This window comes from Mya arenaria, chromosome 13 (assembly GCF_026914265.1).
Source record: "Mya arenaria isolate MELC-2E11 chromosome 13, ASM2691426v1".
NCBI lineage: Eukaryota > Metazoa > Mollusca > Bivalvia > Myida > Myidae > Mya > Mya arenaria.
In genome coordinates this window covers 66398614-66470702 of record NC_069134.1, presented here as the reverse complement: position 1 = coordinate 66470702, position 72089 = coordinate 66398614, and the positions used below count along the sequence as shown (strand labels likewise).

The window sequence follows — 72089 nt, the reverse complement described above, 5'->3', positions numbered from 1 at the left end:
TTACGTTTTTGATGCAATTTTTACCAAACTTTAACAGATTGATGGTCATAAAGTGAAGCAGCGCATATTGTCGGGCTTTCCCGATTTGACCATTTTTGAAAGAGTTATTGCCCTTTGCTTATTTTACATTTAAAATTGGTTTCTTCGCAAATCCTCTTACGTTTTTCATGCGATTTCTACCAAACTTTCACAGATTGATGATCATAAAGTGACGCAGCGCATATTGTCGGGCTTTTGCGATTCGACCATTTTTGAAAGAGTTATTGCCCTTTCTTTATTTTACATTTAAAATTGGTTTCTTCGCGACTCCTCCTACGTATTTTCATGCGATTTCTACCAAACTTTCACAGATTGATGACTATATAGTGACGCAGCGCATATTGTCATCTGTGCGTGCGTGCGTCCGTGCGTCCGTCCGTCCCACATTTATTTTTTTACATCTCCTCTTCCATTTCTCATGCGATTTTTACCAAACTTTCACAGATTGATGATCATAAAGTGAAGCAGCGCATATTGTCGGGCTTTCCCGATTCGACCATTTTTGAAAGAGTTATTGCCCTTTGCTTATTTTACATTTAAAATTTGTTTCTTCGCAACTCCTCTTACGTTTTTCGTGCGATTTCTACCAAAATTTCACAGATTGATGATCATAAAGTGAAGTAGCGCATATTGTCCGGCTTTCGCGATTCAACCATTTTTGAAAGAGTTTATGCCCTTGGCTTATTTTACATTTAAAATTGGTTTCTTCGCAACTCCTCTTACGTTTTTCATGCGATTTTTACCAAACTTTCACAGATTGATGATCATAAAGTGAAGCAGCGCATATTGTCGGGCTTTTGCGATTTGACCATTTTTGAAAGAGGTATTGTCCTTTGCTTATTTTACATTTAAAATTGGTTTCTTCGCAACTCCTCTTACGTTTTCCATAAGTTATTGCACTTTCTTTATTTTACATTTAAAATTGGTTTCTTCGCAACTCCTCTTACGTTTTTCATGCGATTTCTACCAAACTTTCACATATTGATGACTGTATAGTGACGCAGCGCGTATTGTCGGGCTTTCGCGATTCGGCCATGTTTGAAAGAGTTATTGCCCTTTCTTTTTTACGCATTTCTTATGTTCCTGAGAAACTACCCTTACCATTAATTGGCTTTCGTTACAAAAAATGCCCCCATGAGGCGGGGGATATAGCTGTCTGTGACCGCTCTTGTTCCTTTAGATTCATCAAAGGGATCTTGACGGCATGATGTAAATGGTTTTGAATCGCAAGCATGTACTTTGATTGAACATCATTATATTATTATTATTTTATATATTGCTCTTACATTTATTATAGCAATCATTACAAAGCCATTATTGCAATTGTACTATATTCAAATTTCATTATTTACATTTACATTGTATCCATTTTTTGCTTTATAAAGTCAATCAATGCATACTCGACCAATCCTTTTTTCATTCTTAATGATGCACTCTTACAAATTGGCCGTTTTTGCAATTATTTTTTCGTTTGAAGTGCGCCAAACTTTGCGTAAATGTCTGAAAACCTGTGATATACAACTGCTGATAAAAAAGAAGATCGAAGTTTTCAAAATTTATGTTCGAAAGGTGGTGTTTTAGTTCGAAAAGTGGTATTTTAGTTCGAAAAGTGGTGTTTCAGAGCTGAAATGGTTAGAAAGGCTCAAAGTAAAATGAGATTTTCGGCAGTTTTATAAACAATTCAGATATGTTCTATTGTGAGTTATCTGATACGACTGATTTATAAGAATTGATACCAAATCTTATTCTGAGACACATTTGTTTTGTAAAATTGGTTAATCTGTGAGAGTGCAGTTTGAAATAAATGACCATATTTGGTATTTTGAGCTTAATCGAAGGTCAATCCCGCTTTAAGTTTTAGAGTCACTCAACACACTCATAGGCAGACAAAGTATCGTAATGTTCATCAGCGGTCACAGGCGAAAGGTAGCTGTCGCACCTTGTCAGCACGGGGCCATCATCTGAAAAGGACATAAGCATATATTCAACTGGTCGTACGTGCCTCTCGTATGCAAAGGTGTCGTATCAAGATCTTAATTGAAGAGTTAATTTAAAAAAATATATTCGCCTCATATTTCAGTCTTGTTGCGATATATTTGTGTGAATAAAATTGAAAACAAAGTCGAGGAAACAAAATATCCACTTATTGCCATCTGTGATATTCCTACAAATTTTAAATATTTTAAGTAACGTCTGTATAATACCCTTAAACGATTTTAATAAGAATTATAATACGTAACCATAAATAAGTTCGAATAATTACTTGTAAAACTGTTCATCAAAGAAGAGAATGGCTTAAAATAGCCAAAGTGGCATTATATATCGCTTAGATGAACAATGAGAAGTGCCCAGATGTTAAAGTTTGTACTTTCGGTTTCACTTTAAAACCGAATTATATTTTCGAACGCTGTATGATACTGTCATTTTAATCAGTACCTGTCGTGTGACGACTATGATTTTCGATAACGTTCGTTATCTTTCGACTGTTCTCCATAAACAACATACATTTTATGTCCTGTCCGATAAAAACAAGATTTATGGTACTCTTGGAGCTATGTTTTGTATTTATAACGCTATTTATTTTACGAAACCAAAGAGGGTTTTGTTAATATCAAGTGATTACTTAACACTGAAAGATAACTTATATAAACTACTAGATTTAATTCCGAATCAGATTTAAAATTAATGAAACGGTCCACAGACGTATGAATTAAAATCAATGGAAATGGCAGACATCAAAATTATATATTGCGTTTTATCGAGCTTGCGTCCTGTTTAAGTTTTTCCGCAAGTTGGGATTTTTGTTTTGTTTTATATCATAAACCGTTCATTTTAATTGATACCTCACTGAGTTGGTCAGGGCCATCAAACAAGTTGGACAACTCTTTATGATCATGGATACAAATTATTGCTCTTGATTGACTTAAAAAGTTTGGTAAAGATTTATCGATAAATGCGGACATTTGATAATACCTCAAAAACTATGTTTCAATTGAATGATACCACACACAAGTGTGCAGTTCCATCTAACAATTAAGGTAGACAACTCTATATGATCATACATACAAATTATGGCCCCTGATTGACTTAGAAAATTTCTTATATCTAATTTTAAAAATATGCAATGGATATAAAACCTCTCGTTAGAGTTAAAGGCCATAAGGCAATTACGTTAGTTGACTCCAAATAATCCTCAATACAAGTAATATCCCCTGTTTTTGACATGTACATATTTCATTAATGATGATCATGCAACTAGAAATATATCTCATACTAGTAAACAAAGCGGCATATAGTCGAGAGCGCTGTCTCACGACATCTGCAATATTATTATAATCACAGGTGAATAGCAAGACAATGTATGCACGTTGTTAAATAGATAATCACTACTGATATTATGCAGTTGAACACATCAATTAAAACATGGTTAAACATACCCGAGTGGAGACTGGTGTATCTAGAGGTCGAAGGTTTGGCTTCATCTTCCTCATGTGTTGTAAATTGCCGTCCAATCCCTCCTGTGGCTTGGCCGTCATCTGTTACCGTTTTAGTCTGTGCTTCGTCTGTTTGAACTATACTGCTTTCATTATTACCGACAGCAAGTTCTGTTTTTAGCACTTTTTTTATGGATGCATCCATTCTGAATATAAAATACAATATTTTTATATCAATTAAATTTGAAACTATGTCATATGATTTCGATACATTTATTTGTTATATTAAACGACACTAGAAATTGAAATATTATACGACACTATCTAGAATGTGTAATTGGTCACACTAGTTAGCAATATTTCTTATGATGTGTAATCATAAGATCTGAATAACACTTTTTAATTTTGTACATGTATATTGCATATATCGGTTTTAAGGAGAAAGACATATATTTCATGAAATCAACAAATCAATTACTAGTTACAATTACTATATGAATTGTTACGTCACTTGTCAACCTATCTATTGTATTTATTTGAATAATACAGTCTTGTAAACAAACCAAACCTGGTGTTACATCCTAATCCACAAGTAAAACACAAAACTGTTAAAACTGCAGCAAAAGAAACACCCACTGCTACCATCATGAACCAATTTACCTCTGAAAATTAAACAAACGGCATAGCTATGAGATTTACACATATAAACTTAGTATATATCAACACCTTAATGTCGTTTTAAGTACAATATTTTAAACCATTCATAATACAACGCAATATCAGTGTGTGTATACCACGTGATAAATCACGTCATAATGCTACGTCGGAAGGCAGCATTTTGCTTCGAACGAAGACTTAAAACAAAGATAATTTTTCTATTTATTCACCATTTTTATAAATGAAAGTCTTTGCCGCTTAAAAAGCCACGCCTTTGTTTTATTACCAGCGTTTGATTAAGTGTTCAGTTTCTTCGAACACTTCGACAAACCTGTTTCCAAAATAACATTTTGACAGTAATCATCAGGTGGCAGTCTTGTGAAAAGGTTTGTCGAAGTTTTAAGAAACTAAGCTCTAAATCAAACTCTAGTAAAAGACCGAAGGCAGAGCTATGTAAGCGGTGCAGACTGCGCTATGTTTTATTACGAATAAATAGTAAAGTTATCTTTGTAAATTTTGAAGCAAATCATTGCCTTCCGACGTAGCATTTATGAGGTAATTTGTCACGTGGTAAACACACACTGAATATAAACATTAAGATCTCGCAGCAGCATAATACTTGCCACAAACTGGGGACAACCCTTCACACATCAATGCACCTTTCCGTGAACAAATGCATTCTGTGGTGTGTCGCCAGTACCGGAAATGCTTCATGCACGTGACGTACGCTGTCTGGTTAAATAATATCCCTTTTACGCCTGGGTTGTCTACAACTACTACATCAACTGGAAACCTGCATTCAAACTTTTCACAGACTGGTTCTTCTCCTCTCCACGAGCTATTGCCTTGACATACTCTAATATTTGAACCCTTAACAAGGTGATAACCTGGGTCACAGACAGAAGCAACTTGAGATCCATAGGTAAACTCATTGTCCATTGTTTCATTTTCATATCCTTGCTTCAGCAGTACGTAAGACCCGTTGGTAATGTTGCGAGGAGGACCGCATTTGATGCTTTTGCAAACAAGCCCGTCTCGGCCAGTCCACACGCCGTTGTCATGACATGTTAAATTCGTTTCCTCGTCTTCCAGAACGTATCCTTTGTTGCATTCTGGGGGGATATCTGAACTGCACGGCGAAGATACGTTCAAGCAATTGATGGCACACCCATCTAAAATATAACATTTCCTAATAACAGATTAGTAGCATGGCAGTTGTTGAAGTTGGACAGCGAATTTAACCGGATAATTTCGGAAGAATAAAACAATTTGTTTACGTTTATTTCAAGTGAACGAAATCGTTATCCATGGTTCTCATGAAAACCTTTCCAACAAAAGCATAGACGACAACACCAATACAATTAATAACAATGTACTACTTTGGATTTCCGCCTTAGATGGGCCAATGGAAATGCAAGCTCGAGGAAAGCTAAACACCACGTTTTTTCCCTATACTCATTCAATGGAAATGAACGCTCTAGGGAAGCTAAACATCACGGCTTATCCCTATACTCATTCAATGGAAATGAACGCTCTAGGGAAGCTAAACATCACGGCTTATTCCTATACTTATTCAATGAAAATAAACGCTCTAGGGAAGCTGAACATCACGGCTTATCCCTATACTCATTCAATGGAAATAAACGCTCGAGGAAAGCTGAACATCACGGCTTATTCCTATACTCATTCAATGGAAATGCATGCTCTAGGGAAGCTGAACATCACGGCTTATCCCTATACTCATTCAATGGAAATGAACGCTCGAGGAAAGCTAAACATCACGGCTTATTCCTATACTCATTCAATGGAAATGCACGCTCAATGGAAGCTGGACATCACGGCTTATCCCTATACTCATTCAATGGATATGAACGCTCTATGGAAGCTGAACATCACGGCTTATCCCTATACTCATAAATGGAAATGAACGCTCTATGGAAGCTGAACATCACGGCTTATCCCTATACTAATTCAATGGAAATGAACGCTCTAGGAAAGCTGAACATCACGGCTTATCCCTATACTGATTCAATGGAAATGAACGCTTGAGGAAAGCTAAACATCACGGCTTATTCCTATACTCATTCAATGGGAATGGACGCTCTAGGGAAGCTGAACATCACGGCTTATTCCTATACTCATTCAATGGAAATGAACGCTCTAGGGAAGCTGAACATCACGGCTTATCCCTATACTAATTCAATGGAAATGAACGCTCTAGGGAAGCTGAACATCACGGCTTATCCCTATACTCATTCAATGGATATGAACGCTCTATGGAAGCTGAACATCACGGCTTATCCCTATACTCATAAATGGAAATGAACGCTCTATGGAAGCTGAACATCACGGCTTATCCCTATACTAATTCAATGGAAATGAACGCTCGAGGAAAGCTAAACATCACGGCTTATCCCTATACTGATTCAATGGGAATGGACGCTCTAGGGAAGCTGAACATCACGGCTTATTCCTATACTCATTCAATGGAAATGAACGCTCTAGGGAAGCTGAACATCACGGCTTATCCCTATACTCATTCAATGGAAATGAACGCTCTATGGAAGCTGAACATCACGGCTTATCCCTATACTAATTCAATGGAAATGAACGCTCTATGGAAGCTGAACATCAAGGCTTAACCCTATACTTATTCAATGGAAATGAACGCTCTATGGAAGCTGAACATCACGGCTTATCCCTATACTCATTCAATGGAAATGAACGCTCGAGGAAAGCTAAACACCACGGCTTATCCCTATACTCATTCAATGGAAATGCATGCTCGAGGAAAGTTAAACACCACGGCTTATCCCTATACTCATTCAATGGAAATGAACGCTCGAGGAAAACTAAACACCACGGCTTATCCCTATACTCATTCAATGGAAATAAACGCTCGAGGAAAACTAAACACCACGGCTTATCCCTATACTCATTCAATGGAAATGAACGCTCGAGGAAAGCTAAACACCACGACTTATCCCTATAGTCATTCAATGGAAATGAACGCTCAAGGAAAGTTAAACACCACGGCTTATCCCTATAGTCATTCAATGGAAATGAACGCTCGAGGAAAGTTAAACACCACGACTTACCCCTATACTCATTCAATGGAAATGAACTCTCGAGGAAAGCTAAACACCACGACTTATCCCTATACGCAATGCTCATATATGCCTTGTCAAAGTCAAACATCGAACTACGCTAGCAAATCAGTTCATACATTTACAAACAACAAATCATTTAATGAGTTAATTTGTTAATTGAACACACATATAATCTATCATGAAAGTTTTACTTACCTCCTCTGACGATTCGTAATGTAACAATTTCCAGCAATATAACCAAAAAAAGCCGCCAGGATGTCTGATTGAATATCATTGTTTCGATTTACTTTTCTCTGTGTGGAAGACGCCAAATCAGTCGCAAATGTTTTTTTACTAAGATATTTTCCTTTTTGTGCTAACGCTGTCGCATAATTATCATTTTGTCAAATTAGCAATACTACACAGATCTCAATCTTACAAATTAGGCGGCACTCATCAAACATTCTTTCATCACTGGGGCAATGGTTTGTTAATTACAAAATTCACATAAAGAAGCTGTGAGGGAATTTTGAGTCCTGGCGGTAATCCTGTCTCATTTTCCTGCATCTTTTTACAGACGCCTATCGTTTAAGGAAAACATCCTCATAGTTGCGTTGCTTGGCCCAAACCGCATCGGCAGGCATTGTAAACTAACGTCCTTATTCGAACTAACGGAGATGAAAGATAAAGTCGTAAAATATTAAACTTTAACAATGTTGAAATACAACACAATTTTCAATTTGAATGAGTTTATTTCATCAATTATGTTTAAGGAGTTTTGGGTTATTTTTAAAAAAAATGTTAACCGAAACATTTGTTAGTTACAAACACGCATATCAATACATTTATATCAAATCTGTTCAATTTATTTAACAGACTCGTAAGAAAGTGCACTTTCATATGTTCTGTTAACGGTGACCGGTATCAGGTAGCTCGCAGACTGCGATGGAATCTGTGCCCCTCCTACAACAACATTTTTATACATAGAGAGCTCCTTTGGAAGCTCAAACATATATTAGTAACAATATGGTTCTTTAGTTTTTGTTTTTCGGGATTATTGAAGCTTATTGCTACTTGGAATTAGAATATAGCTTTAAAGAAACTAGATACCAGATGTCCAAAACTCGCAAATACTGTATTTCCTTGAAACAAGCCCTGAATTGTCAATGTGAGCTTGTAGAAGACTGGTAGCACATCATTTTTCATGATTGAAAGAATAAACGCGAAAACCATTTTTTAAAACTACTGGGATTTACATGGTAGAAAACCACAGTAAATTTAAATTTGAGAAATGCGCAAATACTGCGAAAGATGACTGTGTCGTACGCGATGTGATAAATCAGTAAGTAAGATTCATTACGTTGTACACAACGATATCAATTCTATGTAAGATTTTTGACAATTCACTTTTTGTCTTGCAGTTGTACCAGCTGGTGTCTAGTCTCTTAAACCGGAGAGATACATTATTGCACATGTCATTACTGTCAATGAACATTTTCAGTCAATTTACTTCTCAAGGATTTCCCATGAAGAATGTGTGTACATATATACAATTATGAATAAGATTATCGAGGCAACAGCACTGTCAAAACTCACTCACATCGGCTTAAAAAGTCATTGTTTTTTTTTTTCAAAATCGTTCGTATTCAATAATCCGAAGGACAATACATAACAAAAGTTCACTCTAAAAATAAAATACTGTTACTTCTATTAAGCGTATTAGCAATTAATTAAGCGTGTCTCATTAAATCGTTGTTTGATAGTTTGAAATGGGCACAGAAAATGATTTAAATATTGGCGATATTTCATAACTGTACGTTTTAAGTGTTTAACTATTATATATATACTAACTTGTGTTGGAATTTACAGGTTCTGATGTTGAAGTAGACTGCTGTACATCAGATTTGGAAGAGGCATTGATTCTAGTCTCGTACCCCGCCATTGGTGAATCTGGTGCTTTTACCAATGCATGTGTCGTTATCGCTCCATCTTCGCCAGCAACTTGAATGTTTTCGTCCCGAACCTGGTTTTCATCTCGGTTTTCGTGTCCTGTATTTACGATAATGTCAGTCACAGTAGGAGCCACATTGGCAGGGCCAGTATCTGACAAGTTGCTGAGATGATCGGAACTGTCTCTTCTCTCCTTATTTTGTGTATTTTGTTGTTTCTCTTGTTTTCTTTCTCTGAAACAATCGATAAAAAAGAGATAAATGTGAACTTACATATTTGTTTTCTTTATAGTTAAAGAATTGTTGTTATATGATGCACACACAAATACAAGCGACATCACTGTTCAAGATCTTTAATCTATGCTTTTTGGACTACATCAGACAATTGTATAAATCTGGTTGATTGTTCGGTTTTTCGAAAAGTTTTATTAATTGTTCAATATTTATCCTATAATGACTAAATATTGACCAATCAAATTGCTTGTATTAACCGAAAAGAAAACTATTTTGTTTTGTTCAAGGTTTTCTGAACTTTGTATTAATTGGTCGATAATTTCCCAAGAATGTGTATTAAATTATGCAATCATTTAAATATAAATACTTGTCCAACGATAACCTGTGGGCAACATAACGAAGTTTTATACAATGGCTGCAGATGTATTTATATATATAATAGTTATACATATTATTGTATGCACACTATTATTGAGCGATTTGTCTGGCTTTATTCGTTTTAAAACTCTTGACAGGTTAAAAATACATTCGGCGAGCTTTTATTAACAAGTAAGAATTGATAGTAGATAATACTTCCACAATCACTCAAGAAAACAGACGGTAGGCATTGGTCGAATATTTACCTCCCTTTTCTGCAAAGCACACACGCGCAGCAGGCGATTATCAACGCAAAACCAAAAGCTACGCACGCACCAATGATCCAAATCTAGTAAAACTCCTTTTCTGTGGAAAATCAAAGAATCAAACACTTGTATAAAATTTTATTCTTCATGTGATGGTCTATTGGTTACACACGAACCAAATACAATGCCTTTCGCAATTTAATGTTGCCGTGAGTGAAAACAACTTAAATGAAAACAAAATATAAATAAGGGTCGTCCAGGAGAACGCATAGATGGATGTTGTCAAACACTAAATCTGCTACAGCTATTCTAATCATCTTTATAGAGTATAACCTTCTTATTACACATTATAAAACACTTACCGCATACAGGGGGCAAGCCAATCCAAAAGAGTGAACCACATTGTGTGCACATGCATTTTGTCGACCCCTTGATATATTTATACCCCTCCGTGCACGTCACTTCAGCCGTTTCGTTAAACTTGATGGCCGTTACACCAACGGGATTTACACCGACGACGTAAAATGGGAACGGACATTTCAGTTTGCTACAGACTGGCTCATCTCCGCTCCATTGTCCATCTTCTTGGCAAGTTCTTATTGTTGGTCCAGATTTGATCTCATAGCCAGGGACGCACTGCGGGGTTACTTTAGATCCGTATGTGTATTCGTTGTCCATCATCGCAATCTCGTACCCTTGCTGTAGTAAGATGTAGTAACCATAAGAAACGTTCTCTGGATGTTGGCAGGTGACACTTTCGCACAAAGGAGTTTCTGCGTGGTCCAAGCTTCCGTTTGAGAGGCAGGTTATGTTCATCCATGGCGTTTTCAGAGTAAAGCCATCGTTGCACTTCGGTACAATTTGGGCTCCACAAGGAAGGAACGTATATCCTTGTGTGGAATTAAAGAAGTCCTCATCCGGGTAGATATAAGTCCCGTTGCCAAAACGTTTCGTATATGTGCAGTTTTTTTCACAAATACCTGAAACAGTGAATCATTAATCATTAAAGTAAGCATTATCTGAAAACAAATTAAGATATTTTACAGAATGCAAGTTAAAGGATATTTACAATCAAATATATCATAAAATTCACAAATGCATACCTGACGTCTGAAGAATTTCGGAACATAACGTTTCATAGCAAGTGCGACAGAGAACGATAAACAACAATAAACGAATAGTCATGATATTAATATGAAACCTTTAAAACTTATTTTCTATGCAGAACAAAGGTCGACACCTGAGTGTTGCTACATTTGTCTCATTTCTTTCATCCCCAGTCTCATCTTAACTCTGTCCATCATTTTTAATTGTTTAGTTAGGCTTATTTACCTTTATTAATAATATTAATGTTCTTCGTATCTGAAATTTCGAATTTGTCATAGTGAATCAAATATGTAAGAATTTTAGGATGAAGAAACGTAAAAACAACTCTCTCGAACTTTGATATCAGTTTTCACTTAAAGGGTATTTTCTACCACGGAAGAATGTAATACTGTTAGATGGGGTATGCACCTTATACCATTATTTCCATACAAATGACATTGCCTAGGATATAGTTAGGCCGATAAAGTATGCAAAGCGATTTAATAGCCAACGGGTTAAAAGACAGCGAACTGCGACATAAAATGATAAGAATGGATGAAACAACGTATAATTTTTTCTTTCTAAAGTTTAAACATCAAGAACAAACTAATCCTCTTTATTAAACCACTGCCTATAAATATTCATGTGACGTAGGTCATTTGGTTTGGGCATGTCTATGTCGTTTCATTTGAAGAAAAGTTTTAGAATAAATAAGGTATTTCGCGAGTTGATATATCGACTTGACACTACATTTTAAAAAGCCATATCTTTATCTGTTTTCATTCATTTATGGTATTCGTTTTGTATCTTTAGAAGTAAATATAGGTCACACATGTTATTGGTTGTTTAAACGAGTGCCTTTCTTGCTTATGTTCTTAACACATATACATGCACATGTATGCCCACATTACATTATGCTAATAACCAATATATTCTTGAATTGAAAGCGGTATTTCTATTAAAACTACAGATTAAGCCCATAAGACTGAAGTCAAACATTTAAGTAGAGACCAGTGTAGAAGCACAGGGCAAGGGCCCGAAGCACTGAACAGGAAACGCATAACGCACAGGCGCCACACTCAGAGTTGATGGAATTACCGCCTTGGAACGGTCAGAGAAACATGAGTTTATTGGAACACGATGTTACAGGGGCTTTAAACCAGTGTAAATGTACACAACATCACACTTGTCCCAACTTTCGCAAAGTGTTTAAGGGCCGAGAAAAATGACTGTGCAAGTTCACTTACAACAATAAGAGGGGCAACAGTGTCCAGCCTGCATGACACTGGTTTAAAGGATATCTATTTTCAATGCATCCTTGAACCATATTTGCTAGTTTTAAAGGAATGCTTATTATTTTCCTTATTTTGTTTTTCTGTTGAATAATGCCCCTTGCAAGTTTCGGAATAATTTATATTTTATCCTTCCTGATATCAAAATGTGTAAACAAAAATGACAGCTTTGATTTCAAATATGGTAACAGCTTACTATATAAACATTTGACATCGACAACGGTCGCATCCATGATGACAAAATCAGATCTGAAATGGGGTTCGTTATATAATGCGATTCAATCTTAAAGGTTTGGCTGCTGACGGGAAATGACTTTCTTTATCTACTTCTATCTTACTCTGTTTTTTTCATATTTGTAGTAAACACCTAGCTAATTCAAAATGATGAAATTGTTGTACAACTACTAAACAGCAGCTAAATTAAATAAAAGCAACAGACTGTTCATTGGCAGCAATAGCAGATGCAACACTGTCAACAGCTCCTATCACTAAGGCTTGACTGTACATTGGCAGCAATGACAGGTGCAACACTGTCAACGCTCCCCCCCTCCATCGCTGGACTGTACATTGGCAGCAGTGACAAGTGCAACACTGTCAACGCCCCCTATTGCTTGACTGTACATTGGCAGCAATGTCAGATGCAATACTGTCAACGCCCCCTATCGCTTGACTGTAGATTGGCAGCAATGGTAGGTACAACACTGTCAACGCCCCCAATCGCTGGACTGTACATTGGCAGCAATGGTAGGTACAACACTGTCAACGCCCCCAATCGCTGGACTGTACATTGGCAGCAATGGTAGGTACAACACTGTCAACGCCCCCTATCGCTTGTCTGTACATTTACAGCAATGGTAGGTACAACACTGTCAACGCCCCCTATCGCTTGTCTGTACATTGACAGCAATGGTAGGTGCAACACTGTCAACGCACCCTATCGCTTGACTGTACATCGGTAGCCATGGCAGGTGCAACACTGTCAACGCACCCTATCGCTTGACTGTACATCGGTAGCCATGGCAGGTGCAACACTGTCAACGCCCCCTATCGCTTGACTGTACATCGGTAGCCATGGCAGGTGCAACACTGTCAACGCACCCTATCGCTTTACTGTACATCGGTAGCCATGGCAGGTGCAACACTGTCAACGCACCCTATCGCTTGACTGTACATCGGTAGCCATGGCAGGTGCAACACTGTCAACGCCCCCTATCGCTTGACTGTACATCGGTAGCCATGGTAGGTGCAACACTGTCAACGCACCCTATCGCTTGACTGTACATCGGTAGCCATGGCAGGTGCAACACTGTCAACGCCCCCTATCGCTTGACTGTACATCGGTAGCCATGGTAGGTGCAACACTGTCAACGCACCCTATCGCTTGACTGTACATCGGTAGCCATGGCAGGTGCAACACTGTCAACGCCCCCTATCGCTTGACTGTACATCGGTAGCCATGGCAGGTGCAACACTGTCAACGCACCCTATCGCTTGACTGTACATCGGTAGCCATGGCAGGTGCAACACTGTCAACGCACCCTATCGCTTGACTGTACATCGGTAGCCATGGCAGGTGCAACACTGTCAACGCACCCTATCGCTTGACTGTACATCGGTAGCCATGGTAGGTGCAACACTGTCAACGCACCCTATCGCTTGACTGTACATCGGTAGCCATGGCAGGTGCAACACTGTCAACGCACCCTATCGCTTGACTGTACATCGGTAGCCATGGCAGGTGCAACACTGTCAACGCACCCTATCGCTTGACTGTACATCGGTAGCCATGGCAGGTGCAACACTGTCAACGCCCCCTATCGCTTGACTGTACATCGGTAGCCATGGTAGGTGCAACACTGTCAACGCACCCTATCGCTTGACTGTACATCGGTAGCCATGGCAGGTGCAACACTGTCAACGCCCCCTATCGCTTGACTGTACATCGGTAGCCATGGCAGGTGCAACACTGTCAACGCACCCTATCGCTTGACTGTACATCGGTAGCCATGGTAGGTGCAACACTGTCAACGCACCCTATCGCTTGACTGTACATCGGTAGCCATGGTAGGTGCAACACTGTCAACGCCCCCTATCGCTTGACTGTACATCGGTAGCCATGGCAGGTGCAACACTGTCAACGCCCCCTATCGCTTGACTGTACATCGGTAGCCATGGCAGGTGCAACACTGTCAACGCACCCTATCGCTTGACTGTACATCGGTAGCCATGGTAGGTGCAACACTGTCAACGCACCCTATCGCTTGACTGTACATCGGTAGCCATGGTAGGTGCAACACTGTCAACGCCCCCTAACATATATGTTTCCTCTAGTTCTTATGCGGAGTAGAATTCATAACTACCTATTATTGTATATTTTTTTTATGTGGTAAACTTATTATGAACTATGCAAAGCAATAATAACCGATATATGTTAACGGTACTATGGAGTTTAAAATAAGTATTAATATTCATTATTTAAGGGTAAAATGTTTTGATGGTACATGATTAAGCCAATTAAAGATCCTATAAGAGTTGACATAGAGTACATTTTTAAAACAATATTTCAATCATGAAATTTAGGTTGAATATCTAAATTCATAGAGTTGTCTATAATATGACAGTCCAAACAGTACTCAGATTTTAAAATTAAATATACGAATGATTTAGTTACTTTGTGTTGCACCTTCGAAAATTAAATTTTTCTCTTTTGAAATGCAATCAGCATAATTCATAATCAAACTCCTTTCAGGATACCCTTGTAAATACTTAATTTCTCATTCGGTAGGACATTTCGGCAACTATTTACTATCTTGAAAACACTACTCTTAGGGGATTATCAATAAGGAAGTTTTGAACTTGAGATTGTGTGAGTGTTTATGTGAAGCTCACGATTTCGGGGCGCGTTCAAAACGACTTTTGTACAGAGAAGATGCAGATGAAAAGGGAATTTGTGTTCTCGTTCATATTTTTGTTTGGAAAAGGTTTATGTGACTGGAATTTTGAAGGTACACACGTTTACGTTATTGATCAATGTTATGTTCAGTTCAATACCGTTGTTTACGATGTTTTATGATCAAACTAGTAATTTATATATTAAGCTTAGCTTAAGGTAAACTCTTTTAATTAAGGTAAATGTATGATGTTAGTCCTTAAGGTAAATGTATGATGTTAGTCCTTAAGGTAAATGTATGATGTCAGTCCTTAAGGTAAATGTATTATGCCAGTCCTTAAGGTAAATGTATGATGTCAGTCCTTAAGGTAAATGTATTATGTCAGTCCTTAAGGTAATTGTATTATGTCAGTCCTTAAGGTAAATGTATTATGTCAGTCCTTAAGGTAAATGTATTATGTCAGTCCTTAAGGTAAATGTATGATGTCAGTCCTTAAGGTAAATGTATTATGCCAGTCCTTAAGGTAAATGTATGATGTCAGTCATTAAGGTAAATGCATGATGTCAGTCCTTAAGGTAAATGCATGATGTCAGTCCTTAAGGTAAATGCATGATGTCAGTCCTTAAGGTAAATGTATGATGTCAGTCCGCGTATATTGAAGCATAAAATATGTAGTCGCTTAAACCAATTTAAATCAGATTTCCGTATAATAATTGTCAACTTTTCGGGAACCCGGTGACTCGAAAGCTCCTTTAAAGCTGCACTCTCACAGATTTACCATTTTTACAACTATTTATATTTTTTGCCTTAGAAAGGGCAAATTTTTGCGTAGGTATCTGCAAATAAATGATATAAGACTGCTGACATTATTGTTTTATGGCTTAAACCGTTACTAATGGTTAAAGAAAAATGCATAAGTCATCATTTTTGTACTTAAATATAAAACTCTGCGATCTGATTTTTTGTCAGCAGTCTGATATAACTGGTTTCTATGATATTCGCAAAAATTGGCTCGTTCCAAGACAAAAAATAAAAAAAGTTGTCAAAACGTTAAACTTGTGAGAGTGCAGCTTTAAAATCATAAGGGGAAAATGCACTCATAAATAAGTCAATCATAGGATCTTTAGAATTCTTGAATATATGTTAAAGACGCACAATACAGGTTATGCTTTTTTAAACAGTTGACTTAAATGATAATAAAAAAAGGATATGATTACGGTACAGCTAAAAATAGCTACAATTTCCCAACTTAATAAAAACGACAAAATATTTGAAAATATACCTGTACTCCGTATAATAAAATAGCGAAAAAAAAGAAAATGGACGAAAACTGACAAAAACTTGGCATCGATGTGTACAATGCATTGAAACTTACTAACTGAAGTACCACATAGTTTACAATTTATTTAAGTTTAGCAGTTATTTCGTATTTTTCCATATAAAAAGATTACTGGGTATGTCTACCAGGTAGAATTCATTCCTTATGCGTGATTGGCTAGTCGGTGTTATCACGTGATATTACCGAGGTAGCTTTATAGCTTAACTATGTCACCCAATTAGAGAAAGCCGTCGTAGCTCAGTGTATACGACGCCGGTCTGCAATTTTGGCGACACTAGTTCGAACCCGGTCTCCGACACAATTTTATTTTTACATTTTGGTACTTTTTTTTTACAATTATGATATTAAAGCGTAACACATTCTATTAGATAATTGTCCTGAGATTCGTTACAGAAAAAAACTTTTTTTGGTGCCAATCTGGTGTACAGTCCCTACAATTTCCCAACTTAATAAAAACGACAAAATATTTGAAAATATACCTGTACTCCGTATAATAAAATAGCGAAAAAAAAGAAAATGGACGAAAACTGACAAAAACTTGGCATCGATGTGTACAATGCATTGAAACTTACTAACTGAAGTACCACATTCTATTAGATAATTGTCCTGAGATTCGTTACAGAAAAAAACTTTTTTTGGTGCCAATCTGGTGTACAGTCCCTTTAATCATTTACTTTTTTGTTTTGTCCATTAAACTCAAATGAGTTAATGCATTCAGATAAAAAAGCAGCTTTATTGTGCGTCATTAATAAAAATTTTGATATTTAAGACTACATTTTTGATTATGTTCTATGAACTATTTCCCTTTTGGTCACTTTTTAGGTGTTTGGTGGTAACGTTGAACTATAAGAAGGAGTTAAATGTTCTTCTTTCATAAAAAGTTAATTTAAAACATCCGATCTCAATTTCGATTTCAATAGGCTCGGGATGCAGAATTTCATTTTTTTTTACATTTACACTAATCAACACTAAGGCTATGATTTCTAAAATATATTTTTGTCCTTTTTGAAATTCACTTCTCTAAATGGTTAATTTCCCGTGAATTGGAATACGCGATATGGACTGTATGGACTCTCCCGCTTTTTCGGTAAACCTGTATAATGATGTTATGCTTATGTGTCCAAGTTTGAGGTCTCATAGTTTGATTGTTTATAATTTTATGCACGTAATTAACTCTATATTTTTGCTTAAGAAAGGAAATTCCATTTGTTTTTAGTGTCTATATGAGTTATGATTTCTTTTTAAAATGCTAAATAAAGATGTCGTCAAAAACTACAAATAATAAAAGTTTCAAAGTTTATTCATTCATACACTCAATGCAAACAAAGTTTACAAACATGAGGATATTATAAGTGCTAAGTATAACGAGGCTTTATGCAGGCACATAGTAAATACAAATATGAAAACAAAGTGTACAATGAGGCTAATGTTGTATGAAAGGAATGCTACATTGAGTTTCAAATTACAAATATAATTGCAATTATCAATAATCAGAATAAAAATATTGTCAGAATTAATCATTTTAAAACAGAAAAATCAACAGTATGCCAATTATCAAAATTCTCCAGAAGAGTATGTACTTTTAAGGTATATAGCATGGGAGAATTCTCCAATTTAATACGCCGAATAAACGAGTGATATTCGTTAGAAAAGGTGCTAAATCAAGTTTAAAACCCGGCCACAATACGTAAACCTGTTATGCATATCGGTTTTTGTATTTTATGAGTGTGTGGTCTGTTTGTGGTGTCTGTATTTGTGAATGTGGTGTTTATATATGTGTATGTGGTGTTTGTTTGTGGTGTCTGTATGTGTGTATGTGGTGTTTGTTTGTGGTGTTTGTATATGTGTATGTGGTGTTTATATGAGTGTGTCTCTTGTAAATTGTCATTGCCGTGTCCCTGTAAACAGTGTTTCTATCTTCGAATTTTCGACTAGTGTGCTTGTCCCTGTAGTTTTCATTGAATTATAAAGATATTTTAAGAATTGTTCCCCCTCCCCGCAACCCACCCCATCACCTACCCATGAAATAAAGAGCATAGCTCAACTTGATATTAAATAACACTTAACTACATCAATACGTGCACACTAAATTCCTTTGTTTGCTCTTAGTAATTTATCTATTGAGTGCTATGAAATTTCGTTAATACACCAATATTTATAAATAATTAGCGAATTAAACAATTGTAATTTAAACAAAGTTTATGCTAAAATATTAAAGAAATTAAACCTATTGTGTAACGTAACGAGAAACTGGAAAAACAGTGTCTTTGTGTTCAAAGTTGAGTTGAAGTGTTGAGAGTCTGTGGCGTTAAGTCTCAATCGTAAAAAACTAATTTATTTCATGCATACCGGTGAAAGAGTAAAAAATATTAGTGAATGATAACTTGATCATTTCACTTTGGCTCGAGTGAAATGATAACCCTTGCTCATTCAACTCTGTACAGACAACTCGGGACTATTTTTTCCATCTTTTAGAAGATTTGCTTCCCTTGACTTTGAAAAAATACATGTATGTCACAAGTACATGTTTGTTGTCGTCTGTAGCGCAGTAATATATACACATTGATCGAAGCGTATTGAATTGTAACAATCAAATTATGCAATAGTTTTAATAAAACAACCATTTTTTGCGATTGATTATAACTATTAAAAAAGAACAAGCTTACCAATTTATGTATGAACTATTTCATGGAAAATATTGTTACAATTGGTAGGTATCGGTTGAATATTTACTTGGCAACATGTGCTAGTAATAGAGTTGATAGACCATTTCTTCCTACAAACTCTAACCACGTACATGTATGCACAAGCATTTTGAATTTGACCAATTTCCCGTTGACATTCATCAGTTCAACAATACATTTTTCTTTTTAAAAACTTTCAAAGTTTGCGCTGCATCCCTCTCAAAAGCATCTTCGGGCACATCCTCGACATTTCCTCTGGGGTCTTCATAAACACACGGGAACGTGACATTCAACTTTAATAGATATGAAACTAATTCGCTGTCTCAACAACAAAACATCCTTCGGCTGCACTGAGCATGAATTCACCCCGAAAAAACCCCCGTAAGATCCAGAGTCTGAGAGCGACAGTGACTAGATATACACTACGAAAAACACTTAACACAGACTTCCGTTGCTTTAAGAATACAGACTTGTATAAGTCCATCATTGTTAATTTAAATCTGTTGAAATTGTTTTTGAATGTACAAAAATGTCACAAGCTCAAGTTTCATTGAATTGTATTTCTACGCGATACATTTTTTTTTATTTACGAAATGCTTTTGTTTAAATACTTGTTTTTTTGTCTCATTAAATGTTAAACATGTTTCGTTGATGGAACTAGGGTTTTATCTAAAAATAATTTCATTTCCAACAACCATTTTCATAAAGTGTGGAACTTTTTTTTTAGTGGAAGGACTGCTTGCGCGAAGAGGCGGTAACTTTGACATAGCGATTATGCCGCAGTTACTTCCCTTCGCTAAGAGGCCACAGAAATTTACTCTAGCGGGGAAAAACACGATATATGCATGAAATAAAATGAAAATTTGTTGAATTCAGTGTAAGATCGTATTTTATTTCACTCGTGGTCACAGAAAAATATTTTCACGAGTGGCGTAGCTTGTTTAAGGAAGATATATTTCAAAATAAGCGCATAAGTATTCATAAGGTCATTATATGTGTAAAGAGAAAAAAAATTAATTGTTGTGTTTTGTAGGCACCCCCGAAAATACTTGTAAATTCACAAATGTGTCGTTTGCAGCTCTACCCTTATTGCGATAATAAAGAGAAGTTTTTATACATGTCGAGCTAATTAATGATGTCACGATTAAACAATACTATTCTGGGAATCGATTATCCACCTTTTCTTTCTTTGTTTCTGGGAATCGATAGTGATAACTTTTAAGTTCACATCATTGTGATGTGTAACACATTCCGTTGTTAAGTCATTTTATTTTATGCTTTTCGATGGAGTTTTATCAGTGAAATAACAAACAATTGATATGTTCATTGCATTGCTTTCAGTGAAAATATCAACTGTTGGGACAACTTTTTTATAAATTGTGGTTACATCCCTTGGATCCTAAAATTTGAATTACCTCCCTTGTAAATTGCATATACACTTATTTGCGTCTGCAACATTTTGGGCAACAGAAAAAAATGTAAAAAAAATAATTTGTGATTTCAAGTATAACTAACACAGATAAAAGGTAAAAATGGATGACATTCACGAAAATGACTTTGATCTCATGTTTGGTAACATTTTTGATGCATATGCTTTTCTATATAGTGCGTTTGAAATAAAACAAGTTGATGAAATCAAAGCAAGAGGATTAACAGAAAAAGATAATTTACACAATGCTGATAAAACAAGACAAGAGAACCATCACAGTTTTCAGGAAATGTAAGTAAAACAGAATTTAGAATTATAAATGTTGATCAGTTTCTTGTAGAAAATGTAAACATTAATACTGTAAATAAAACGGAGAACGAAAGCTTTCCTTCAATTTAAATTTCACTAAAGATAACACGGGGACATACAATTCATTCCGCATGATAAACTTAATGACTTGATCTGTATTGTTTTGCAATCTGTAACCAGAAGAAAATGGGGAAGAGTATTTGTCAGTTCAAACGACATACACGTAAAGGTACCAGAATCCAAAGTATGCATCGTTAACGACACAAGAGTTTGCAAAATGCCGAAATGTTATAAAACAAATAAAAATCATAGAAAAGCAAGGGTTTTGAAACAATCCCGAGGCTGCAGAATCCCTGATAGATGGGCAAATTGGAAATGATGTATGAAGCAAAAACCCTTGTAGATTTCACTGAACAGTCAATAATCCACTCTATGTGGTTTATATGTGTCACTGTCTTTGGAATGTGCACTGGCTCGGACATCTTTAATCTCAAAAATGCACTCTTTCTCCCAAGTAAGATCTACCACAAATAGTATAATTGTTTTAATTTACCGAAAATGATGAATATAAATCGAAAACAATGGTTTTTATGAAGGATACCGTGCTTAATTTTAAAACCCCCCAGAAAATACCGCATGTTCTATCTAATGAGACGATAGTTTATAACTCCAAATATTTTAGGACCCACCAATCATTTAATATTTGTGCGTGTTCAGCCATTAAATGCACGGTTGCAATCTTGTTATAAGTGGTTTATATTTTCCATAAATGCATTATTTAGTAAGTAGATAAAAGGTTTATAACTCGAACGTTATGCTTGATAATTAGAAGAATGTAATACTAGTATATGGGCTTTGCACCTTATACCATTATTTACATTCAAATGACTTCACCTAGGATATCTTAAGGCCGATATAGTATGCAAAGCGATTTAATGGGCAGCGTATTTACAAACAGCTAACTTTGACATGAAATGATGAAATGTTAGGACCTTTGTTAATTTCTGAAGAACAAACTTTTCCTCTATATTAAACCACTGCCTGAAAATTTTTGACATTGGTAATTCGGTTTGGACTTTCCAATGTCGCTACATTTGCAATAAAAGTTTTAGAATAAATAAGGTATGTCACGAGTCGATATATCGACTTGACATTTCACTTAACAATGCCACATCTGTATATATGTTATTCATATTTTGTATTCCTTATGTATTTTGTAGAAAAAAAGAAATAGGTCGTCTTGATTATATTCTCTACACATATACAGGTATAAACATTTTCCATTATGCTAATAACAGGTACACTCGCTGGCAACGCCCGCTATCGTTTGACTGTACATTGGCAGCAATGACAGGTACAACATTGTCAACGCCCCATATCGCTTGACTGTACATTGGCAGCAATGACAGGTACATGACTGTCAACGCCCCATATCGCTTCACTGTACATTGACAGCAGTGATAGGTGCAACATTGTCAACGCCCCCTATCGCTTGACTGTACATTGGCAGCAATGACAGGTCCAACACTGTCAACGCCCCCTATCGCTTGACTGTACATTGGCAGCAATGGTAGGTGCAACACTGTCAACGCCCCCTATCGCTTGACTGTACATTGGAAGCAATGACATGTGCAACACTGTCAACGCCCCATATCGCTGGACTGTACATTGGAAGCAATGGTAGGCGCAACACTGTCAACGCCCCCTATCGCTTGACTTTACATTGGCAGCAATGGTAGGTACAACACTGTCAACACCCCCTAGCAATTGACTGTTCATTGACAGCAATGACAGGTGCAACACTGTCAACGTCTGCTATCGCTTGACTGTACGTTGGAAGCAATGGTAGGTGCAATACTGGCAACGCAACCTATCGCTTGACTGTACATTGGCAGCAATGGTAGTTGCAACACTGGCAACGCCCCCTATCGTTTGACTGTACATTGGAAGCAATGGTAGTTGCAACACTGACAACGCCCCCTATCGCCTGACTGTACATTGGCAGCAATGGTAGTTGCAACACTGTCAATGCCCCATATCGTTTGACTGTACATTGGCATCAATGGTAGATGCAACGCTGGCAACGCCCCTGATCGCTTGACTGTACATTGGCAGCAATGGTAGGTACACCACTGTCAACGCCCCATATCGTTTGACTGTACATTGGCAGCAATGGTAGGTGCAACACTGTCAACGCCCCTTATCGCTTGACTGTACATTGGAAGCAATGGTAGGCGCAACACTGTCAACGCCCCCTATCGCTTGACTGTAAAATGGAAGCAATGGTAGGTACAACACTATCAAAGCCCCCTATCGCTTGACTGTACATTGGCAGCAATGGTAGGTACAACACTGTCAACGCCCCCTATCGCTTGACTGTACATTGGAAGCAATAGAAGGTACAACACTGTCAACGCCCCCTATTGTTTGACTGTACATTGGAAGCAATGGAAGGTACAACACTGTCAACGCCTCCTATCGCTTGACTGTTCATTGGCAGCATTGGTAGGTACACCACTGTTAACGTATCGCTGACTGTACATTGGAAGCAATGGAAGGTACAGCACTGTCAACGCCCCCTATTGTTTGACTGTACATTGGCAGCAATAGTAGATACAACACTGTCAACGCCCCTTATCGCTTGACTGTAAATTGGCAGCAATGGTAGGTACAACACTGTCAACGCCCCATATCGCTTGACTGTAAATTGGCAGCAATGGTAGGTACAACACTGTCAACGCCCCATATCGTTTGACTGTACATTGGCAGCAATGGTAGGTGCAACACTGTCAACGCCCCTTATCGCTTGACTGTACATTGGCAGCAATGTTAGGTGCAACACTGTCAAAACCCCCTATCGCTTGACTGTAAAATGGAAGCAATGGTAGGTACAACACTGTCAAAGCCCCCTATCGCTTGACTGTACAATGGAAGCAATGGTAGGTACAACACTGTCAACGCCCCCTATCGCTTGACTGTACATTGGCTGCAATGGTAGGTACACCACTGTTAACGCCTCCGATCGCTTGACTGTACATTGGCAGCAATGGTAGGTACACCACTGTTAACGCCTCCTATCGCTTGACTGTTCATTGGCAGCATCGGTAGGTACACCACTGTCAACGCCCCTATCTCTTGACTTTTCATTGGCAGCATTGGTAGGTACACCACTGTTAACGTATCGCTTGACTGTACATTGGAAGCAATGGAAGGTACACCACTGTCAACGCCCCCTATCGCTTGACTGTTCATTGGCAGCATTGGTAGGTACACCACTGTTAACGTACCGCTTGACTGTACATTGGAAGCAATGGAAGGTACACCACTGTCAACGCCTCCTATCGCTTGACTGTTCATTGGCAGCATTGGTAGGTACACCACTGTCAACGCCCCCTATCGCTTGACTGTTCATTGGCAGCATTGGTAGGTACACCACTGTTAACGTATCGCTTGACTGTACATTGGAAGCAATGGAAGGTACACCACTGTCAACGCCTCCTATCGCTTGACTGTACATTGGCAGCATTGGTAGGTACACCACTGTCAACGCCCCCTATCGCTTGACTGTTCATTGGCAGCATTGGTAGGTACACCACTGTCAACGCCCCCTATCGCTTGACTGTTCATTGGCAGCATTGGTAGGTACACCACTGTCAACGCCCCCTATCGCTTGACTGTTCATTGGCAGCATTGGTAGGTACACCACTGTTAACGTATCGCTTGACTGTACATTGGAAGCAATGGAAGGTACACCACTGTCAACGCCTCCTATCGCTTGACTGTTCATTGGCAGCATTGGTAGGTACACCACTGTCAACGCCCCCTATCGCTTGACTGTTCATTGGCAGCATTGGTAGGTACACCACTGTTAACGTATCGCTTGACTGTACATTGGAAGCAATGGAAGGTACACCACTGTCAACGCCCCCTATCGCTTGACTGTTCATTGGCAGCATTGGTAGGTACACCACTGTCAACGCCCCCTATCGCTTGACTGTTCATTGGCAGCATTGGTAGGTACACCACTGTTAACGTATCGCTTGACTGTACATTGGAAGCAATGGAAGGTACAACACTGTCAACGCCCCCTATCGCTTGACTGTTCATTGGCAGTATTGGTAGGTACACCACTGTTAACGTATCGCTGACTGTACATTGGCAGCAATGACAGGTACAACACTGACAACGCCCCCTATCGCTTGACTGTACATTGGCAGCAATGGTAGGTGCAATACTGTCAACGCCCCCTATCGCTTGACTGTACATTGGAAGCAATGGTAGGTGCAACACTGTCAACGCCTCCTATCGCTGGACTGTACATTGGCAGCAATGGTAGGTGCAACACTGTCAACGCCCCCTATCGCTTGACTTTACATTGGCAGCAATGGTAGGTGCAACACTGTCAACGCCCCCTATCGCTTGACTGTACATTGGAAGCAATAGTAGGTGCAACACTGTCAACGCCCCCTATCGCTTGACTGTACATTGGAAGCAATGGAAGGTACAACACTGTCAACGCCTCCTATCGCTGGACTGTACATTGGCAACAATGGTGGGTGCAACACTGTCAACGCCCCCTATCGCTTGACTGTACAATGGCAGCAATGGTAGGTGCAACACTGTCAACGCCCCCTATCGCTTGACTGTACATTGGCAGCAATGGTAGGTACAACACTGTCAACGCCCCCTATCGTTTGACTGTAAATTGGCAGCAATGGTAGGTGAAACACTGTAAACGCACCATATCGCTGGACTGTACATTGGCAGCAATGACAGGTGCAACACTGTCAACGCCCCCTATCGCTTGACTGTACGTTGGAAGCAATAGTAGGTGCAACACTGTCAACGCCCCCTATCACTTGACTGTACATTGGCAGGAATGGTAGTTGCAACACTGTCAACGCCCCCTATCGCTTGACTGTACATTGGCAGCAATGGTAGGTACACCACTGTTAACGCCTCCTATCATTTGACTGTACATCCCTTATTGGAGCTATTAAGGAATAAGCTTGTCTTTGGGCACGATCCCTAATTTGAGATATCATAGAACTAACTTATTTGTTGGCCCGATCCCAAATTGTTGCTATTAAAGAATTAGTTTATTTGTGGGCCCGATCCCTTATTGGATCTACCAGGGAACTAGCTTTCTTGTGGGCCCAATCCCTTTTTGGAGCTATTTAACAATTAGCTTGTCTTTGGGGAACGATCCCTTATTGGAGGTATTTGGGAACTAGCTTATTTGTGGGCTCGATCCCTTATTGGAGCACTCAGAGAACTAGCTTATAGTATTTGTGGGACCGGTCCCTAATTGGAGATATCAAAGAACAATCTCATTTGTTGGCAGGATCTCTTATTGGAGCTATCAGGAAACTAGCTCATTTGTGGGCACGATCTCTTATTGGAGCTCACAGGGAACTAGCTCATTTGTGGGCACGATCCCTTATTGGAGCTATCAGAGAACAAGCTTATTTGTAGGACCGGTCCCTAATTGGAGATATCATAGAACAATCTCATTTGTTGGCAGGATCTCTAATTGGAGCTATCAGGGAACTAGGTTATTTGTGGGCACGATCCCTTATTGGAGCTACCAGGGAACTAGCTCATTTGTGGGCACGATCTCTTATTGGAGCTATCAGGGAACTAGCTCATTTGTGGGCACGATCTCTTATTGGAGCTCACAGGGAACTAGCTCATTTGTGGGCACGATCCCTTATTGGAACTATCAGAGAACTAGCTTATTTGTAGGACCGGTCCCTAATTGGAGATATCATAGAACAATCTCATTTGTTGGCAGGATCTCTAATTGGAGCTATCAGGGAACTAGGTTATTTGTGGGCACGATCCCTTATTGGAGCTATCAGGGAACTAGCTCATTTGTGGGCACGATCCCTTATTGGAGCTATCAGGAAACTAGCTCATTTGTGGGCACGATCTCTTATTGGAGCTATCAGGAAACTAGCTCATTTGTGGGCACGATCCCTTATTGGAGCTATCAGGGAACTAGCTCATTTGTGGGCACGATCTCTTATTGGAGCTATCAGGGAACTAGCTCATTTGTGGGCACGATCCCTTATTGGAGCTATCAGGGAACTAGGTTATTTGTGGGCACGATCCCTTATTGGAGCTATCAGGGAACTAGCTCATTTGTGGGCACGATCCCTTATTGGAGCTATCAGGGAACTAGCTCATTTGTGGGCACGATCTCTTATTGGAGCTATCAGGGAACTAGCTCATTTGTGGGCACGATCCCTTATTGGAGCTATCAGGGAACTAGGTTATTTGTGGGCACGATCCCTTATTGGAGCTATCAGGGAACTAGGTTATTTGTGGGCACGATCTCTTATTGGAGCTATCAGGGAACTAGCTCATTTGTGGGCACGATCCCTTATTGGAGCTATCAGGGAACTAGCTCATTTGTGGGCACGATCCCTTATTGGAGCTATCAGGGAACTAGCTCATTTGTGGGCACGATCTCTTATTGGAGCTATCAGGGAACTAGCTCATTTGTGGGCACGATCCCTTATTGGAGCTATCAGGAAACTAGCTTATTTGTGGGCACGATCCCTTAATGGAGCTATCAGGAAACTAGCTTATTTGTGGGCACATCCCTTATTGGAGCTATCAGGAAACTAGCTCATTTGTGGGCACGATCTCTTATTGGAGCTATCAGGAAACTAGCTCATTTGTGGGCAAGATCTCTTATTGGAGCTATCAGGGAACTAGCTCATTTGTGGGCACGATCCCTTATTGGAGCTATCAGGAAACTAGCTCATTTGTGGGCACGATCTCTTATTGGAGCTATCAGGAAACTAGCTCATTTGTGGGCACGATCTCTTATTGGAGCTATCAGGAAACTAGCTCATTTGTGGGCACGATCTCTTATTGGAGCTATCAGGGAACTAGCTCATTTGTGGGCACGATCTCTTATTGGAGCTATCAGGGAACTAGCTCATTTGTGGGCACGATCTCTTATTGGAGCTATCAGGGAACTAGCTCATTTGTGGGCACGATCTCTTATTGGAGCTATCAGGAAACTAGCTCATTTGTGGGCACGATCTCTTATTGGAGCTATCAGGGAACTAGCTCATTTGTGGGCACGATCTCTTATTGGAGCTATCAGGGAACTAGCTCATTTGTGGGCACGATCTCTTATTGGAGCTATCAGGGAACTAGCTCATTTGTGGGCACGATCTCTTATTGGAGCTATCAGGGAACTAGCTCATTTGTGGGCACGATCTCTTATTGGAGCTATCAGGGAACTAGCTCATTTGTGGGCACGATCCCTTATTGGAGCTATTAGGGAACTAGCTCATTTGTGGGCACGATCTCTTATTGGAGCTATCAGGGAACTAGCTCATTTGTGGGCACGATCTCTTATTGGAGCTATCAGGGAACTAGCTCATTTGTGGGACTGTTCCCTTATTGGAGCTATCAGGGAACTAGCTCATTTGTGGGCACGATCTCTTATTGGAGCTATCAGGGAACTAGCTCATTTGTGGGCACGATCTCTTATTGGAGCTATCAGGGAACTAGCTCATTTGTGGGCACGATCTCTTATTGGAGCTATCAGGAAACTAGCTCATTTGTGGGCACGATCTCTTATTGGAGCTATCAGGGAACTAGCTCATTTGTGGGCACGATCTCTTATTGGAGCTATCAGGGAACTAGCTCATTTGTGGGCACGATCTCTTATTGGAGCTATCAGGGAACTAGCTCATTTGTGGGCACGATCTCTTATTGGAGCTATCAGGGAACTAGCTCATTTGTGGGCACGATCTCTTATTGGAGCTATCAGGGAACTAGCTCATTTGTGGGCACGATCCCTTATTGGAGCTATTAGGGAACTAGCTCATTTGTGGGCACGATCTCTTATTGGAGCTATCAGGGAACTAGCTCATTTGTGGGCACGATCTCTTATTGGAGCTATCAGGGAACTAGCTCATTTGTGGGCACGATCCCTTATTGGAGCTATCAGGAAACTAGCTCATTTGTGGGCACGATCTCTTATTGGAGCTATCAGGGAACTAGCTCATTTGTGGGACTGTTCCCTTATTGGAGCTATCAGAGAACTAGCTCATTTATGGGCACGATCCTTTATTGGAGTTATCAGGGTATAGCTCATTTGTGGGCCCGTTCCCTTATTGGAGCTATTAAAGAATTAGCTTGTCTTTGGGCACGCTCCCTTATTGGAGCACTCAGAGAACTGGAACCGATCTCTTTTTGGAGCCATCAGATACATGGGACACATTTTTGGAGCTCTTGGAGAACTAGCTTATTTGTGGGCCCGATCACTTATTGGAGCTATCAGAGATGTAGCTTATCTGTGGGTTGGATTCCTTCATTATTTTATTTAAAATAGACATGAAGTCAAGGAAACTATCATGAATTAGTTTGTGAAAATAATGCGGTTTAAAGGAAGTTATTCGATGATTAGAGTGAACTTGAATCTGTTTTTTTTATCTTAAGTTTAGTGTCCTGTGTTTATGAGCATCTCAATCCCAGAAAAAGCCACACCGGTAAAGTCTGTTTCTCACAGTTTGGTTGCAAAACGGCCAATTTGTTCCCTTACTGCTGTTTTTTCTTACTCTCATGTCTTGCCTTGGAAATAAAGTCAGAATTCTACAGCAATGTTGCAAATTTAATTTTATGCATTTTTATTAGAAATATCCATTTACAGGTCAAACAAATGAACATGTGTCTATAAAATGACTTTTTTATATTTTCAAAAATATGAAAAAATACAGCTTTTTGGTTCTGGATTTCGGCAAGTGTACACATCAATGTAAGTCTTTTGAATAAAATGGTCATACTATTGTTCTTTTGTTGGAATACCGTGACTATTGAATTATCAGTATTACAATGCATATATCATATCGACTTGAAGAACCATATTGACAGTGTATTTAAAAATTAAATTTCACGATATTCATCGCTAACGCTGTTTTTATTTTGTCACGATATAATATCCAAATAAATATTGTATTCACCTTAAAGCTGCAATCTCGCAGATTGACCATTTTGACAACTTTTTTACTTTTTTTGTCTTGGATTGAGCCAAATTTTTGCGTAATTGTTTGAAAACCGGTGATATAAGCCTGCTCACAAAAGATCAGATCGCAGTTTTCAATATTTACGTTATTAAATTGATGTTTAATGGCTAAAAGCGTTACTAACCCTTTAAGAGAAATTGAATTGTTGGGCAGTTTTCTATTAAGCTCTGTTGTATTGTGTATCTTATATGACTGAATTGAAAGCACTGATGGAGTAACCAGCTGATTCTGTAAAAAATGTCAAATAGGTCAATCCGTTAGCGTGCAGCTGAAAACATTCTGATAAACTAATAAACAGAATACAAAATTTGCATTTAAGTCACGTTTGAAGTATTAAACCCGGTCTTAAAAAATGATTTAAGCATTTTTGCTCCGTTAGCGTTCAAATAAATTGATACTAGACAAGAAGTAGCTATAACGATCTCTAACAAAAGCTCATGCTTTTTTGTGAACGAGTGGGCACCAATAACTTAATTTCAAGAACGGCATAGCTACGAGTGAAGTATTTACTTTTGTGTTGACGAGTCAAATATATTGCGATCTAACACTAAAATAAACAATTTTTCTGTTTAAAATATGCATAGAAATGAGAAAAATGACAGTTAATTGTATTTTTTTTTTGAAAACCGCTCCAAATTGTTTGCAAACGTAGCGCATTGACGTCGTTAAGATTGTGCCCCAGCCCCGTCGCTCTGATGTTTTATTTGGAAGTGAGAGCGGGCTTTCAAAACGATGAAAAATATCATATTGTTATTTCCTTATTTGAACTGATAAATCTCTAAAAACACCGGAAAGTATATAGGAAATGTGGTTACCTTAAACAAATAAAACCCTGTTTCAGATTTGTATAAACTTCGCATCAAGCCGCTTATCAATCAGGAAGTTTTCAAATAGAAGATGTTTACACTAAGTTTATCTCTTCAGTTTAGTTGTTTGACCGGTTGACTTTCAGGTAAGCACGATCAATGTACATTTTAGAGAAATGTATTCAAAGTTTCGTTTTTATAATGTATTGACTAACAGTTTTACAAAGTATTAATTTGAAAGAAGTAACTAGAAAATAACTGGAACAAAGGATGGTGTCCCAGAGTTCATAAAATATCTTAATTGATCATGGTATTTATGGATGTCTACATATTATTTACCATTTATTTATGAAATAATGAATACACTTTATAAGCACTATTTAAATCCAACAACAATTCAGAAAAATTCCAATAAAATCCAAGATTTTAGAAAAGTTGGAACAGTGGGAAAACTTTATTCAGACTTGTTAACTTTTTAAAGAAACTTCACACCTGATCAGGGAAGTTTGCCTTTATATACACAATGGAAAATTTCAAGAACATTTTATAAAATTTTCTGGAACTATCTCTTTAATTATATTAATATTTTGTATTAAACAACATTTAAACAAAACAAGAAAAGCAAATGATTTGTTTACCGAATAAAAAGCCTTTATAAAACAGGGGGTTGTAATAGGGGACTTAAGTGGCTACAAATTCCGGAATGAAAAAGCGCTAAAATTTTGCCAATATTGTTTTATCTGTACAGTACACACACAATTAATTTCTTGTTTTGATCATTAAAGTCAAATGAGTAAAACAAAAAATGCAATACATTCATTAGTTTTTTTTGTGCATCTAACTTTGTTTTGTACATAAATAGTATTATGATTACACAAAATCACGTATAAAACAGTTTGGGAGCATTACACAATATAAGCTACCGAGTTTGCGTTGATTATCAAATCGCACATGTAACTGTTATTGTTTTGTACCAGTATGAATAACAAAATCTGAATTAAAAATTGTACTGTCATCTTGTTGGCGTGAGACATTGTATTTTATATTGATAAAGGCAAATGACAGATGTAAGATGTACATCAGACAATCGCGCAATGTTATTTTATATAAAAGAACTCCTTATTTAACCTATTAACATATAAGAAGGCGTCAATAATAAATATTAACTTAAACATAAACAATATTGAAATGCAAGGTGCTCATAAAGGGCATACTATCTGCGGTATACTACCATAAAGCCGCTCTTTATTAAACACGTGTAGTGTAGTGTAAATGGGTTTCCAAAGCTTCATACAGTCGAACTCCGTTGGCTCGAATTAGTTTGGCTCGAATTCCTCGTTGGCCCTAACTGAATGCTAAGAATCCATTTCTTTAATCTGAAGGTAATTATTTTCGCTTGGCTCGAATTTACCTAGGCTCTAGGTGTTTTTGCCGGCCACTGGAAGTTTGATCCAACGAGGTTTGACCATCAATAGGTTTAAAGCAAAGTTGACGGCAATACTTTGTCCAGTGTACGATAATGAAAGAATGATTGATCACAGTTTAATCCTTTTACTACAGGTGTAAACGTTGCACTCGGAAAACCTGCCAGCCAATATCCGGGTACACATGGGGATCAAAACGCATCACTTGCTGTTGATGGAAACATAACGAACCGCCCGCAAAGTGCTCCATGCGCTCACACAACCAAGCCGTCAAGTGGAAGTTACGCCCATTGGGATGTTGACCTCCAGGGCACTTACTTAATATCAGGAATTAGAATATATAACAGAGACAACGATTGTACGTATGCATTGCTATTAAATGTACATTATTATTAATAAAATATATTATTTTGAGGTAACATTACAAACCTATAAGCCTGCTGGGATGTGGACTTCATCTACTGGACATTAGTAATTAGAATATATAACAGAGAACACTCATGTATGTTAATAGAGAAACAAGATTATAGTACCTACATGTTGTTTCCCGGAAAATAATACATTTTGACTAAATAGCATATATATGTGTAATACTGCATTCTAAGTGAAAACAAATACATTGATGTTATGTAATCGGTCTAGATATTCGATATCATAACATATTAAATGTTCATATCGTTACTTCTGATATATTTATCTAAATTTAATTTTAGTTCGTGAACGTCTATATGGATTGATGATATTGACCTATTTGAATGGAACTCCAGAAACTTTGTTTCAAGACAATGGAATGTACCTTTCGCGATGCACAGATTATTATAACCGAACCGATAAACCACTGTTATGTAAAAATATAATTGATGTCCCATTGCAACCTCCCGTTCAAGCTGAAAAAGTCCGACTACAGACGCCGAATTACCTGACCCTATGTGAGGTAGAACTTATAGCAGGTATATACCATTGTATTTTACAGTTACCATGTAGCTAATTAATCGCGCGCGTTACATTAAACGCTTTAATGTTTATCATCATCATCATCATCATCATCATTATCATCATCATCATTATTATTATTATTATTATTATTATTATTTTTATTATTATTATTATAGTCGCCTGCAAAAAACCATCTGTTCCAAATGGTAGCACAAATGCCACGGATAAGTCCATAACTGGTACAAACGTACACTTGCAATGTGGTACAGGCTTTTTTAAAAGCACATCGACCGCGATATGCACTGTGAACGGCACATGGAATCCTCAACCAGAATGTGCTAAAGGATGCAAGGTTCCTAATCCATTCTCTTATGGGAACTACACTTCCAACTTAACGCGTTTGATTACTGGGTCAATTTTGCCCGTAGGATTTATAATCAAAGGACAGTGTTTGCCAGGATATACCTCTGCGAATAGCAGTGGAAATGTTGAGAGAGTATGCTCTTATGATCAATCATGGACTGGATCAGAACTGACATGTATTGCAAAGCAATGTCCTTATCCTAGTTTACCCCATGGTTTCTATTTATTTCAACATATACTATATAATAACTGTTCAAAACCATTCGAAAGCACAATCATTCCACAATGCGACGATGGTTATTATCTTCCGACAAATAAATCTAGAAAATGTTTGGCAAGCGAGAATTGGTCTGGGGAAGACCCAGAGTGCATTCCTATTACGTGTCAACAACGTCCGCATAACTTTACTGATGGATACTTCATCCCAAGACAACAACAACCCATCCAACAACCATTCCAATATGGCTTTACATTTGTTCCTTATTGTAAAACAGGTTTTAAGCTTGTGCATGGGAGTAATAAAACGTGTTCTGAACTTAACGTCTGGAATGGGGGTACAGCCAGATGTGACAGAGTATTTTGCGACGTGACGCCACTCGAAAATGGATTCTATACATTTGGTTCCAGTAAAAATGTATTGAATACAACCCGCTATGGTTTTGTAATCAGTCCAAGATGCAACAATGGTTACTATTTAAGCAAAAATGATAATCGAACATGCCAAGAAAATGGTGAACTAAGTGGGGATAGCCCTTTGTGTGAAATAGTTAAATGCAACTCGTTCGGAACTATTTCAAACGGAACACTGAGTTTTAAATATAACATATTGACGATAAGTTATGCATTTGGCTATGGAACAAGTGTATCATCAGTATGTGATGAAGGTTTCGAACTTCGTGGTTCTGATGTACGCACGTGTCTTGAGAATGGGTCTTGGTCAGGCATTACACCAAATTGTGAAAAAATCCGGTGCACAAATCAAACCATTCTTAAAGATTTTTATCAACAAAACAGGAAAAAACTATTATTTGGAGATGTATTTATTGCTGATTACAACAGCGAACACTTCCATCTTGTGAATGGTTCTTTAGTCGTGGAATGTGCAGCCGACGGCAGCCTTAAATGGGCTACACAACAACCATTCCTTGGTAAATACAAATAAAGATTCACTTTTAAATGTTTTTAGTATCGATTTAGTAAAGAACTGTTTGCCTTTTCATACAAATTACAAGCGAACCAGATTGATGCTTAAAGTTATTATTCCATAAAACGTGAACAGAACAATAACTTTCAATTCAGTATCCATGTATTTTTCGTGTTAAAGTTTACAATTTATAATGTGAAACATCCGAGCACGAGTATTCTTATTTGAATTTCAGCGTCTATATGTAAAGTGCAGATAAACGATCATTTTCGAGCAGACACGAACGACTGCCTCGTTTACGATACGTGTGAAGTAGATAAAAAAATAACCTTTGAATGCAGAGAGGACTATCAAGTGATGCAAACAAATGCAACCTGCCTTCCTAATCACACATGGAGCTCTGTGCCCATTTGCACACGTAAGGCCATTTAATGTTAAACACATACATACTCGATGCAGGCAAACGTATTGACAAACGTGTTTATAATAGAAAATGTTATTATGCTATTCAATACGACAAAACTTGGTATTATCTAACGAGCATGTTTGTTAGTTTCATCAGTTTCAAATCGTAAGTATTTCGCTGCAATGATGACACATAAGATATTGTGTTGTGTTTATATGTAACTTAAACCCCATGACAATATCTATCTATCGTAATGCGACACAGACCGGAGTACCAATGACCTAATCTTGCTACATGCACAATTTATTTGTTTAGTTTTGTGTTCACTTATTTTTTACCATTATAATTATTCTCATGTTTCAACGTAAGAACTTGATGTGTTTTTCAGAATTTTCTGTGTTTTTATTTTTTTTATATATGATAACATCAAAACTGCAACAAATTGTCATTCAAAACGGTCTAATTTGCAACGCTTGAAGTGAAGTATCAAAGGCTAAACTTTATACTTCAAACACGTCAATTAAATCTTTTTAATCATCTTTTTAAATACTATCGATATTTACATACCATTTGACTTGTATAATTTTTGATCTTTGAAAGTACTTTGGTCATCAACAATTCAATTTTAGGTCAGTTTGTAACAATGGCGTTGTGAAATTTCGCTTGATGCCATCCTCATGATTGGTATATAACTCTTATTTCTTATCATACAATTTGAAGACAAGATGTGCTATCTGAAACCAATATTGTTATCTGATCACAGTAGAAATCATACTTGTTATTCTCTTTTCGCTGATGTTTTTATAGAAACCATAATGTATACCCATTTCAGCACTGTCTCAACCAAACGCCAGAGGAGCTATAATTGGCGGGTCTGCAGCAGCGGGCGTGGTCGTTATCGCGATAGTTATAGCTGTGTTGTTGTTTATACACAGAAGGTATACTATACAGTGTTCTTTGCAAGTATAATTGTTTCTATTGACACGTGTATTGTGTATCAGTTAGAATGTGATGTTTATACATGGGTACCAACCATGGAACAAGGGGTGCCTCAGCATATCATTGACAGATACGTATTTTCACATTCGTTATAGTTACCATGGAACTTAAGACCATTATCAAGCAAACCATTTGAATTGCTTTAAACTTGAAGAACATATACCATTACATACTATTCACTATGTCCGGTGCTCGTTATCATTGTAGGAAAATACATAAAATCATAACGAGAACGCGGTATGAAAAGTCAGACAAACCAGAGGAAGAATTGAATGCTTATTCTGAAATCAATGAAACGCACAAGACTGATCGAAAAAAAGGTAAATCTTATCATTAATCAAAATTATTAAAAACTCATATACATTTTTTTCTAGAAATCAATTGATTACTGAGATATTACGTGAATAACAAACCAAACAGTTACAGTAGCCGAATCAGCAGAATATTCATACGCGTCTAACACAAGAGATGTAGTTGGATACGAAGTGGATGCGAATCCGAGCGTTCAGTCCTATTATAGCTTTGAAAGCATCAAGAAAATGCCGGTGACAGCCATTAAAGTAGAAGAGTTATACGACGTTGTTTTGGGATCGGAACATGGTGTCACATTGAAAAAACAGTTCCAGGTAAACTGTTTAATGTTTGCATCTCACAGTTTTCATCGTTATTTGAATAATTAATGCATTATCATATTCTTTGTGCTGAGTACAACAATGTCTTCTATCCGATTGTGCTTTTGTCATGTACTTTTATTGTAAATTTGACACTCGAACAATGTAAATGCAGTGTCAGTTTATTTATTCCAATAAGATTCAGAGATTTTTTTTCAACTAATTAGAGAATTCGTAACTTTAAAATGGTAAGCCCCAAACAAAATAATCGGGAATATATTTAAGAATATTTAAATATAATAACAATTATGGTCTACAGGTATTCTGCTGAAAGTTTTATTAGTTGACAATCACCGTTAATTTTATTTCAAGGGTTAATTGATTTTTTATTTGCAATTGAAAGGGAGGTTATTTTCCATATAATAACTTTTATGGAATTGATGCCGTTTTTGGTCAAACTTCTCCGGTGTTTTGTTTTTGCAAAACGATTGTTTTTAAGATAAAGAGATACTTTTTGTTTATGAAGATATTTTGCATTGGAGATTGAAAATATTTGAAGAATGAACTGAAATCCGATTTAATATAGAAGGTGAAATAACTCGGTAAATTCGTGAACATACGCCTAAAGTTTATTAGGGTAGCTGCATAAGCTGTATTCCTTTTTCGTTATTACGTTCAATTTTTATATCTTAAAATATGTCTACCGGTTTAAATTTACAGGATTTCCCAAAGGGCTTGACAGAACACTACAACGCAGCTCTCAAAATACAAAACAGACCAAAAAATAGATACAAACAGATCTATCCATGTAAGTTAAATACTTAATGTCTGCTGAACTACATGTTGTACTATATGATCTTTAATCAATCAATCGTTTATGAAGTCAAAAAGCAACTACATTATTATTCTTGCATCTAAATTTAATAAATGGATTGTATTATTTTTTCGCATTTATTTAAGCATGCACATACTATCCGTATTATTTAGAATTATATCAGATCTTTTTATAATCGCAATCCTTTCAATTCTTTACAGATAATGACACGAGAGTAATTCTGCCAACAGATGAACGACACACAGACTACATAAACGCTAGTTACATACATGTATGTATTGCAGAGCTGACAGTGCACACAATTTATATATCAATTATTTACTGTTATTCGCTTGATGTTTTCTATTTCACTAGAAGTAATTCGTTTTTATAATGTTTTTACAAGTGCATTTTATTGATTTATTTTAGGGTTATAACAAGACACGTGCCTTCATTGCGTCACAAGGTAAAGTAAGGGCTAAACAGCATCCGATTTATCGAGTTTTCAATAAACTAAAACTAATGTGTGTTTCTGTGTTTATTTATTTATTTATTTATGAAGTAGGATTTTGCTTTATGAAGTTAATGGTAAATTAAGAAACCCTAACCAGACTCACTTAAATGTATTTGTTATGTATTGTGTCGACCTTTTATACTCAAAGAGTGAACAAGGGTCTAGCCGTCCGTTTGTTGTAGGTCCAACAAACGATATGCTTGTTGATTTCTGGAGGATGGCGTGGCATCTTGGCTGCGGCAAGATCGTAATGCTTACCAACTTGGAAGAGGACAAAAAGGTTCGCTGTTTTGCGCTGTACGTTTGTATCAAATACTCATGGACTGAAACGCCTAAGTCAGAACGGGACGTATTTAGTAAACTTCTTCTTTTATTGAGTATGTGTTTTCTACAAAATACAGGTGTATTGGATGACAACACCAAACATTTTATTGTTATATTCTTTGAAAATGGACTGAGAAATGTGTTGCAATTGCAATATAAAACTGTTTTCAGAAAATCTGAGTAAATGGTAAAATTTCTCTTTCCCTTAAAATCAAATGAGGATAAAACCGGTGCGTATGTTATGCCAGTTAAAATGAAAGTGACAATCCTTTATCTTTAGATGAAATGTGTACAGTACTGGCCAGACGAAGGATGCATAGAATACGAAGACTTCTTAATAACAAATCGAGGGACAGAGTATTTTTCGGACTTCATCATCAGGAAATTATCCATACAGAAAGTAATCAATCGAACAACCGCAGACTTTTGTAATAAACCAAAAAATGTTCCCCATATGAATTTCAAAAAACGTTTCACTTTTCAAAGTAATAATAAGTACCGGTTTCCTTCTATAAGAATCCCCCGTCAAGCCACTTGGTTGTTATTGATGAATAAATAAGATAATACCTATGCCCCAAAGTATGAAGATGCTGCATTTCATTGAATCATAATTAAATATCTCATATGAGCTCTTCAAAATCAAACTTTATTTTTATAACTTTTAACTTGTATAACTTTTTTATCAGTATGTTTCAACCGTTTTCAGAGACACGAGGAAGAAAGAAAGTTGTTCCATTTTCATTTCACTGCTTGGCCAGATAAAAAAGTGCCAAAATATGCTTCGTCACTGGTTAATTTCCATTATAAAGTGGAAACCACCATTGTGAAAGAGAATGGTCCGGTTATTGTTCACTGCAGGTTTGCATTATAAGTCTTTGTATATAGATAAAAAAAGTATTTTTTTAAGTAATATTCAATAAACACGTAATTTCATAATTTATTTGAAACAAAACATATAGGTTTGTCAAAAAATAATTCACTGGTAGTTAAAGCAAGCTTATTAGCAATTAAACGCATTCAAACGTTGATACATATAAGGCAGAGGGTATTCTTTTCTTCATATTGATTAATAAATTTAAATAATAACATTGAAACGTTCATGTTTATTTTACTTTTCACCCCAAAAGTAAAAATACATCGTTTAACAAACAAAAGATTTATTTTGAGAATTTTGGGTATTATAAATGTAAAATTTTCACAACAAGATTTCAATGAAAATAGTACAAACACAATGAAGTAAATGTGTGGGGTTAATAACGAATGCCTTATTGTTATTTGAAAGCAAATGTTAGTGTTCATTGAACTAAAAGAGGTTAGCGCACTCGCTTCTCACCAAGGCGACCCGGGCTCGATTCCCGGCCTGGGCGCATGTGAGTTTGGCTAGTGGTCACCAAGCTGGACAAGTGTGTTTTCTCCGGGTACTCCGGTTTCCCACACGGCACAAGGCCACATTCTCGTGTGACTTAGTATAAGCTATCATAGCTTTCTTCACAATTATTGTATAACTATATAAGGTTTTAACTAAAATTAACTGTTTATTTCCAATGTCACTCGTTTGCCACATGTATTATTTTGATATGTATGTTTCTAGCGCCGGTGTCGGACGGACGGGAACATTTATAGCTTTGAATGTATTGTCTGAGCAAGCTACCACAGTGGGATATGTGGATCCCGTGGGTTGTGTGAACACACTGAGAAGACAGAGGGTCAACATGGTCCAAACCTCGGTAGGGATAAAACAATATTATATAGAGGCAAAGAAGGTAAATCATATTAATTATACGTAGTTTAAAGTGCATTTACAATAAACAAAAATCAAAACTACCTTTTTGCACTCCATTTGCCCGCTAAAGGTCAAATACATGTTATAGTATTTTCCAAGAAAGAGCGAATTAGTTACAATTTTGAAGATTTAAAAAACAACCTTCCCCCAACATTTCACTTTCTCTTGTTATACTTACTAAAATAAAATAGATTTGGTAATAATGTTATAAATCCAAATCTCAACAAGCAAGCAGTAAATCTTCACATTTACACAGGACCAGTACATATTTTTGCACATGGCGCTTTTGGAAACGTTGATGCTGTCTACGTCGGCTCTACCCGCGTCGAGTTTCCTGAGAGCGTATAAAGAACTTCTGGTCTTCGACAAGACCCTAAGGAGCCGGGAGATCGATGTCAAGTTCTCTGTAAGTCACAGTTATCAAATAATTATTTTAATTTTTCAGAAATTTGAGTATATATTTTTAATTTGTAATTTTCTCATAATTCTTCTACCACTTTGTGTTAATTTTCGTTTCTGTAATGGTAGTATATCACAACAGTATTTCGCATAATAATTTGCGTTATTTTAGTTGCATATATGCTATTTAAATTGATAAATAAGTTTATTCTTAAAACAGCGGATGGAGAAAATGTCACCCGTGTCTGATGAATGTCAATACGTGAGTGCAAAAGAAGTGAGAAACAGGAACAAGAATCGATATTCAAACATTCTCCCAGGTATTTTTGTTTTTATGTGATGCGTTCTTCTTTGGTGCACTGAAATGATTCACAGAAAATGAGTTATCATTTAAATAGTTCTTATTAAAAAGCTTATTAATGTTTACTTCAAATGTGATTGTTTTACAGTTGCGGACCACATGGCATTTTTGACTCCCTCTGGTAAGAAGTCTGAACCTGATTACATCAACGCTGTATTCTTACCGGTATGTTGTGTATATCCTTACACTAAAAAGATATGCATTGACTAAAATGTTTGAATGCGTTTTGTGGAAAGTACTCAATTCGATGGCTTGTAATGAGAATTCTGTACTGTCTTAGTTTGGAATGTATTGTTTCTTAAAACTGTTTCTGATATAATGGATATAACAATATGGTTATCTTATGACTTACATTTCACCACCAAAAGACGATGAACAGCTCTAATGCTATAATACACTTTAGGGCTACAAGAAGAAGGGAGCGTTCATCGTCACCCAGACACCTCTAGAAGCGACCAAGACCGATTTCTGGAGACTGGTGGTTGAACACAATGTCCATACAGTCGTCATGATGAATAACAAGAGTATGATGGAGGTGAGGTCCTTTAATTTGGTTTAGCAATATTTATTTACCCAGTACCACCTTGTATACATTTAAGGATTGAAGATAAGGTCGCTGTGGCTTACGTAGATATATCTAACTTCTTTTTTGAAAATTGATTTTCTTGAAAATGGTAATGCTATGTTAGTTTTTAGATTCAATTGAAACGAAAATGATAGAAACAAAACGTTTCGAACAATTTGATTTATTAAAGAAATAATCAGGTACCAATTAGTTTTTAAAATACACATCAATGTCAGGACCTGATGTGTTTATCAAATATCTTGTAACAAAATTGATTTTGGTGACATACAAGTGATATGTCAGTGCTAAGATTTTGCAAATTGATTATGAAAGAAACGAAAAAGTCAACTTTGCCGTTTGGCATATCCCTTCATGGCTTTCATTTTCATGCCTCTAACCTAGATTACAGTATTGGCAATCGTTCTTTTTAGGAAGGCGAGATATACTGGCCTGAAAGTGAGAACCCGGAAACGTATGGAAACATGACGGTTGCCAAGACATGCGAGGAATGCGAGAATGGATTGAGAAAAATAACGCTTGACTTGAAACGGTTTGGAAAGGTGATAAGATTTTTATATCATACATTGATTTGCCCCCTCCTCCTACTGCTCGTCACCATCATCATCATCATCATCATCATCATCATCATCATCATCATCATCATCATCATAATCATCATCATCATCATCATCATCATCATCATCCTCATCATCATCGGCAGTTCATTTGCACAAATGAAATATTTCTTTTTAAAATCAAATGCTAACAACTAAGGTGGAGGGGGCGAACGGAGAATGTGGTGTGAAAACGGGAAATAATACGTAAGTATTGCTTGTTTCAGACACGGAAACTTCAACAAATACAATTTGAAGATTGGCCTGATGATTCAGCGTTGCCCTCTTCCCCTAAGGATGTTATAAACCTCCTTGATACGGTTCAGTATTGGCAACATCAATCAGGAAACAACCCTGTTCTTGTGCATTGCATGTAAGAGAACTATTTTGCTATTTTTAAGAAGTAACGCAATTACTCAAAAATGATAATTCGTTGAACCGATTAGTTATGTCAAAAGAGTCCTTAAAAACTTCCGCTTCATAGATTGTAACCGATTATATACACATCAGGGGTTGCAATTTTGGTCAGGGATAGCAAAATAATACCGTTTTTACTCTTTCACTAATTAACCTGAAATGTTCAAATAAAGCAAAAGAAATGAGAACAAACCTGCGTAATGGTTTGTATTGTGCCGGCGGTCTTGGAGAGGATATCTATTGAACTAGACACATAATCACATAGTATAGATGGGTAATCCTTACTTTTTCATACCTCCAGGAACGGCGCAGACAGAAGCGGCTTGTTCTGTGTTGCGTCAGCAGTCTTGGAGAGGATGAAGATTGAACAAGACGTTGCTATTGCCCAGGTCATCAAAGAGATGAGGAACTACAGGGAACAGATTATCCCCTCTGTGGTGCGTATATATACTTTTACTGCACGTGTAACGATGTCAGTGAAAAGGATAATTTATCAACCATCAAACAATGCAAAATGTTAATTAAGTTTCTTCCATTTTGCGAAGATGCTATACTACAATATAGTGTTTGTTTCATGATTTGCTTTGGAGGTCACCTGATATTGATAACCGGAATTCAAAAGATATATCTGTATAAAATTATTCGTATCATATATTTTAAAAGATTGGGAGACATATTATTCAAAATAACACCACTTGTTTTCAGGACCAGTTTCAGTTTGTGCATGAAGTAGTCAAGGAATATATTCTGCAGAATGAAACCTACTCCAATTTCACCGATTGATGTCTACGGGCTATCGATCAATGGGACAATTAAAATGACAACCCCGACCTTGTTGTTAAATCTGCTTTTATGTATTTCCTTTTTATTACATTAATTACACATCATTCGTATATGTGCTTTTAAATATACTGAATCCCTCAATGACTATATCAAATTCGCGTACAAAAATTATCAGGAGTGGTGAATGAAGCTAAAGCTTAAAGATTGATGCCATGATGCACCCGTGTTAGCGATGAGGAAAATACACTTATGACGTCCTAGAGTTTTGAATTTTGAATTCAAATCCCAAATTTACAAATACTAGCCTGAAATGAAATTTGGAATTAACATTCATTATGAAAATTATTTTAATAAAACAACAGGCGATTTCAAATGATATATACATTACTATTGAATGCGATAAATAGTATAAATGAAATAACTACGATAAAAAATCCAACTTTACTTGTATTAACCTGGTTATTATCCCATGAAATGGTTTTCGTATGCATGGCATCGTCCGCGAATATGGGTCACATGGAGGAAGAAGTAATATTGTATTTATTAGCTAAGTAGTGTGCCGCATAACCAGACAATCATGTTTACCTTGAAATGTGTATTTGAAGTATCGCAAATTAAATAATACACGTCATGAGCAAGTTTAGTTTAATGCGTTCATATACTATTTGATAAATCTCTTTTTTTATGTGAGATCGTAACTTGCTTTGCATGACTTTCTCGCTCGTTAGGTCACAATGTTATATAATGTGAACCACTTAATTTGATGTTGATCTGTATACATGTAAATAATTGTATCGCAAATTAAAGTAATCACACTTTAACAAAGTTAAGTTTCATTGCGTTCACCTACTAATAGAGAAATGCTGTTTTTCGTGATGACGTTACAGGACTCTTTCGCTCACAACGTCACACGAGTGTATTTAATGTTTAGTACTTAATTGATGTAGATCATTTTGATATGCCTATATAATTGTATTATTGTGTGTACTTAATAAACATTTAAATCGTTTCGTTGTTATGCATCATGGGCGCAAAATGTGTGTCCTTGAATATCATGCCTCAGCTATAATTTGTTAAACATAACAAATTTTCTGTTTCTTTTATGCATATTTTCGGAGGTATATTTTATAATATATTCTCAATAAACATCTTTTAATAACGCAGACTTTCATATTTGTGGAAAAGCATCTTTCAGTTTAAACATTTTATCAACATTTACCATTAAAGTTGCATTCAAATTAAATGGAAAAACGCATAATTTCAATGACTTAATTACACTGACCAAATAATTCTGGTCGCAATGTACTTAAGGAAGAATTTGAAAGGTCAAAGGTGTAAACAAAACAAATGTTAATTTACAGTGAATTTAAAGAGGTTATTCATGATTTTGAGTTGTTTTCGTGGTATTTTAACTCTCGTTGTTAGAGATAACTCTGATTTGCTTGTAGACGCGATATGAAGAGTGACGAACAAGCTTCGTTGTTGACATTAAGCGTGTTTCGGAGAATTGATGTATTGTATAAAAACATTAGCTTTAAACTCTTAGGACTGTAATAACAATGTTAATACATATAAACACGTCGATTTTCATTTACTCTTTAAAACTTCAATTTCATTGTGTTAAACGTTAATAAATGGCATTTGTGAACTACAAAAAAATAATGATTGAGATAAAATCAAATCCCGCGCTCCTTCCTCAGTATTAAAAATATGCTCGAGTTATGCAAACAACTTGTGGTTTGTTTCAATCCTCCAACAATATTCGTTCGGCATTTGTCCAAAAGTATATGTTTCAAACCTTCTCCCTTGATTCCATGATGATAAATAAATCAAATGCTTGTATTGTACATAATCATGTTTACCTTCTTTGAAGATATTTGAATTAGTTTGTTCTACAACAAAGTCATTCATTGTCACATTAATCACAGTAAGAGTACACTTGACCGGAAATGAAAAAAATCTGAAACTTCGTTTTACACACATAATCATGAATCGCCACAAACATATAATAACGATGTTTAATTGATTAACCTTTCTAGCTACTAGTGTGGCTACATAAATAAATTAAAATCGCGTGCAACTTCGTTGTAGTGAAATCCTACCTTATTCCTATCAAAATGGATTTGCAAGTGTGTTGGTTTTTTACTATCTATATAGATGATTTCTTCGTTTTGTTGATTGATTTGGCATTACACAATCGACCATAATTGTATATATTTGTCAGACATTTGACAATGACTGCTTAACAAGAGTGACGATTTGGCCAAATATCGCACACCTTAATATCTGGAGAAACTAGGGAATATACTGCCAAGAAAGTCATTGGTTACTAAAAAAACGGGTAGTTGTTAAGGAAGAAAGGGATTGCTGAAGAATTCCATGGTTGCTTAAGAATGTAATGTTAGAAACGAAGTACGCATTTGTCGTTGTAGTCAAAGCTTACTACGAAAAAATGTGTTTAATAATATAGTTGATGATTGCTAAGTAGGTCCATGAATGTTTAGGCAATAGATGGTTGCTAAGGAGAAAATTACTGCTAATAATTTCATAGGATTCTTAGATCAAATACGCTTCGAAGTAAGTTTGAAGTTGTTTTGCTAGCTGCTTAGGAAAGTGATGGTTACTATTGAAAAACGGTAATTTGAATGAAGTATAAAAAAGACTACTAAACAATATACATTATATAAGCTGTGGCAACAACCCTATTTAACGAACAAAGAATTAATGTTTATCCTTATTTTAATAAGTAATTTGATTTTAAAGGTCATTTTCTGATTGCAACTCATCTTAATCTGTATCTTTAAAAATCAGAATTGAAATAACAACAACAGAAAACATATACATGTAACAATTGCTAATGACACTTAGCCTATTATTATTAAATACCCATTAAATGTGGATTTTTTGTATACTGATGTTTCGTTTTTCATTGATCAGTTTATTGTTTCTTCATAACTAAAGGTTGTTCCTTATCAAACGTTTTTTATAGTTTTGTTTTACAATAATAATGTAGACTGGTCCATTTTGATCACGTGATCTTCCACGGTACAACACTGGAATCTATTTAAGAATGACGTCTGTTTCCATGCGACGTCAATAAGCAGGACATCTCAATTTTAAATAAATAGAACAGCATGTCTGGTATAAACCTAGAACAGTAAAATGTTTTAAAATAATATTTAAGCAATGATAAAGACGTCGTTGTTGTTCTTTCGAAACGCAAACAATTTCGAGCTCGCTCCTGGTACAAACATGAAAAACATCTTATAAAAACCTTTAAGTTCAAGAGTGTCCTTGACCTATCGACATGGATTTTATACGTGACAAGCCGTCGTCTCATGGTGAACACTTTAACCAATTTCTTTTTAAAATCACCCAATGTATGGACTTATTGTGGCTCGAACAAGTCAAAATCGGACAGATGCACACACGCACAAACGGCGTGACAAACATGCCACCATTATGTTAACTATGTAGAGCTCATCACAAGCAGTTCCCAGTTATAAAAAAGGTTGACATTCAACTCGATTAAAGCTACGCCATTTCAATACACACCCTTGCTTACCATAAACCGAAACATAATGGAATCATTTCAAGTGAGTGAGTGAGTGAGTGAGTGAGTGAGTGAGTGAGTGAGTGAGTGAGTGAGTGAGTGAGTGAGTGAGTGAGTGAGTGAGTGAGTGAGTGAGTGAGTGAGTGAGTGAGTGAGTGAGTGAGTGAGTGAGTGAGTGAGTGAGTGAGTGAGTGAGTGAGTGAGTGAGTGAGTGAGTGAGTGAGTGAGTGAGTGAGTGAGTGAGTGAGTGAGTGAGTGAGTGAGTGAGTGAGTGAGTGAGTGAGTGAGTGAGTGAGTGAGTGAGTGAGTGAGTGAGTGAGTGAGTGAGTGAGTGAGTGAGTGAGTGAGTGAGTGAGTGAGTGAGTGAGTGAGTGAGTGAGTGAGTGAGTGAGTGAGTGAGTGAGTGAGTGAGTGAGTGAGTGAGTGAGCGAGCGAGCGAGCGAGCGAGGGAGGGAGGGAGGGAGGGAGGGAGGGAGGGAGTGAGTGAGTGAGTGAGGGAGGGAGGGAGGGAGGGAGTGAGTGAGTAAAAGAGCGAGCGAGCTGGTGAGTGAGTTTATATGTTATCACGGTCATTTATCTAAACAACAGGAAAATAAAACGATAGCATCAAAATCTGTTTTTAGCAATTATACCTGGACCACTTATATTAAGTTTCTGATTTAGTATTTATAAACTAGAAGTTGATTATTACATTTTCTCTGCATTAATACTTCACCTTTCGGGGGCCTTTCTTTTAACTGTTGTTTGTACCGGTATCGCACTAGGTTATCACAACATCGAGATTTTCTCTTTCTCTTTTACATAACAATAAAGTTATCGTACTTAAAAAATCGTCTTTCGTTCGCGTGCCATTAGGTCTCGTAACTTTCACGTACTGATTAAGTGTTCGTAATCATGGCCGCCGTATTCGGCATCCTTTATAGGCAGCGGAGAATTCGTGCTCAACGTCTTTAACCCCGAATCTTACATTGGCCGGGTATCATGACCTAATAAGACTTAATATTGAATCATTTATGATTCCAAATGAACAGGGGACGCAACTGATGTATATGCTATTGCAAAATATGGTTTTGGTTATATATCTTTGGGTTCATTCATGACTTTTAGCTATGTCCCCACTATATGCCAAAAATCGAAATACAGCAAAAGATCAGCTAAATTAATGATGAATATGAAAAGCGTGTACATTATTCATAATTTGCATTTAATTATCAGATGATGACTTGTGTACATCGACAGTCTTGAAGAAGAATTGACAATGATCGTGTAGTTTACGAAATCCTGGTCTGTCTGCTGTATAAATATATTTTTGGATATAAGTTAAAACACCTGAGTAGATATGTATGTAATGCTCATGTTATTGAATAGCAGGATTTGAATGACTCAATTACAAATATTATGTTAAAGTAATCACTTCTAACAACTTCATTTTTAAATGATCTTCAGTTACACAAATTAATCGCCACGGAACGAAGATAACGTTTGAAATTTAATTGAAGTAGTTACAGATCACTCTTCCTCCTAACTAACTGTTGAGAATGATATTTTCAAATCATAATGCAGACTTACGACTCCTTAGCGGTTAAGCCTGTCCCTGTTATTTCTATTGTGTACATAGTAATTTCATATCTTTGATCAAAGAAAAAATGTTATGAAATCTGGATATAAACTGGTCTTGGTATGAGAATTGCTAAAGACTATATATATAAGTTTTCGATTAACCTTCATTCATGAAATAAAGTACAAAGGAAACAAATGCTTTACTTTTCTCCAATTAAGGTTCCCTAAAACAGATGTCGAGCGGAGAAATGCGGCTATGGCTGTTCACATTCCCAACCGCATTCCTATGGTCCTTGGTTCAGTTGAAATCACGTGGGTCCCCATCACCTTCCCTTCCGACAATAAAGCATCCTATGTCTATAGGAATGGGTTCCACGCATTGAGCATTCAAGCAGTTGTGTGGGCATTAAACTTAGTTTTTGTATCAATTAATACATAGAATAACCATATTGAAAGGCTTAACTTAGCTGATGTTAAATGTATTGTATCAAGTATAAATAATACTTTCAGGTAGTTACATTGTATAAAATGGCGCATTTTTTATGTGCATTAAAAATCGGAATTAAGTTGCTTGAGAAATGATTACCAGTGACACTGAGTATTATCAACTAGACAAATAGACTCCCTGCATGGCTCATCAAGTAACCGTTAAATGCGTTTTTGAGACAAATTGTCAAACAGTTTTAAACTTAAACGGCATTTAAAATATCACAAATCTGTCCTGGGTTTGTTTGCGTTTTTATTTGTATCCTGTAAGAGAACGTGCCGTTCTTAATTTGACCTTAAATTTGATGAAAAATTGAGAAAATTGTAGGCAAAAGTTATTCACTACAATCGGATTATGTATTTCAGATAGATAGCGTTTAGTGTGTTTTTTAATTTTATTCAACTTCCAGTCTCGTAGCCTTTTGCTCTTGTTATATAAACTTATGTTTTGGGCTAATTTAACTTAAAGCTTTAGTAGTAAAGAAACATGTTTTTCTGCAACAAAACGCGGGGACCGAACCTCGAGAACAAAAAGAACCAGATTCATATCTATTTGTCGCATTTGTATGACGAGATTTACCCTCGGGGCAAACATGTGCACATAAACGCAACAAACAACAACACGGGTGTCATCGTGTTATCGAGCCTTGAGGTTGGTATTTTTCCGTGGGTTCTTCATGTCATATAAACGCAACAAATGGTTTGCTCTTTCGAGGGTATTTCTATGTTTCTCGGGAGTATTCAGTATATGATTGACAAATAAAGCAGAAAAAAAGAAGGAAATTGTTAACATAGTCTCATTTAATATGACATTAAAGAATAAGAGTAGCAGTGTATACAGATATTGTAGTATTAGCTTCATCATTTTGTTTAGTTTTTGCATACTTGATAAGATTTATCTTTTGCGCTTAATCTTTATTTAGGATTGTTGGGATAAGAGTGAGGTTTGTGCACTTAAACTGGTTTAAACCCCCAGTAAATTAACATTTTACTGACCGTTCCAAGGCGGTACCTAACAATCCTTGATAAACACACCTAGTTTTTTTAATATATTATGTATGTATGCACTGTGCTGCTTGTGGAATTTGTGCACTTCTATCATGTTTCTTGTTTGTGATTTTATGTTATAAGTCTTTGGCGTGTACCCAGTGCCATTAAACCGGGTTTATGTTTTGAACTTTTTGCTACTGAGCTTGTTTCTGTAGCTTTTTGCATATATATTCTTTTAAAACACATTTATTTTGGCATTTTATTAAAATTTTAAAAATTTCAATTGCCATATAAACACGGCCTTTATCGTACATAAAGGCAAGTTTTCGGCTGCATTGTACTTAAAGGCTTACAGTGGAGGTTGATCAGTGCGTAGGTAAGATCTTAATCGTGTTAAATAACACTAGTCGCACTTTGTTAATTGCAACCAGTGTGGGCGGGCAAATCAAGCCAAACACTAGGATAATTATAGGTTATTTAACAATGTTCTGTTGAATACAGATTTATTATCGGACGCCTGGCCGCTCGTCAAATATGACTTTCCAAGCTGTGTACGAGTCCAAATATATTCCGTAGTGTACAGAACAATGTTAAATGACTTTTTTATTCTAGACCTATAAATATTATCCCAAATATATTCTGTTCTGTACAGAAAAAGTAGAATAATAATAATAATTATAATAATAATAATAATAAAAAAAATAATAATAATAAATAAATAAATAAAAGACCACGTTGATAGTAAATTCAGTCATAAATTAAGTAATATAGAACTAGGTGCGTTTAGCCTCTTATGACTAAAAATATTTGCCACATATGACAGAAACATAAAGGAGCTGACCAAAGACGCAAACTTGTCCCTATAATGTTGGCAGCCAGAAAAGACGGAAAGGGAATTTAATTGTATTACGGTTTTAAAAGTGATGGACTTCAACGGTTACTCTGATCACGCACCGTTACATGTTGTACTCCATAGTGATCGAATAGTAGGTCAGCGTGTCAATGATGAAGATAGCATACATATTTCAGATGGAATGATGAACTAAAAACGGAATTTAGACGTGGTTTAATTTCCCAACTACCGAAACGAAATGAAAAATCATTGAACATTATCACAATGGATAAAACCAATGTAAATAATTGTGTTGAAAGGTTTATTGAAAGCATAAACGATGTCGCAATGGCATTATTCAAGAAGATACGACATAAAACTGGAAAACCTAATCATGCTTCGTTTGAACCTATTAAACGTGCAGCCTGGTTTGATAAAGAATGCTATGAAAAGAAAAGGCTCTACTTGGAAGCCGTTAAACGGTTTAATGTCTTAAAAAGTGATGAAAATCGCCAACTTTTATTTGAAGCCAAGCGTGCATATAAACTATTGACTATGGATAAAAAGAGGTCGCACACGATAACTTAAATGAAAGACATTGAAGGGCTAAAGAAGAAAAGACCGAAGGACTTCTGGATATATATTTCAAAGCGTAAGGCAAAGCGCGGGAAGAATATACAAGTAAAAGATTTTCAAGAGTATTTCCAAACGCTGTCGGACGATTTAAATGGATTCTCCAATCCTGAGGATGAACAATTCTTGGAACGGCCATCAGATCCTAACGATCCTATATATGAGGAGCTTGACAATGACATTACTCCAGCGGAAGTGACAAAAGCGATAAAATCATTAAAACGAGCGAAAGCGGGATCTCAAGACGGACTTATCAATGAATATTTTGTTGAAGCCGGAGATATAGTGCTTGGCCATTTAACTGATTTATTTAACCTTATATTAAATAGTGGATATTTTCCAGACAGTTTGATGGAATCTATCATAGTACCCGTGTACAAGAAAGGCGACGAGGACCTAGTAACACACTTTAGAGGGATTACCCTTATGAGTCCAATGGCAAAACTCTTTACTAGCACTATTAACACTCGACTTATGACTTGGGGCGATAAACATGAAAAACTGCCTGATAGCCAATTCGGTTGAAGAAAGGGTTACTCCACAGTGGACGCTATCTTCAGTTTAAATTGCTTGATTGAGCATATGCTTAACAACGGCAAACGCTTGTATGTAGCCATGGTCGACATGGAATGAGTTTTTGACTCTATTAACCACTCTGCGTTATGGTATAAGCTATATAGACTCCGTGTTTCTGGGAATATGCTACGTATAGTACGGTCTATGTATGACAAAGTGCGGTGCAAAGTCAAACATTGTGAAAAGATGTCCGATTTTATTGAAATAGCAGTCGGTTTGAAGCAGGGGGATGTGTGTTCTCCGATTTTTTACTCCTTATTCGTAGAAGATGGAACTTTATATTGAAACACTTCCTACAAGTGGAATTTTAATCAAGGAATTGACTTTACTTCTGCTTATGTATGCTGATGATATGGCTTTGATAGCTGAATCTCCTGATGATCTACAGGAAAGCCTGAATGCGCTTAAAAGCTATTGCGATAAATGGGGATTACAAGTCAATACCGACAAAACAAAGGTCATCGTTTTTAAAAAGAGATGTCGTTTAAGACAAGGTGAAAAATGGACATATGATAATGTAAACTTAGATACAGTCAATGAATTAAATTGTTCAGCTCGAGTGGATCGTTCGCTTTAAAGCAAAATATGCTCACGGGAAAAGGCCTTAAGGCTATGAACGCGCTAATGTCAAATTTAAAATCATTTAACTTTACACCCAAAATATGTTGTCAACTTTTTGATGCATTTTTCAGCTCAATATTAAATTATTCATGTGAAGTTTGGGGTTATGTGAAGTCTCAAGAAGTAGAGAGGCTGCATTTAAGATTTTTCCACAATTACTGTAGCGTTTACTGAGAACTGGGACGATATCCATGACATATAAATCGATATATACGGCTAATTAAATACATGTACTGGCTTAAGGTCGTCAATACAGACAATTGTATTATTTAATCTTTGTACGATCTATCATATATCGACTTTGTTAATGGAAAACATAATTGGTGTAGCAATATTCAGAATATTCTCGACAAAGTTGGTTTCACTTTTGTATGGAATAATCCAGACATTGTTATTACTAAGCAGTTTATACCTATGTTTAAGCAGACAATTATAGACAATTTCATGCAAGAATGGCGAGAGAGACTACAAAATAATGGTGTGTTGACAGTCTACAAACATTTAAAACATAACCTTGAATATGAACAATATCTGGACATTGTTACAAACAAATCACTGCGTAGCTGTTTAACGAGGATGCGTGTATCTGGTCACAAATTACGTGTGAAAACCGGACGATATGGACCGCAACGTGTCAAAAAAGAAGATAGACAATGTATATTATGTGCTAATGCTTTAAGAGACATTGAAGATGAGTTTCATTTTATTCTTAAATGTGATTGTTACAAAGACATTAGGAAACGTTATATAAGCAAGTATTACACTAGAAACCCAAGTATGTGGAAATTGATTGAGTTGTTTTCATCAAATAAAAGATCGGTGTAAAATCGATTGTGAACATATATAAGCAAAGCTAATGAAATAAGAAATTCGCTCACAAATACTATCCTTAAATTACTCTTCTTTGTCTTAATATGTTTTGTTTCTGTATTATTTGTATTTATTTACCAACCATTTGTGTTATAAGTTTTTGTATGGATGAGAAACAATATGTTTTAATCCAAATAAATCATCTTTCTGTTCTGTCTGTTCATAACAAATATACTCCACTTCATGGTGCCCGACTAAACGAGTGAAGATACAAACTACGAAGAACTAGAAGGACGTTTAAAGAGTTTTGAAGACTGGACGTTTGCGACAGACCCAGAGAAGCTGGCAAACGCTGAATTTTATGTTACAGGTTAAAGTTTAATTGATCTATATACATGACATACGCTAAAGTTTTAATGAAATATACGTATTTAAATCGTTGTTCAAACAAATGTGCTACATTTTGTAAAATAATTATATTAATGTAAGCAAACTTTATGTTAGCATTTTCGTACACCTTTCCAGGGTACCACGACGTTGTCAGATGTTTTGCTGTAGTCTCGGGCTACGATACCTGAAGCCCAAAGATAACCCTTTGAGCACGGCCTGTCCACGTGTCACTTCTTGAACCAGATATCTGACAAAACTCAGGTTTGATTCATTGAAACAGAATGAATATTGCTTTGTCTGATAATAATCAGTTTTGATATTTTCAAACAAGCTACATTCTGATTTGACAAGACAAAGAATGATAAGTTGAAAGTGTTGGAAGTATGAATAGGTGAAGGTTATTTTAATACGTAGTGCAATGTGTACTTCTGAGTGATCGCTCGTACGAACTTTTCTCTCATATTTAAATTAAGATAATGAAGAAAGTTCAATCTGGAGACGCCCAGAGTTTGACCCTGGTTTTATTTCGAGTCTTTAACCGTGGTTGATACGACACTGTCAACATTGGCAAGCATCGGGTTTAACGGTATATGATCACAATCAAACATTGAGGCATATACAACCATTTTAAAAATATTGCTCTGTTTTCGAATTTCTTAATATTATAGCTTTTCTTCATTTTATTCAGCAAGAAGAAACGGCCGAGAATGGTGCGACAGATTCGACGAATTGTAAATCAGGTAAGGACAATATAATGTCGTTTCTTTATCGAAATTTATAAGTATGGAGTAAGACATTGTCTCAGCTCACAATGTACCGTACGTCTTAAATTGTAATTTGGATTTGTTATTTGCAGACGAAATGGACGAACTTTCTCGCTTAGAGGAGCAGAATGCTCAGCTGAGGGCGAGAATTACATGCAAGGTTTGTCGGGAGAGACAAGCGGTCATCCTGTTGCTTCCATGAAGCCACCTTGCAACCTTCGTGCAGTGTGAACCAAACCTGACCATCTGTCATGTGTAACAGACAAGTTGTGGAGACGGTCAAGACCTTCTTCGGATGATCTAGGAGCGAGAGAGAAGAATGCTGCTAACATCTGATTTGCTGAATACGTTTAATTTGAAACAGAACGAACATATACATTTTTTTTTGAGATCCGAAATCATATTTGGATGAAAAAATGTATATATATGTTCATATATGAAACAAAGACAAACTAACATGTTTACTTTTATAAAGTAAAGCATAAAAAATGACTTTGAATGAAAGTCATTTGTCAAAATAAAAAAACAAATGCTATAAGTGAAATTTCATTTGAATTTAAAAAAAAAAATGTTTATCTGTTTTTTGTGGCTTTCATGGATAGTTTTTTCATGAAAGCATTATATTGTGTTAGAAGCGAAATAATAAAAATGCTAAATAATGATAGTAACATGCTTGTGTTTTATTACCTCCATATAATTTATCAAATCACCTAAGTAGCGTCATTATGGTGATATTCAAAAATTTAATTGATGCAACAATAATAAAAAGGTAAACCTATTAAAATTAAACATGAATTGATATAGATTTTAATATCTAAAATGCACAAAATTTTTGTTCATCCTAATGATGGATGGCTTTCCTTACGTGAAAACAAATTAAATGAGAAAACAAATAAATAAGGAAAATCTATTGTTAGGCAATGACAACACTTCCGAATGTTTAACAGGTATGTTAATTGATGATCAGACGACAATTTAGGCCAGGTAACGATCAATGACTTTGCTTAAGATATCAGGGACCATGTTCAACTTTTAAGAGATCTTCTTGCATCAATATGCTAACTTTGGGCTACAAATTCCAGTGGGTTTTTTAACAACTTGGCGAAAAAGATTTCAGCGTGGAATGAATAGAGCGGTATATTAAAACTATTCGGTTTGGTTTAAGAACAATCACTCTACGATTGCGTTATTTATCCCATGTTTGTCCAATGTATTCGACAGCTATTTCTAAAAAATATCCTGCAAACTACTGGGCAACATCACCCCTTAAAATACCTTTCTTAATATAAGATAGAAACTAATTAAAACTGTAAACGTTAAGAAAACAAATTCATAAACATTGCCTTGATGCAAAACTTAAAATAATTTCATCACCAACAAAACATCTTGGAACATTTAATTTCTAAAAGTGGTAATAACATAGCTCGCTAAAAACAAATTCAAACCAATTTACATGAAAAACAAAAACAATCATATCTATACGCCATTGCTATAATATTGTACGATGCTCCTTGTTTAAGGTGAAGATAACAACGTGAAAGTCCTGTTTCTTAGATATAGTAAAACACATCGTTTACATATCACCAAGCGATTGCAATAACTATTAAGATGCCATATAACCCATGAAAAAGCCTATAACATTGGCAAACTAAATTTTGGTCAAATAATGGCATTTGGTCACAAAAAAGCGAAATACATGGTAAATACTCTTGGTAGCTAACGCTGGTATTCCAACGGTAACAGTTTTTAATAGCAATATTAAAATGTTTTGCATTTACAAATATAAAATGAACATATTGAGAAAAATAAACTAAAATTATTGAACAACTGACAAATTTATCATCTCCAATAAAATGTTTTAGCCGGTCTGGTGTTGGTGAAAATGAATTTATTAAATCTGCGGTATAGGATTATAAGAGTACTATTTGGTATTCGTGCGTAAATTAGTAGTTTTCCTAATGCTTCTATAGTATTGAATTGGTCATTCGACGCTCAGACGGGAGAGTATAAACTTCTTTCAAATTGTCAAATTTCGAGTTCTGCATTTGCGTTATTCACAATACTTCAATAGTTTTTATTTTGTGAAGATGTCATTTGATTCAAGTAATGACCAAGATCAGTTTTTAGTCATCGGCAGCTTACAGCGAGTTCCTTGGGTCAGTCTTTCCAGTCGGAAGATCGTCGTAGTAGGAAGCCGGACTGCACACCACGTGGCAGGGACTCGGAGACTTTTCGTAGTAGAGAGACTGAAGGAAGCTTCAGTAGTGATAAAGGTAGGCCTGGGCCCTCGAGGGATAGAAAAGGGGGATTTGTTTGAAGCGTTTGGGTTTTTTAGAAACTATTTTGACAATAAATTATCAACTTTAAAACAAGATCTTACGAGCAGTTCATCCAAACAGAAGGAAAAAGACTCTATTCCTTTTTTCAAGAGTACCGCATGCAAAATTCAGTTCCAGTTCAATACTGATATTGCAAATCTGTTGCATGAAATTGTTGACTCTGATAGCCTTGATTTAAGCCATGTAAAAGCAAAAAAAGCTTTGAGAAAAAATAAACTCATCCGATTGGCTGTTAATTCCCCTGGGGGCTGGGTCACTGTAAAAGAATACGAGACCGCAGAACTGGGGTCAGATAGCGATGACGAAAGAAAAATCAAAAGGGCAGAAGCCAAGGTTGTCAGAAAACTTAAAAATGGTGGTCAAACCAGTTCTAATTCTCTCCCTTGTTTTTCTGAACGCATGGAGCGGAGAGCAGTACCCGCGGCAACCTTCGCCTATCCGGGACGCCCTTCCGGTGTGGGACCCATATTCCCCTCGCGGCCCATGGCGACGGGCATGCGGGATCTTTTTCGGCCCTACGGTCCCTATTAGTATTCGGCCCAGCAGCAGTATCCAAGAACGCCCGATAAAGTCATCTGTTTAGCATGTGGAAAGAGGGGCCACTTCCGGCGCGCGTGTGAATGGCTCTCCAGGTTCCAGCAGTCAGTCAACCGAGATGATAAGACCAGCACAGCAATCCCTACCGCTAAATGATGAGTATTTGTTCAATCTTTGTAATGAAGAACATTGTTTTGAGTTTGAATCTGATTCTCTCAATAAAACATCTTTTGTAGGTAGTCTAAAAAATCATGTTCAATATTGGAAGACCATTGGAACTAATCCTGATATAATAGATATTATTGAAAATGGATATAAAGTTCCTTTGTTTTCAATACCACATAAATCATTTTCAAAAAATAATCAGTCCGCTCTGTCCAATATTGAATTTGTAAGAGAATCTATTGATGAAATGTTGAAAAACGGTTTTATAGTACAACAAGATTGTTCACCTCATGTAGTCAGTCCTTTAAGAGTGTCCGTCAGTAAATCGGGCAAGAAACGGCTTATTTTAGATCTTAGGTTAGTAAATTAATATATATGGAAGGAAAAGATGACATTTGAAGATTGGAAGTTCGGCGTTGAGTATTTTGATAAAGATTCATAGTTTTATAAATTTGACTTGTCTGAGGGTTATTATCATATTGATATTTTTCCAGAACATCAAACATTCTTAGGTTTCAGTTTAGAAAGAAAATTGTACCGCTATTCAGTCGTTGCTTTTGGATTGTCAAGCGCCCCTTTTGTTTTCACAAAACTGTTGCTTGAAATAGTAAAGTTTTGGAGATTTAATGGCATTAAAATTGTATTGTTTCTTGATGATGGATGAGACACTAACAAGAGTCGTGATTTAGCTACTCGTGATGCAATTTTTGTGAAAGATAGTCTTAATCAGGCTGGGCTTATCATAAATGAGGAAAAGTCCGTATGGGTACCGGTACAAAACCTAGAATGGATTGGTTTGGTGTGGAAAAGTACTGATAGTTCTATCAGTATTCCTGCACGTAGAATTGATGATTTCAAAATGTCACATTTTGAACTTTTAGATTCTTTTTCTTTTGTTACTGCTAGGAAGCTAGCAAAGTGTACTGGGAAAGTTATTTCAATGATGCCGGTAATTGGTAATATTGCACGGCTTATGTCTAGGTTTATGTATATACAAATTTGTTCAAGGAATAGTTGGGACTGCCCATTCGCATTAGAAATAGACTGTCCGTGTATATCAAAAATAAGATTCTGGCTTGAACATGTAGACAATTTTTATTGCAGATCTTTAAGCAAAAGTTCTGCTGTAGATACGTTGGAAGTTTTTTCTGATGCTAGTAGTTTCGCATGTGGTGCTCACATTTTTGACATGCCAGGTTTTGTATTTCATGACATGTGGTCTCAAGATGACGCAGAAAAAAGTTCAACTTTTCGGGAAATGAAAGCTGTATAGGCTGAGACCTTATGGGCATATTTTAGCAAACCATCAAGTGAAGTGGCTCTCCGATTCTCAAGTTTGTATTCATGTTATTAAGGTTGGTAGCTCCATTTTTAGAAATACAGGAATTAGCTCTAAAGGTGTTTAAACTATGTTTTCAAAACAAGATTGACCTTGATATTCAGTGGGTTCCCAGGGATTTGAACCATGCTGCTGATGATATTAGTAAGTACAGGAATACGGATGAATGGGAGGTTACTCCTCAGTTCTTCAGTTATATGAATAGGATATGGGGACCATTCACAGTTGACAGATTTGCTAATTATAGTACTAGGGAAATACGCAGATTTAATTCAAAATTTTATGATTTTGAGGCAGTTGATTCGTTCACACAGAACATGGCCAGTGAGAATAATTGGCTGGTTCCACCAATTTATCTAGTCAATAGAGCTGTTTTTTCATCTATTAGCTTGTTCTGCTCACGGAACGTTAGTTGTTCCTTAGTGGCCTAGTGCGGCATTTTGGCCAATGTTGTTTGAAGCGAATTGCCAAAAGAGAGATTTTGTCCTGGAGGTCTTGGAGTTCGATAAGGGACAATCAATCTTTGATAGAAGAAGTGATTGCGTTTTCAATTCTAGGCGTTTCTCTAGTAAAGTTCTAGTTATCCGTTTATAATTGTGTTATTCCAATCATATTTTTGGATTCATACGTAAGCAGTTTTTAGGCAGGAATTCGTTTGTTTTATTTTCAAAATAATTCCGTCTGTTGTACCTGAGTGTTCTTTATTGTGTCGTGTGTTATACACGATTATGTATTATGAAGAGAAAATGTATTACGTCAGTACATAAAACTATGAATATCAGTAGTATTAAAACATATAAGAAAGATAATTGGGACAATACGGTATTTCATTGTATATGGATTGTTGCCCCTCTTTAATAATTTTACACAATGTCGGTATCAGATACTAACAATCTACAATTGATCAAAATTTGCGAATATGACTTTTATTCGGTCTGTTGTACCGGAATGTAATGGATTTTTTTCCTTTACTCGGTCTGTTGAACCGGAGTGTCCATTTGTACGTGGTACAAATGAAGTCGTGTGCTGTACACGAAGAGTAATAGAAAGACGTTTTTTAATTATTATTTTTTTCAATTTATTTTATTTATAATAATATTATGTGTAAAGGATGCTTTAATTTTTAAGCACTAAATTTGCTAATAATATCTTATATTGCACATTTGACAGATGCATTCAAGGTTGGATTATGGAGGAATTTTCACAAAGAATCTCTGCCCGATGATCTCAAAACACATCATGATAATATACAAACGCTAGTGAAACTTTTGAAATCGGACAACACTTTCAAACAATACAACTGTTATTTTAAATTAGTTTGCATATGGTGTAAAAAATATGAATTTCAACCGCTTCCAGCTTCCGATTATCATGTAGCGCTTTTTCTGTCATCCATGAAGGGCTCTTCACCGTCAGCATCAAAAGTAAATGCTATTATTTACAGAATTTCGTGGGCTCATAAGGTTTCGGGGTTTACTGATCCTTGCTCTTCTAATTTAGTGAGTTTCACTAAAAATGGCCTGTTGCGAGTTTCTGGGAGACCGGTTCAACAAAAATCTGAAATTTCTAAAGATGATTTGCTTAAACTTATTTTGCGCGTTTTGGAGGTACAAAAACTTGTTGGATTTAAGATTAATTAGTATGTGTCTACTAAGTTTTGCAGGTTTTTTTTGAGATTTGGTGAACTTTCGCATTTAAAAAGATCTGATTTAAAGATTCTGTCTGATTGTGCAGAAATCTTTATTTCTTCTAGTAAAACAGATGAGCGCAAAGCTGGAGAAAAGGTTTTTATTTCCAGAACAAGCAAATGTTCATGTCCAGTTTATTTCCTTGAGAAATATCTCACTGAGATTAATGAAAATTCAGGTGATTATGTTTTTCGTAATATCAGATACTCTCGTATATTGAACAAACATGTTCGGGCAAACCAATTTCCTACAATAGAGCTAGGTAAATTTTAGTTACCATTCTAAAAGTTGTTGGTATTGATAGTAAACAATATGGTCTTCATTCCTTTCGTTCGGGCGGAGCTACAGCGGTTGTTGTAATGTTTAAAAAACACGGACGTTGGAAGTCCGACAGTGCTAAGGACAGATATGTTAGAGATTCAGTAGAAATCAAAATGAGTGTATCGAAGAATTTAGGCATTTAAACATTTTTACGATGTCTCTGAATAGTATCGTTTATCTTTACAGTTAGGATGAAATACGATTTATCAGCGTGCTAGATGTCTTACACTAGTTTGCTTTTACTAATGTTGTTACATTAGCTACAGTCGGAGATGTTTTGTTACATATTACGCTTTAAAATATGAAGCTAACGAGGAGTAATAACATTTAAATGGAACAGTGGAATATCAAATGAATATATGTTTCAGACGACATACTAAATATAATTATTTATCTGTATGAATATGTAAATATATTTCTCTGTCATGATATTTGATTATTTGTAGTAGAACGTTTATCAACTGTGACAAATATATGAATTTGTTTTAAAACATGAACAAGAAGGTTCCCGTTCTTTTTCATTCTATTAAAGTATCCCGTCTGTGGCACACCTACATTGTCTTCTTTTTATATTATTATCCTTTAGGTGAATAATAAATTATTTATGATTGGCATGTAATGTAATGAAAAAGAAAACATAAATGTATTTATTATATCTGCGGTATAGGATTATAAGAGTACTATTTTGTATAGATTTGGTTACTCGTGCGTAAATAAGTAGTTTTCCTCGTGCTTCTATAGTACTGAATTGGCCATTCGACGCTCAGACGGGATAGTATAAACTTCTTTCAAATTGTCAAATTTTCATTTACTCTGGATGTTTATACTTAGAATATATGTTGCGTACATTATTTTTGAATACTGTCTCATTCATATTTATCTTTCAAGTTTGGTAATTTTCTGTTACCATGGCAGTGCAAGTGATGTTGAGTCTGAGAGTGGGTGCAGCAGTGGTTTCGGACACTATGACTGCTCTTTAGCAGTGTGTTTTTTTCTATTTGATTTGTGTATAAGAATATTGAAGCCAGGTGTATTTTGCTGCGCATTTTGTTTTTCTTGGAACCATTTGCTTAGAATGTGAGTGTATTTCTGATTAAAGTATCCCATCTGTGGCACACCTACATTGTCTTCTTTTTTATATTATTATCCTTTAGGTAAATCATAAATTATTTATGTTTGGCATGTAATGTAATAAAATAGAAAACATAACAGTAGCTTACTACTCTCAAGTTCTATGAATCAACTTCGAGACATTTATGCTTTGTAGCCCTGCATTCAACAGCGTAATAGTAATCCGTTTAATTGTCTAAACTCCAGGGACGATCACAGTAACCGAACTGTTAAACGAGGACAAAATAATGTCCGTTCATCTCTTGAGTTTATAACACCGCCATAAAAATGACAGTTTCTGATTATACATTGAGGTATGTTCAAAGTGTGTTGGTACAATTTCTTTTAGAAGAAACTGTCATTTTTATGGCGGTGTTATAAACTCAAGAGATGAACGGACATTATTTTGTTAAAAAACTACACATCGTCTTTGATTAAACTTCTGCAAATATGAAAATATATCAATTGAATGTGCCTTTCCCCTGTAGGTTATAAGGCCTTAATTTCCTGCCTCTAATCAGGGTCCTCGTTTAACAGTTCGGTTACTGTGATCGTCCCTGGAGTTTAGACACGTAAATATAATATAATATAAAATAAATATACCAGGAATAAACAGCCTCATTTTGGGAAAGTCGGTATAAACCTTAGAAAAGGAATATTGCTATATGTTAAAGGCATTCCATTTAGAATACATTTGAATGAGTCACAGTGTCAGAATACAAATATTTAGCTGTTGGAATTAAAAACTGCCATGACAGAGAAGGGAGTGTACTATATGACCTTCTTCGAAGTGAACACGTTTAACAGTCGCTAAACGGGAACTGTACATTGCAATGAGTATCTTTCTAATATAATCAACAGTATGATTTACATTGCAGTACAATCAAACATAAATGTCATTTCCTCTAGTTTAAGTGTAACCGGGTTGGTTTTTGACCGTTTTTGTTACGGACGTTTGGACTGTTGTACACATGTACATCCGGGAAACTTGAAACGTAGAATCGCCATTTTATTTGACGAAAACTTTTGATGATATGTTTTAAATCTTCTCTAGGGCTTTGTCAATGGTCAGTATTGGTTTAGTTTATTTCTTTTTATATTGTCCATATGTCCAAGTCATGTCTGGTTGGAATTTTTTGTATTTAACGTATTTTTCTTTCTTTGGAATCCTGTGTTTGCACCGACGGTCAAAGTGACAATTATTGCATGAACATCTTTTTGATCACAAAACATCCCTTTTGTCCATTTAACCTGCGCATGTAATTTATTACAGTATATGCAGTAACCACCTTATTGCTAAATCACACAGATGTTCGTGGAGTGAGACGACAGGGTGAAAGCAGTCGATTGTATTAATCGGAAAGACTAATGTATGTTGTTGCTGTTGTTGTTGGAATACATTGTAAAGTATATTGTACAATGCTAAGCGTTATACCATTGACAGCCATGGATGCCAGTAATTGAATATATGATTAATTGTGTATATGAATATGTTTTAAACTGGTTTGTGTTAGAATTTATATGTATTGTAATAGTATGTTATTTGGTTTGTTAATTGCAGGTTGCAGAACTTCTGTGTATGCAGACCTGATACGTTGTTTACTATAACAGACAATACAGAGTGTGAAGTGAATGAGAGTTGTGTTTATTACATATCGCTGCACGTACCATATCTAAGATACACACCTGGACATATTAAATTTTATTAAGATATTGTACCCTTTTTTCTACAAACTACATCTATAGTATCATGAGCTACCCTGGACTTGTCTTTTTTTATTCCATCTTTGTAGCATTCATTTACCCAGGTGGCAGTATCGGTAAGCGGTGGTGATTCATTTCTTTTTATTTTATAAGATATAATTTGTAATTTATTGATTTATATGAAAACTAGAACTCCGCGAGTCGGATGTGTCGCCTGATGAATTATTTACTGTCGACATTATAGCTGTAAGATTGGCATTTTATACATTTATAGACATTGATGTTGCCATTTAACTTTCAAGTGTAGGTGGCATTTGAACTAAAGGTAACAGCGTTAGGCCGGACAAAAATTAACAACGAAATTTACGATGGGCAATTACTCTAAAACATATGAAAGCAAGAGTTACCGTTCTTGTGCACTGCACTTACCCTCAATGAGATATATCTACCTATTAAATATCTGGTTGATACCTCCTATAGTTTACGATATATGCCCCTGACAAAATTTAAGCGTGAAAATTAACAAAGGGCAATAACTGTTAACATATAGATGCAAGAGTTACGGTTATTTTGCTCTGCACTTGACCTTCATGAGATCTATCTACATATGAAGTTTCAATCGATAACTTTTATATTCTTTAAGATATGCCCCGGAGAAAACTTTAAGCATGAAAATTAACATAGACCAATTACACTTAAAATATGGAAGCAAGAGCAACAGTTCCTGTGTACTGCACTTGCCCTCCATGAGATCTATCTACATATGAAGTTTCAAGTTGATAACTCTTATATTCTACAAGATATACCCCGGACAAAACTTTAAGCATGAACATTAACAAAGGCAAATTACTCTTAAAATATGGAAGCAAGAGTACCAGTTCCTGTGTACTGCACTTCCCCTTAATGAGATCTATCTACATATGAATTTTCAAGTTGATACCACAAATATTTTACCCGATATGCCCCAAAGTGAACACTGGACGCCACCGCCGCCACCGCCGCCACCGCCGCCGACGCCGCCGACAACAGTAACCCCTATATGTCGCCTTTTCAGGCGACACAATAAAAAACCTAAACATTCCTGACCGATACCGCAACCTATATGTATGTACTTGTATAATAAGACTCTACTTCAGCTAGAGAATCCGATGTTATAATGTGATATGTTCTCCAATTTCGGAATGATTCAAGCCGCTTTGGTTGTGTGGCATTATCTCTGCTATATGACTGGCTTGTGTCGATTCACGGATATCGTGAATGGATTTCTGGTTTGGAAAATGAATAATCACTTGTGTGTTTAAAAAAAATAAAGTTTAGCTGAATCTAGTGTTTGACGAATACAACTAATAACAAACATGTTAAATTACATGTTGTTACAGTTATTCATTATTACTATACCTCTCTCTCGTCTCGTTGCGTATTCTGTGTAGCCAGAAATTTGGAGAAACTAACTTTGCATACAGTGTGTGAAACGAACCGAAGAGAGTGCATTCCTGAGAGGATTACCGCGAGCGCCTAGGAAGGAACATCGAGGTCTGTGGAGACGTGTTTTCTCATGGCGCACTCTACACTCGTAGCATTCAACTACGGCGTCAATGTCGGTAAAGAAGAATCAATTGGCAGCAAGGTTAATGCAGCTAACCATCGGCACAATGGGGAAGGTGCCAAAAGTCCAAACGCGATTGCGTTCATACCGCAATTTTCTCATATAAGCTTGTAAATTGCAAATCGGACGTACCCAGAAATGCCGGCATCTGGGAAAAATTTGATAAGCATTAAATTATCCGCTATTCTGTTTGTTTTTTTAATCTTAACCAACATTTTAAACATGATTTTGATAATATATATATATGTCCGATGTATAATCATTCAGCTTATTTAACACAATCAATTTCAACAAAACGCAAATAATAAAGAAGTCATATCCACGTGTTGACAGTTTAGCTCCTTCTCATTTCAATAATAACTAGGTCATCCTAACTATAGAAACACTTCAAACACTTGGGATTCCAATTTCAACATTTTTCTTTCAACATGTTACCCCTTGGTGTAAACACGAATACTATGTTTTTATAATCAATCTATCAAAGCACGCTAATTACAATCGAATGACATTCATTTTGAATATATTTTTCTCTTAAAGCAACGACTCTATCGCATGATACCGAGTATTCGGAATATATGGTGGAAACTGCGGGGCTTTCCGTATCTCCAAGTAATATTGAGTCGTTCTTTCGTCCTTTAAGGCCACTTGTACATCTTTGATAGTTGACTGAATTTATTAGCTCAGTTCAATGGAATTGAGATTTGTGGAATTTCCGGTTTCATAAAGTGAATTTAAGTATTAAAGAAAGAAAAAAAAATGTACCAAGGCATTTTTTTTTGTATTTAATTAAATCTTAATCCGGCTTTTGTTTCATTTATTCTGATGACTGAGAGGATTGTTGATAACCTGCCGAGTTTCTGTTATCCTCTGCTTTTTTGTTAACCCTTTTATATATTTGTATTGATATCGATGTGGATTCTGCCTTGTATGCGTGCCTCGCGTGTTTGTAAGTTTGCCATATTGGCGTCTGATTTTTGCGTAATGATCTTCGTATCAACAACGTTTGTAACGCTGATTTTTACGTAATTATACATTCTTGATGTTTACTAAATATGATCACCCTATTTATAACGTTTCGCTAACTGTGTAAGCCCACTTTCAAACGGGGTTTGAGAGTGTTGACAACTCTTTAAGGCGGTATAATAATCGCTCTTTTCAAGCCGTTCTGTCTTGATTTTGTTGGTCTTCTTCCCTTATATGACCATATGGCCTTGGAGCGAGAATGCGAAACAAGGATAGGTTTATGTTTAATGTTATTTTGATTGTTTGTGTCGTTGTATTTTATTGATATATCCTTAACGTATATGTCACGTTCACGTTCTGTAATTGTACTTTATTTGGACAACACATTTAGACAAACAAACCACTTTATTATATAGTTTATTTTCAGATGTTTAATGCATAGGAAATAAAACAAAGAGTAAAGTGTAGAATTAATTCAAGGAAATGTAACGATCAATACAAAAGTGATACATATTTAATATATGCCAACATGATCCATGATCAAAATAATGCAATATAATGGAACAATATGTACTTGTATTGATTTATTACTTCAATAAACAATATGCATAGTTTTGAGTGAAGATTTGCATGTTTTAGCACATAATTATGCTCTTGCAATTCAAATGGATATGATACAGTAAAATGTAAAAAGAGCAATTACGATAAACAATAGTAAGGCAATAACAGATTAAATAAATGAAAGAGCCTTTTACTTTAAAGTTCCCATAACTATGCTTCAAAGATCTAACAAAATTAAACAAGATGGAATAGCATATAATATCCTATTTCGGAAAGAAATGCAATAAATAGAGGATCTCAAGTTTATTTTGTATCGAATTCATTAAACAAGTTCATTTAAAAACAAGGCTCTGCCAAGTTTTTATCGTTTTTACATGACGAGTTTGATAAAATTGTTACAAAATAAACACGAAATTAAGATTATATTTATAACATAACTCATTTACGGTCGAAATCTAGGTCAAAGATTCTTCAATACACTTCTATTGTTATAGTGCGAAGTAATACCATTGTGTGTTATCAGGTTGCTTCATCCGCAGGAAAGAAAATAGCCCGACATAAAACGTTTTATAAACAATAAAAAAACATAAATCATGTCTCAATTATCAACCCATTTTCAAAGTATTTACATAAAAACAACAAAAATACATAGTTCAATCCATTTAAATCAAGCAAATCAAAGAAAGAGCAATGGCATAACTGCGTGACGTCATTAGTTATCACGCGAGTGTGTACATGTCATTTGGCGGTTGAAGTTTAAAAAAACCCATAAGTCAGCGTCACAGTCGCTTTCAATACTGCGAATTCGCTTTGTAGCTGGTCGATTACAGCATGGATTTTGATGGATGTGCGCAAGGACATTACCTCCGCGAATTGGATCACCATAAATGTTGTGAAATCCACCAGAAAAAGTTGGATTTGATGTGGAGTAAATGACAGTGTTCGAACTTGAGCATTGCTGGCGAACTGCCTAGAATGAGCATTTTGCAAGTAAGTAGACGGGGTATTTTCACTTGAGTACAAGATGCTGGACATTTCCTTGTGTTGATTTGGATAAATATGGCTATAGTTCTTTATAGATGCGATGTTCTTGTGTACTGATGTTTGCATAATCTGGTTCGCAGGAACATTGTTGTCATTCAATTTCTAGACGAGGTATTTTCTCGCGCTGTGATCAGGGATGTGTTTGTTTGGATTAAGCCCATCCTTCTTCACCATTCGTTTCATCGTGGAATTGTGTTTGTTGACACAGACTTTTTTTTTGAAACATCATTTCTAATGTTTATTTACATTTTTTGACAGCGCGAATGAAAACATTTTTCTGTGATGCGGTTACCTAATTGGCATAGTTATAACACTAGTTATATTTGAAACTTATTGCATGGGGTTATATCACTCCTGAGCCGTAAGTTATGTTATAAATACATTTGTTTGCCCTAGGCTAATCTTGCAAAATCGTATGACAATTCTCAACCAATGAAAATGTAACTCTATTAATACATCAGAGCGGGATTCCAATATAATATAGATTTGACTTTTTGAATATATCGTCTAAAGTTATTTATTGGATTCGGCCTTGTTGGTGTGATTTTCACACAATGCTCTTTTTTAAATAAGATTAAAACGTAGAAATAGGAATACTAGATGATATTCTTATTAATGATAAACTTCTACATATTATGAATTCTGTTTTTGAAATAAATGTTAATACATCATAACAGTTTATATTCTAAATATAGAATGTTATCATTCACAATGAGTAATGCAAAGTGTTCTAAATACGAGACAACTGGTAAACACTGTGTTTACATTTTATAATAACATTGATTGTTCTGGTCGAATAAATTTCGTGTCAAATGCTTTGTTCATGACCTGGATAGGGTATATAAAGGAAAGGAACGAAACGAATATTTATATTGTGCATTAAAAATTTTGGTTTTCTAACATAGCATCAATTGAAAACCGCGATTGATCTCAATACGTTCAACTGCTTAAGAAGAGGATACTTTCATTGATCGACGCAATTAATTAAATAAGTGCACTACATAACATACAAAATGCCAGAAAGTTACGACTTCAAGGAGTTGGACAACAAAATAAGAAGCTCCGCCAACTGGAGCTTCCTTTCTGATTCCTCCAAACTTGCTAATGCGGAATTTTATGCAACAGGTAAGCTAGATTTTTCAACATATATTTCATTAAATGTTTTATTGTTTAATCTCGTACTACAAATTGTGAAAAAAATGGTTCATTATGAATGTGATTTTGTAACTCTTTTATTCAGTGGAAGATTGCGACGGGGTACTGAGAAGAGTATTACACGTATGAATTTACTCTTGTTTAAGCGTCCATTGCCTTCCTCGAGGTATTTTATCCAAACGTTTAATATTTAATCCTAAGCTACCTAATATTAAAACAAGTATAGATCTGCACACAATATTTAAGAATTTTAAATGATAATGAACATTGGCAAATTATGAGGTAAATAATGTTTATTTTAATGCTCTAACTAGAACATTTTTTTAAAGATAATCGACTTATGTTGTTATATGTTATCTCTGCATCTACAGGGTACCACGACCTTGTTCGATGTTATGCGTGCAATCCTGGGCTAAGTTATCTTAACGCCGATGATGACACGCTGTCAGAGCATATTAAAAACTGCACGTCCACGTGCGCTTTCCTGAATGAGCTAGCAGGCGAAAATCAAGTAAGAAACGACAAATGCAATGTTACAATGTTTCTCTTACTTTCATATACAAGGACTAGAAATGAAAGAAAATCGTTTATATTACAAGTGATTAGCTCAGCATTCGTAAATGATGTATGCATTGGGTACGATACTCACAAGGATGTATTAAGTCTGTATTTAATATAAGGAGTATACTTACAGTCCCGTTTTAGCGAAGGGATAGATTAACTAGATCATAATATAAATGTTACAGTAAAAATATTTGGCTCAAACGTATTTTTATATGTATTTCAGAATCCTAATGGTGAAAAGACGGACAAATCAGGTAACAAATAAGTTGTATTGGTCGCATTTTAAAACTATTAAAACAATTAGTTTTGAAGTCATGAAATGTTAAAATGGAATAAAATGTAATTCCCACTTAAAACGGTTCAGTGAGCACAGAGAGTTCGATATGAAACCTATATTTTGTACCTAAATAAACGATTTCAGTAACCTAATAGTATTTTTACTTGGTCTAAAAGGCGGGAAACTTCCTTCTTGGAAGGACAAATTTCGGATTTCAGTCCTATTTTGTGTGCCCACAAATTTATGTTATAGTGTTTTGGAAAAAAGGTCTAAACAAGAACTAACAAAATGAATTTTGTGAATTTGGAAATGTTAACAGTGTGTTTTAAAATCCGATGCATATGCATTGTGTATTCTTACGTTCTGGTATATGATTAGGTATTAATAGGTGTATGTTCTTAATGAAGCACATAGTCTGTTTCTATTCTTAAACCTGATCATGTTTACGTATGCATCACTTTGGAAACCACAAATTCATGTAATAGTATTTTTTGAAGAAAAAACAAACAAACAATGACTAACAAAATGAATTATTTTAATATGTAAATGCAAACAGTGTGTTTTAAAAAATAGTGAATACATATTGTGTATTTTACTTCCTGGTATATCATGACTCGGGTATAAGTTTCTGTTCTAAATGAAGCACTTAGTCTGTTTCTTTTTTAAACTTGATTATGGTAACGGATGAATCACTTTGAAGACATGCATATTTGTTTAAATAGTATATTTTACTGTCATGCAGAGCACAGCGAATGAAAGTCATACCATATTAGACGAAGAGTCAGAACGGTCGACTCTTTCGACTCTCTTAGATAGTTACGTTGATATAATTTCTATAAGGATCTGGTTTACTGTTTTAATGTTATTGCTAGAATATGCAGCGAACACAATGAATATAACAAAAAAATGCATTTCAAAATGTGGCTTCGACTTTATGGAAAAGTGAACAACGCATTACCCGTTCTCTTCCAAGTGTTTCGATGCTGTCAATAGACTAGGGTATGTCCCATTCACTTTGTTAGCCAGAATACACACTCATTGCAGTAAAAACACGCTCGCTTTCGGATTGTTTCCTTCCTCAAAATGTTTACAGCCAACGGATTATTCTACACCGACAACGATGCTGAAGTAGAGGGATACTACTTTGGAGTCAGGCACAGCTACTGGCGCATTTACGACCTGCTCAATCAAATCATATCACGTCTCCACATACTCCATATACTCCAATGTCCCTACAGCGATGCATGGTGTGATTATCTTAGAAACATTATTAATTTGTCTCATTTTACACATGATTTAGTGAGATCGTTTCCAAAATCTGGCAACAGAAAATATTTCTCAAGACGAAAGAGAGGTATACTATTAACGATGTAAATGGACAGTTCGACTTCGTCAGAAAATACCATAAGACGTATTTATTGATGTAGTGAACCCTGTAAGTGCTTATTTATTATCTGTTACAGACCTCCATATTCGTTTTCCGGAATCGACACTATTCAAATATGTTACAGAGATCGGCCTCAAAGGCCATGCGTCTTGAATCAATCCAAAATTGGACGATGTGACGAAAGTAAATAATTTTCACTATACATGATGAAATGACTATGTTTCTTGTTTTACAGTGATATTGCTCATACTGCTATTGTATGAAACAATAATTTTCATCAATCTACAATCGACGGCGACGGTGCTCGATGTTTTGTGTTTGCGTATATGTTTTATTGTTGGTTATGGTAATTAATAACTGCTTGCAATTCACAGGGGATTTAACGAGTATACGTCTGATTACTGTTCAATACCTTCATAGTCCGTTCATGTAAATAACAGAATTGTTTATTCAAATTGTACTTACAGATACACTGATTAAGCCCTTTTTGTTACAGTAGCAGTAGCCAGGTTGAGAGCTGAAAATGAGAACCTAAGAAGAAGTATGACCTGTATAATATGCAAAAAACGTGAAGCGGTTGTTCTGTTTCGTCCCTGTAGCCATTTGGTTACATGTGAGAACTGTGCTTCGACATTTGATAAATGTCCAGTATGTCGGCGGGAAATCGAAACCACTATTCGTATTCACAGAACATAATGAACATTGAACACATCTCATTACATTTCCATGGTGCCGAAAGCAGTATA

General features: G+C 36.1%; 2 protein-coding genes across 9 annotated transcripts in view; both read left to right on the top strand.

Moving 5' to 3' along the window:
• Window positions 1–15311: 15311 nt before the first annotated feature.
• Window positions 15312–44376, top strand: LOC128215482 (receptor-type tyrosine-protein phosphatase mu-like). Its single transcript, XM_052922165.1, has 23 exons — window positions 15312–15408; window positions 32472–32693; window positions 33049–33285; window positions 33448–34782; window positions 35014–35196; window positions 36017–36122; window positions 36391–36503; window positions 36604–36809; window positions 37515–37602; window positions 37830–37900; window positions 38038–38074; window positions 38305–38402; window positions 38727–38846; window positions 39153–39304; window positions 40038–40173; window positions 40486–40635; window positions 40849–40948; window positions 41078–41154; window positions 41393–41524; window positions 41986–42114; window positions 42396–42541; window positions 42887–43022; window positions 43291–44376. Exons 1-23 carry the CDS (start codon window positions 15333–15335, stop codon window positions 43366–43368), a joined length of 4128 nt encoding a protein of 1375 aa, XP_052778125.1. The 5' UTR covers window positions 15312–15332; the 3' UTR covers window positions 43369–44376.
• A 24114-nt stretch (window positions 44377–68490) lies between these two features.
• LOC128214549 (baculoviral IAP repeat-containing protein 3-like) overlaps window positions 68491–72089 on the top strand; it is a 4060-nt gene continuing 461 nt past the window's right edge. The window contains exons 1-5 of one of the 8 annotated variants that reach the window (XM_052921073.1): window positions 68491–69238; window positions 69487–69626; window positions 69903–69933; window positions 71420–71526; window positions 71840–72089. The exon at window positions 71840–72089 is cut by the window's right edge and continues 461 nt beyond it. In XM_052921073.1, coding sequence (XP_052777033.1) covers window positions 68974–69238; window positions 69487–69626; window positions 69903–69933; window positions 71420–71496 — 513 coding nt within the window. In that variant the 5' untranslated portion in view covers window positions 68491–68973 and the 3' untranslated portion in view covers window positions 71497–71526; window positions 71840–72089. Of the gene's footprint in view, window positions 69627–69902 lie in introns of all 8 variants that reach the window. The other 7 variants (XM_052921072.1, XR_008257937.1, XR_008257938.1 and 4 more) reach the window with 7 other exon arrangements.

Excerpts from the sequence above, each read along its gene's own strand:
- LOC128215482 (XM_052922165.1), top strand. The coding sequence starts at position 15,333 with ATGCAGATGAAAAGGGAATTTGTGTTCTCGTTCATATTTTTGTTTGGA. Across the intron at positions 38,075-38,304 it reads TGCCTTCATTGCGTCACAAG|GTCCAACAAACGATATGCTT; the intron begins GTAAAGTAAGGG and ends CGTTTGTTGTAG. Across the intron at positions 40,636-40,848 it reads AGATCGATGTCAAGTTCTCT|CGGATGGAGAAAATGTCACC; the intron begins GTAAGTCACAGT and ends TTCTTAAAACAG.